The 72,089-nt window shown below is 31.4% G+C and overlaps 3 protein-coding genes, 1 long non-coding RNA gene and 1 pseudogene across 7 annotated transcripts; 4 read left to right on the top strand and 1 right to left on the bottom strand.

The window, feature by feature from the left end:
- Positions 1-18,594: 18,594 nt before the first annotated feature.
- Positions 18,595-47,697, bottom strand: LOC143042572 (sodium/bile acid cotransporter 7-like). 2 transcript variants are annotated; one of them, XM_076214973.1, is made up of 11 exons: positions 47,508-47,697; positions 45,912-45,994; positions 44,702-44,838; positions 42,477-42,552; positions 40,786-40,824; positions 40,397-40,432; positions 39,571-39,719; positions 38,202-38,302; positions 33,586-33,711; positions 31,727-31,877; positions 18,595-18,755 (listed from the first exon to the last, which is right to left on the bottom strand). In XM_076214973.1, exons 1-11 carry the CDS (start codon positions 47,611-47,613, stop codon positions 18,734-18,736), a joined length of 1,026 nt encoding a protein of 341 aa, XP_076071088.1. In that variant the 5' UTR covers positions 47,614-47,697; the 3' UTR covers positions 18,595-18,733. The 2 variants fall into 2 exon arrangements, 1 of the variants encoding a protein (XP_076071088.1); XR_012968049.1 differs by lacking the exons at positions 18,595-18,755; positions 38,202-38,302 and having other exon boundaries at positions 31,742-31,877.
- On the top strand, positions 18,940-22,438 carry LOC143042929 (uncharacterized; annotated as a pseudogene).
- LOC143042927 (uncharacterized) lies at positions 22,455-24,189 on the top strand. The gene is made up of 4 exons (XM_076215434.1): positions 22,455-22,496; positions 22,745-22,884; positions 23,452-23,651; positions 24,134-24,189. Exons 1-4 carry the CDS (start codon positions 22,455-22,457, stop codon positions 24,187-24,189), a joined length of 438 nt encoding a protein of 145 aa, XP_076071549.1.
- LOC143042568 (uncharacterized) lies at positions 25,364-27,062 on the top strand. Its single transcript, XR_012968048.1, has 2 exons — positions 25,364-26,107; positions 26,183-27,062. It is a non-coding gene; the product is annotated as an uncharacterized LOC143042568 (long non-coding RNA).
- A 195-nt stretch (positions 47,698-47,892) lies between the features above and the next one.
- LOC143042569 (ORC ubiquitin ligase 1-like) lies at positions 47,893-62,881 on the top strand. Of its 3 annotated transcripts, none has more exons than XM_076214971.1 (7): positions 47,893-48,010; positions 52,487-52,622; positions 52,967-53,058; positions 54,432-54,644; positions 55,930-56,018; positions 59,610-61,024; positions 61,421-62,881. In XM_076214971.1, exons 1-7 carry the CDS (start codon positions 47,924-47,926, stop codon positions 61,648-61,650), a joined length of 2,262 nt encoding a protein of 753 aa, XP_076071086.1. In that variant the 5' UTR covers positions 47,893-47,923; the 3' UTR covers positions 61,651-62,881. The 3 variants fall into 3 exon arrangements, with proteins under 3 accessions (XP_076071086.1, XP_076071085.1, XP_076071087.1); XM_076214972.1 differs by having other exon boundaries at positions 47,895-48,010; positions 59,610-59,851; XM_076214970.1 differs by having other exon boundaries at positions 59,610-62,881.
- The last annotated feature ends 9,208 nt before the right edge of the window (positions 62,882-72,089 follow it).

Genomic DNA, 72,089 nt, shown 5'->3' with positions numbered 1-72,089 from the left:
TCAGATTGAGTTATTTTATGAGAAAAACGAGAAAAAAGGCATCCGGATATTGTCCCATCATTGTATGAAATTTTAAGTCAGATTAGACTTCCGGTTTGCGTTTTTCTGTATACTTTGAACATACATATACTACGAATAAAGTGTATTTTCAGAATTTTATCTGCTATTATTTTCAAGTTTACTATCCACGGCGGTCACAGAGTTTATTAAATAGAGAGGGTCTGTATACTATATCAATGATCACCATGGATTGATTAGTAAACTTAGAATTGAAAGTAAATACGCTTTATTTATATAGTAATGAATGTTCATAATATAAAGATAAGCGCTAAAATTATTCATGTGAACTTTTGATACTTTTCTCCAATCATTCTGAAATTCTCCAGTCATTAAATCTTTTACAAAATTCATTGATTACATAAAAAAAAGAAGATGTGGTATGATTGCCTTGTTAAGACAACTCTCCACAAAATACCAAAATGACACAGATATTAACAACTATAGGTCACCGTACGGCCTTCAACAAAGAGCAAAGCCCATACCGCATACTCAGCTTCAAAAGGCCCGAAATGACAATGTAAAACAATGCAAACGAGAAAACTAGCGGCCTTATTTATGTACAAAAAATGAACGAAAAACAAATATGTAACACATAAACAAACGACAACCACTGAATTACAGGCTCCTTACTTAAATAAATGTTCATAACATACTAAATGTATGTTCATATTGAAATTGATAGAAAACCAAAAATTGGGAACTTTGGAAATAAAGGTGGAGGGTAAAAAAAACATTTTCCTGTCCCCAATAACCTATGACTTATGATACTTTTGCTGAATTCTCCAGTCATTCTGTATTTTACAAAATTCTTCCAACAACACTTTACATACTTTAAACTACGCTCTGAACGCCCGCGATTTCGCGGGTGTGTTCTAGTATACTATTAGAGGAAAATAATGAAACAACAGAAACATTGAAGTGCAACAAAAAAACAAACGACAATGTAACAAACACAGAAACGAACTATAAGATTACAACTCCAATTGTCCTGCCTTGGTATAAATGTAGTTATAAACAAGATGTCAAACAATGAAAGAAATGCATGGAATTATATTCTTCAAAAATTTAGTTCACGAAGAGCCAACATTGGACCTTGTTATTAATGCTTTTCAAATGAAGCTGAATACTCAAATAGAAATTAAAGTGATATAAGAATTGATATAAAATTAACTTCTTTGTGGCAACTCTACTTCTAATTTTTGAAGCTAGAACCCATAAATCATGCATCTTGCAGTGTCAATAATAAGACATGTCACGGTACTTTTCTATCTCAAATTCATGTATTTGGTTTTGATGTTATATTGCTTATTCTCATTGGATTTTGTCTAATGCTTAGTCCGTTGCTGTGTGTGTTACATTTTAATGTTGTGTCGTTGTTCTCCTCTAATATTTAATGCGTTTCCCTCAGTTTTGGTTTGTTACCCCGATTTTGTTTTTTGTCCATAGATTTATGAGTTTTGAACAGCGGTACACTACTGTTGCCTTTATTTGGATTTTTTTTCATAATTATATTAATTTCTAGCAAAAGTTACATAAAGGCTGTAAATCATGAGCCAGAAAATATATATGTGTCTGGGAATTTAATAGTAAATTTGCATCACATTCAAGTTTTTCAAAATTGTGGATCGTAGGTTACTCATGTTTTTTAAAACCTTTTCGGTCCAAAATTCTTCGCAAATATGCCGAATTTAGAGCCTATTGTGTACTATTAGGATACATTTTTCTAGGCACACATTTCAGAACAGATTTTGGTCATTTCACATATTTTACGAAAAAGTTTAAGCCATATTTAGAACCTTCAGTGTTCAATGAATAACACGATTTTGATATCGCAAAGCTCCGTTCCCCATTATCTACTCATGCAATTAAGGCAGATAAAAACCCTTAAAATTAAACCAGCATAAAATTTGTATTTTTATGTATTTTCGTCTTCCTTAATGATAATCAAATATATGAAATATGCATAGTTAACTCGAATATGATACCGTTTCGATGATAAAAGATATTTTTTTAATCAAATTGGCAAAAAACAGTTCTCATAATGCTTACAATACTATACGACGAAATCAGGCCTAAATTTATTAAATAAAAGGACACAAAGTAAATTTGAAAAGAGATTTCAAATGAACTTCAGTTAAAATCAATGCGATTTTAAAACAGGTCAATCCTTTGTATCGTTTCATACATGTTTTTCATGTAGATGTCATGCAAAATGTAAACTAACAATCGAATGGAAAACAAATGTGATTATCCTCACTTCAAGCATTTCCTTCGGCAGAATTTATTTTCAAGTAACCCTTGTTTTACAGTTCTTAACCTTTCAATCGTTTGACATGCTATATTTATGTAATAGTTAACTGGAGTTGGTATTTCAAGGAAACGGATTAATATAAGCTATATATAGCTTGTTTCCGAATCCTATTATTATTGTGTATTTTGTATGATGATATATTTGTATTGATGATGAATAAATATGTTTAAACTAATCGTTTGGCAGTGGCATAAAATTCAATTATATTGACAACAGTGTGTGAATAACACAAACAGACCCAATAGGTAAAAATGTCCAAAAAACGGGTAAAGCCGTCACCAATTTGTTCTCATCCAAACCCTCTTGCTGTCAGTTGTTTTTCATGTGCCAGAAATAACGACCGCCCGGTTTTTGTGACGTGACATGCCAAACAATGACTTCATTCGATGTGTAACGTCATGCCGCAATGACCGTTACATTTGAGAGCCATTTTAGAAAAATATAACACTTTTTAATTTTCGGGGTTTTTTTTTATTTTGAACGAGGTACAGCAATGATGAAATCTTGCATAAATTAAAACATGGACATATATGTCTCTCCGGCACAGTCGGTGTAGTCACATTATGTCCCGCCGAGCAAGAGAGTTAATGACTATAATAACTGGATGACGGGAATTATAAGTACCAAACCATGCCAAAGGGATGACTAAACAGTAAAGGTGATAATGAGACTTAGTTGATAAATGTATACCATATGCAGGTGAAATTAGTATATTACCACCCATGGAAATAGATAATTTAAAATTTACAATCACCTCGTTTGAAATAGATTCTAGAACTGAGATGTACGCTTAAGTCAAACTCAAGGTAAAAATATAAAAATATAAAAATGAGACGATGGAAGCTCTGCCTGGTAATTTTATGATTTGTGTAGTGTATCTATGACTAAGATATTAAAAAGGTATTTGTATGATTCTTTTTGAATAAATGTAATCAAACACAGAATCGTATTACACCATATGGGTTAAGCTTGATGATCCATATTACACTATATGTTGTTTTATATATTGTTTTTTTTATCAGGCACACACCAATGGTTAAGTTTTCTCACAACAAAAGTTTTCAAAAGATTGTGGCACTTGGAGGATGAAACTATTTTGCTTAGCTCTGACTATTCACGCAAATACAATTTTAAATTACGGGTGGGAGATTGGTATGTAAGTTAAAATATTGATATATGATATTTTAGTCATTTTCTCTGTTACAATGAAAACAAAGTATAATCATTCATTCATTCGTTCGTTCACCACACACTATTTCCCACGCATAAACTGACTATTGCATTGAACTGAGGCTACTCACTTAAGGATATCATTGAGAAACATATTTGCAATATACTGTAAACAATAGGCTATACGTATAAAACACTTCTCACAAAACACTAAATCTATGACAAATTAAAGATACTTACTTTTTAAATTATATTTATGACACTAAGGCAAGTGCAATATGTCTTCGTTTGAATTTACTATTTCACATCAATATTATTGGTAGTATTATGCTGGTTGTTATATTTTTAATAAAACAACCAGATTGAAATTACTCTCAACATATCAATCGTTCTAGTGTAATCCAAATGTTTTTCTTGTGATTTCTATTCTGCTTTTTCAAAGATTTTATGAAAGTTGTGTACATTTTGCATGACGTCACAATAGGAAATTTCCGGAATAAAAAAAAACGGAAAGGAGATGGTTCAGTAAGACCCCGTTTTGGCCCCAAAATATATAGCAGTTTAAAAAAATTGTGAACATGTAATCTTTTAGCTATTTACTGAAAAGTAGAATGCTTCTGCTACATAAGTATTGGCTGTTTTTGACAATACACTGCACATATAAAGGGTACTAGCATCATTAATTCATGCTAAATTACTGAAATATTCACAATTTTAGCATTTTAGTTAAATTTTACAATATCATAAATTTGCGTAAGATAACATCGAATTCAATCATAAATCAAAAAGAGAGAGGTCCTTAAAAACCTCACAAAATAATATCAGATTATTACATGGCATTTTTTATATCGCATGTTTTATCAGCCCTAGGTTCAATGTCAGCCGCATGGCTCGAGGGCTGATATTGACTGAGGGATGATAATACATGCGATAGGAAAAATTACATGTTATGATCTTTTTGAATTATACAATACATTATCTTTTCAAAAATATAATAAAAAGGATAGGTCACTGTGCTATTTTTCAAGCTATGAGTCGTTGAAAATTGCCTAAATTTGGTTAGATTGTTCATGGAAAAACACATTTTTGTGCATAAAAAAAATCTATGAGATAGAATTTTGAAATCAATTGCGAAAAGATAGGTTTTGTAATATACATGTATTTTAAGAAAATAAAAAGTAAAAATGTTGTCACCGAACTTGTTTTCTTCCTATCAGTCCAGTATAATTTTTTTACTAAAAGAGTTATCTTCCCTTAAATGGCTCATTTGAAAAATATAATTCTAAAAGCAAAAACAATTATATTTGTTTAAATATTTTGAATTATACAATACATTATCAAGTTTTCTTTATATCATTAAACAGTCTAACCTTTAAATTGCAAATCTGTCTTCAAATTTGCAGATTTAGTCAAATAACTAGACCGATTTTTTACTGTGATTGTACAATGCAAGATGTATCATGTATCTACCTTAAGTCTTGAATACTTTTATTTGAAAAGGTTATCACTCATATTAATTTTGGGTAGGACAATGAATGTTCAGCTTTAAAAGTGTTTGAAGATGTGTTTTATTTGACAATATCAGCGGATTTTGAAAAAAAATAAAACATAAATTATAGCTGATATTTTATAGATCTTGTAAACGCGCGTGGATGCAGAGTCTGTGCTACAATCAGACTGTTCTTTTAACATGTGTTAGAAAGCAGAATTCTTCAAACTCCCAAAACGAATGATATTGCACTTCAGTACTTTCTTACTCATATCTTTATAGTTAGCTAAATTGAACTATTGGTATTCATGGGCTTAAATTATACAACATCATAACGGGAGATTTGAGATCAATAAACCTGTAGTAACAATACACAAATCAGTTCAAACTACAGAGATAAGGACAGACGAGAATGGACATGCACAGAAACAGTGGATACTTAAAATTAGGACGCTACTAACAATAAAAATTCATCGAAATCGAAAACAAATCTACCTAAACGATATGCCTGTGTGTATGTGTGTGTACGTGTGTTGTTGTTGGTGGAGGATATCATCCAACAACACACGTACACACAGACAGACATGTCGTTTAAGTAGATACGTAAGGAAATGTCAAATGATTCAACTATACTTTTCAATTGCTGAAATTTCTCTCTTAGTCGTCTGTATTGACACAAAAATGACCCGGCAGAAAATGTATCGTTTAATGTACTAGTATTTTAACTTTTTAAAGAATCATTATATAATTTGAATATAATAATTAGTTTAAGACTGTTTAAATCAGGAGACCAAACAGATTTCCTCTTCAATTACTGAAAATGTAACCCATTAATGTTTTGCACGATCATAACGATGACGCAATTTGTTATAATTTTACAAGAAATGTATCTGGAAAATTGTTTTAATGAAAGCCAACAAAAGACTTGTAGATGTGTTTGAGATGTTTTGTATCAAACCCAATTTATTTCTCAACTGTCCATATACGTCAGCGGAACATGCCAATTCTCCGAAGATAAAAAAAAGTAGACAATATCAACAGATTAAACATTGTTTTCACAAAACTGATTTTTTTTTATCAGGAAAGATTAAAATGATTTAAGTAATAAGGCAAAACTCAGCGGATCTTGGACCGAAACAGGTAATGTATACGAACAAATTGAGAAGACCACGCATGTATGTACAAAATGAAGTATAACTTTTCTTACAGTTCCAAATAAACTGTTAAAATATAAGAGAATCTGTGATACTTCTTGTAAAAATAGTTTCCTTTAATGTGTCAACCCAATCAGACACGTCTTTTTAATCCAGTATTTCAATTTTTAAAGTCATGTGGCATTGTGGAAATCCGAATCCCAGCTGCAAAATATTTCTTGATTCGCAAATTATACCATGCAAAGGATTGTGTGGAAATTAGAGCATGTAAAAAGCTTTAGCGTTTGAGCGATGTTAACTTGCAAACAAATATTCTATGATTATGCAGCAAAGGTTTGATTTATAAATTTCAATATTACAAGCTCCTAATGCAATTATCTAAACTAAAAAATGGAAACAAGATAGTGTGCATTGCATGTATATTTCAAGGCACACGGTGCAATAATTTAAAAATGTACGACAAAATGTTTTTGATCAATCTATCAGGTTGGAAACAGACTATTGATAATGTTACCTTTTCATAAGAAGCCACATAGAACAAAAATGTAAGAAACAGGGAAAGGTAAAAATTACAATTAATTATCAAAGTTGTTATATTATTGTGTCTACTTACTCCTTATTCATCCATCTAGGAACACTAGTGAAAATTCATCATGCAAGAGTATTCATTGATAAATGATAAATGGTATGATACATAGAGCTCTAGCATAGACATGTTTAAACCTGAATAGCTGACGTGTCAAATAATAAAAAATAAACATCGTCGACTAAGTTCAAGTACTTTAAGTAAGATAAGAACACTAAAATACCATAAATCATACTATTTTTGTAATTTTGAAGGTCGTTGTTTAAATCGATTATTTTTCTTTTCACTTAAGCATGCTAAGCAAGTTCAAACTTGTTACCGTCAAATCCGGAATTGTTATCTACATTCAAAACACAACTCACCCAGATCAATCAGTAAACAAGATATCCCTATAAGATTTCTAGTCGGCTACAATGGGACAAAAACTGCTCAACTTTTTTTTCTCCAGCCATTTAAGGAATGACTGTAATATTTTTTCTGTCTATGAAGAAATAACATAAAAAAATTGGTGCACACTGAATAACGCGCGTAGCGGGTTATTTAACAGTGTGCACCACATTTTTTATGTTATTTCGAATAGACAGAAAAAATATTACAGTCATTTCTTATAATTTAATTCTAAATTCCATTTTAAACCGTAGAAAACCTTGAAAAAACGTTGATGACGTCACGGTCACATGACTAAATTATGTCTATGGTCTGATAACAAAATAACGTCAGCCAATCAGAAGACGCGTTACATCCAAAATTAAATTATTCAATAATGGAATAATAACTCATCAACAACACCAGGCGTTTAATACGTGACGCAAAAAACGCGATTCGTCTTCATAAGTCAAATCAATAGTTCTTGCATTAAAACAAATCGAGTACGAAGTTTCATCACAATAAAAAACACATAACTACACAGACATTACCAAAAATTAATTTAAGGATATATATGTTGTACTGACTTATTAAATGATCCTTCGGTCAAACCTGCAATTAATACAATACTGATTATTGATGGTATTGTCATGGATAAAATGACAAATCCTCAAAAAAGTAATCTTAGAAATGATGACAAATATATAAAGTTGTTTCTTAAAACACAATGAAATTTTCAAATAATTTTTTTTTTTCATTTTAAATTTTTTTTGATAAATTGTATCGCATGCATGTACATGACTGAAGATATAAGTATGCTTATATTCTATAGACCAAACAAAAACTACTTTACATTTTTTCAATTTGTTAAAATGCACAAATCGATGTGTGTTGGACATGTTAAAATTGGTACCTCAAACATATTCTAATCATAGGTCAATATACAGCGAGCAAAAAATGGAAACTGCAATTCGGTGGCTAAAATATTTTTTTCGTAAATAAAGGCTTCAATTTGCCAAACTCTCTGATCTATACCATCTTTTCAACAACTTATATATAGACAAAAGTGGAGGGACTACAGAATTAAAGCTCAAGCTGAATGTGTGCAAGCCTATGATGTTTAAGACGACCCAAAACAGATGAATTGTTTTATGAACAAAACGGGCGTAACAAAAGATGAAAAATTCAAAGTAATAGAATTGAAACCTTGGTTTATTGATGAAATTTATAAAGAAAACAGTTTTCGAAAGGTCTAAAAGAGCTACTGACTCCTGATCTAAGGAAACCACCAGGAACTGTACTGGGGTGGTATGATTGTCAATTAGAAAAATCTATACATGAGACCAAACGACATAAAATAGTTTACTTGAATGGTATATATCGACCAAGAGCTGACAAAATGAAAACAACATTATAAACTGATATCTAAATTCGATGAGTCCGAAGTTCTGATTGAACAGGAACGCTCAAAGTCGAATGTATGAAAGCCAAGAATGTATAAGCAACACAACCAGTTAGAGAGCAATATGACTAAATAGCCAAATATATCTCAAGGTCATATTTACCTAAGAGTTTAAACCTTAGTTTTTTTATAATTTCTTAATTCTTCAACGGACAATTTAAGAAATATTTGGTATAAATCATGTCAGTATGCACTTGGGGACTGATAGTCAATAAGCAGAAACATTGACCAAATGCGTCCGAAGTGTCTCCTTGATTTTAAATTAACGTACTCAATAATTATTATTCATACTAGTTGAGACTTAATATGCAAGTGGATTACTAGGACATATTTTACAAAGTAAAAACATATCCTGTTTTCAAAGGAGAAGAAAGTATTTTTATAAGGAATATCAAGCAGACAGTAGATGCAACAAAACCGACTTGCAAAGAAATAATCCTTCGGAAGCCGTATGAGATATTGACAGCTTGAACCCTAGAAAAGTTCTTCAAAATAAAGATATGTGATGGTGAGTGCAATATTGATACCTTCGTAAAAATTCTGGTGTCTTATGCCATGGAAAATTTCTGTTTCATTGCAGATAAATATTTATAATCTACCTCCTATATATTTTAAGGAATATGATTGGTTAAAAGCGTCCGCGTGGAGACCGTGTATATTCAATATAAGTTTGTAGGGAGGCGGGGCTTAATTCGATACACGGTTAGTAGTGGATTTGCGACTCTGGCACTGTTTGGTTATTCTAAAGTATTGAAAGTTCTGTTTAATATTGTTATATAAAGGTTGTTGATAATAAATATTTATTGTTTGCATTAATTTTTTAGTGCAGACCAATTGAAGAAGGTTCTTAAAATTGAACACTTGAACACTTTAATCTAGAAATAAGAAGCTGTGTTATGATAGCAAATAAGACAACTCTAAGTCGGTAAGATAAATACGGTACATAGTGCACTAGTGACCTAATGTGATATATACGGGGTCCGTAAATTCCTTATGGGGTTCGATGTTTGTATTTTGACTAATAATATTTTCTTGGTAACCTCACTGTAGTACATCAAAATGAGATTCAACTCACGCACTGCTCTTTTTAATTATAAATTTAAAATAATTTGCATGTTTTGATGCATACTCATCAGTCAGATTGGATGATTTTAGTTCAAGAGGACAAGATGACTTTGACGCTGATTATCAATCAATCCCAGACGATGGTTATAAGTGGGTGTTCATAAACAAGACCATTTTACCAAGTACAGTATTTTGTGTCCAGTGAGATTTAAATAAATGGATATATGAGTTGAACCCAGGTCCAACTTATTGGAAATAAAAATTAGATATTTCTGAAGTTTCAATGATCAATATTAGTGCGATAGAGATATTGTGCATAATATATCATCGAGCGAAAAGCAAGGTTTTGTGCATTGTCAGTGTAAAAAAGGCAGTTGTGAGTCTTGTATGTGTAAATATGGAAGAGTGAATGCTTTTAACTCTTTAAGCAACAAGAAAACAAAATTGATTTCGTTAGTGTATGAAAGTATGGTATTTTATGCATGCTGTAAAAAATGCACCTTCTTTAGTTTATGATTATTCATCTTTATTTTCTAAATAGATTTCAAATGTGTATTTTGTTTTATTTACAGATTGTTGTACAGGTTTAATCCACTTTTAAGTTACATAATATTGAACCTGTTATAATACGAGGTACTGTTGTACATGTTATAATTTGTATTTTCGTGTTGCATAATATAAAATCTACAATATTTTTTATTTTGATTTTTTTTTCTATCTCAGCAATACAGTTTAAATTGAAAGGAAATGGCAATTCACAACTTGTGTTTAAAGACTTGTTTCAATAATCCAAACTTTTTTAAAGAGGTAAGTGAAATGTAAATTTTAATTTGCTATTCAATAATATTGCTTAATAAATATCATCAAAGAAAAGTCTGATATTTTGTATAACCCAGTATTCCCAATGTTCCCACTGGGAAGGCAATACTCATAAAAACCCTGGTTTCTTAAACCCTGATGGAGTTGAATGTTTAACACGTTGGACATCGTAAAGACTTGATTTTCATGTTATGTATAACTAACAGCGATAGGAGTCATTTGAATAAATTTATGTTTAGACGTTTTGTACTGATGCACTAGATCATTTGACAAATCGATGTAAGTGCATGCAGACACATTTGAAACAGTTTTGTTTTTAATGGTACGGTTTCATCGTTCAACGACATTCGACTTTTCTTCATTTTCGGTAGAGTATAATTTAATGTTTTGCTTTCGGAGTACCTCCTCAACCTCTGTGTTGTAAAATTCAGTACCTTTATCTGTCCCCAGCTTTTAAGGAAGTCGTGATGATGATGTATAGACCGCATGGAATGTATCTTTGACCGTTCTGTCTTTCTTATTTTTAAAAGATATAGACTATAAGTATTTGAAAAACACATTGATGATACTTAGAATGAATTTAAATCCTTTGTTATCGCTCCAAAAAGGAATAATATTGACGAGATCGGCAGTCTTAATCTCATTTACCCCTCCTGCGATCAGATATCTTTTCTTTAATTCACGTCGAACGGGTTTGTGTAATTTCTTTATTCATTACCACCATCGGTGGTTAACGTCCCTCGCTGGTTAACTTTAAGGGCCGACCAATTGTTCTGCTATTCGATCACTCGAAAGAATTATATTTTTTATGTCTAAAACCAAATCGTTATTTAGAACCGATGAGAGGTTTAACTATACCACGATTGATTTGTTTCTCTCGAGATTTGATTGTTGATGGAATTTAATTGTAAGCGTATATTTTGATCACGCACACATTGACGTGTTGATGTATTTTTAAGTCGAGCATAACAGAGGTCATGACGATAGGCAGCTTTATCGACTCGATTGATAGGTTTAGGCCAATATTTGTATGTTTTATCTGCAGCTTTCCCGTAAAATGATGTCCCGGAGGATGCATTTTTACGGGTAAATGGTTAATTAGTTGGTTCATAAACCCTTACCGGTAGCTTATAAACTAGGATTTCCTTTATTTTCACTTTGTCGTCATCCGTTGATAGTCGTGTCTTAAAAGAGATTTTTCGATTCTGTTTTCATTTTTCTTTTCAAACAATAGAGTGTCACTTATTTAATTAAAAAAAATGGACGTTGAATACATCTCAAATGAAACGACTGTGAACAGAAAGAATAGCTTTCTTCTTCTACATCGTTCAATTCGAGGGGTGATTAATGGTAATATATAAGTCTGATTGTAGTAAGACGACTTTACTCAACAACTTATTTTTTAAAGATGACTTGATAGATTCTGATGGCTTGAAAAATCACTTCATCAACCTATTTATCAACTGTTGTAATAAGCAATAGATAACCATTTCCAATATTCTTTTTTGAATACCACTGCAGGCTTCTTACGGATCCCTCAATGCGAGTTGTTGAAAAGGGTTCCTTAACGTGCACATGACGTGGTACTTCCTGAGAACGGGATCTCTGATTTAACGTCCCCATCCGACTGACGGACATATACATATATAACAACAGAAATCTGATAAAGTTTTATAATAGTTTATATACATATGACGCTTCCTGCATCAATAAACAGACATAACATTCTTATACTATCCAAACTCTCTCGTGCTCCTCAATCGTTTCTATCTGGTGACCAAACTCAACATACTTTGTTATGATCTCAACCATTTTCCTTTCTTTTGCTACGTTGGTTTGTGTTGCCTGTTCTTTTGAAATAAACTTAGGATGTGCCATTTCTCCACTTTCACTTCTTTCTCAATGTCGTCACCTCGTCAGAATATACCTTATTATGAAAAACCGATTCCTTCTCCTCATTTTTATCTTTAACTGACCCGTCTGTGCCTTCTTCATTATAGCATCAGTTCAGAATCCTGCCAAATAGCTATCTGAATCATCCAGATTATCTGACTGTAATACTACTGCCATCCGATATATCTTCTATAAGGCTCCCAGGCTCCTACAAATCAAGATCTTTTTTGTCTGAAACACCAACCTTTTCAACTATTTTGTAACAAAAAATCTAATTTCGTGATCCTTAATAGTTAACATCTCCTTAGAATTGTTTATGTTAGCTTATTGTGTTCTCAAGAAGTCTAACCCTAGTATATTCTACATTAATGTCAGCAACTATGACAGTGTTTATACATTTCAAAGTGTCAGTTTCAATTTCAAGCTCAGTTTTGTCTGACACATGCAACACATCTCCATTACCTGTAAGTATATTCCTTTCAGTTGGAATTAATTTTGGCATATTTGATATTTTCTGAAACATTTCAGTGAAGATAACTGTAACGTAGCTCCAGTATCTATTAAAACATCTGTGATAATTTCGTTTACTTTTGCTTTCAAGAACATACCTGCATCAGGAACCCCCACTTTTCATGGTGTAGAATCTGACTTTTCATAGTTTTGGTCAGTATACCTTGTGTTTGGGTTTGTTCTGATACCTAGGGCACTGATAAATATATTGATAGTTTAGATAAGTAGGACAGTCAAATGCTCTGTAGCCTACCTCGTCGCAAGCATAACACCTAAATGGAAACGGCTGCGGTGTTCTATCTTGCTTCCAACCTTTATAGTTTTGTTTCTAGTCTTCTTTTTGCAAAATCTGACTTGTCATGCTGTCAGTACTGTGTGTATTTCAAACGCAGTTCGTTTAACTACCTGGCCTGCAATCCTTTTGCTTTCGTCTTTGTTAAAAGCCTCAAGCTCAAATGCATGTTTGATAATGTCATTTAAATTAGTAGGTCTTGCCTTTTTATTCAGAGCCTCATATCTGAGTCTATTAACGAGTCTATGTACTATTATTTTGACAAAGTTTCCAGCACTTCGTTTGCTGCAGTTGCATACGCAAGGTTGGTTAACCATCTTATGTCTTGACCTATCTCTGGCAAGGTTTCTCCAGCTCTCTGTTGTCACTCTCTTAACTGTGAACAGCTTCGTTTTTGGTTAGACAGAGATAAACGTTCTTCCAATGCCTTAACCAGTTCTTTGAAATATTGTCTAGACTCATGTGTTTCTCGAAACCGCTTGAGTTTGTCCCCTGAGAGAAACGGCAAAATACAGACCTATCTCTTTGTCAATTTATCAATTGGGAATTGCATCAAAATGCAAAAAAGCAAAGCCAATGCCAATGACCTTTCTCATCATAAATAACAAACCATCTTAACTATGTATTTAGTTTTGTATCCATCCAAAGGATAGGATTGTTTCTCTTTACATGTCCCAGTACCACGAGTTAGCCCAGTTTTACTTGCTCCTTTTGTGACAAATTTTTCACTAATTGGTGATAGCAATTGGACATAAAAAAGTTTCAAAATCTGTTTTTCCGCAGCAGATGTTGATCTTCCAAACCTGACTGAAGATTTAGGCCGTTCTACCAAACCTCCGTTTACCCTACTACTGAAATTTTGTTTCCATAAATAGGAGAGTTTGTTTTGACTTGTGTTCGGAACGTCTGTCTGAACCTATCCCCGAATCACTATGTCTTAAAATTGTGCGGGATGTATCAACATTGGGAAACAATCTGTCGACATTAACACATGATTAACATGCCGATATTTTTCTAATTCAGCAGTTAAAATGTCAATTTCCTGACTTAAACCTTCCTCAGCCTTTAAACTTATGTCGGGATCATATAACACTATTTTTCTTATATGAAGTCATGATAAAATACAATTACTATAGTACGTACAAAATACTTAATAGAAATGCTCGACAAATCCCACCGCTAAGCCACCATTTGTAACGTACACGTGTAACCGGAGGGGACGTTTAGTGTGTTTTTATCCTCAGTCTGATATTATGTTTTAAACCAAAAGTTTAGAACTATGCTGAAACCTAAATGTATGAAACTGGGCTGAAACTTAAATGAATGGAACCTATTAAAACGAATGTATTGAAACTATTTGAACTGGTGTAAACTTCCGTGTGAAACTTTACTTAAATGTGTATATATTACTGTTGGAACAACAACGTAGCACGAAGGTATGGTTTAACAGCAAACACTCACTGTAATAGTGAGAGATGTGGAACGCAAAACCGTACCACTAGCTCTGCTTAGACAACTTGTACGGAAACAAAATTCTCCCATCTTTATCCTGTCAGCAGGATTCCAACACTCCACTTTGTTTGACTAATCCTACTGCTCATTTTAAACAATTGACTGTCCTACTTTTCTGCTCTACTTCTTACAACGTCTCCGGTAAAATGATTAAATTATAGCTACCCAGTATTTATACTACGAGCTTGAACCTCGAAGAGAGCACCTTAGCAACAGGTAAAGCGTCTTATAGCAACCATGAAAAAGGGGATGATTTTTTTATTCATCGATAAAAAGATCAAATGGAAATATTCATAAAGATATCAGAAAGTACATAATTATAGAAATATAATAGCATTCTTAAAGGGAAACTAGCTGTCAAATTCATTGTCACCGATTTGACTCAAATTCTCATATTAAATTTATAACAATGTAAAACATTTATCCATATTATTAAAAGTCTACAATAAACAAAATTTACAGGGCATGGTTTCGATAATATGTAGCTTCGTTTCGTGTGGATTTTAGTCAAGACGCCATCTAATTACTATCGAGACGCCCAAGAAAATAACCGACGGTCACAAGACATGATTTTAACATAAACATAAATATAAATAGATACATGGAACTCGTGCAAATGGATTTTTCTAAGTCTGTTTGATATCAATTTTAAGGTTAAAAAAATAAGTTAATTTTCGATTTTACCTGTAAAAGAATGTATTTTTTGTGGATAGATATCAGTCAATCAAATGGTTTACCTTTGTTTCACTTTCAATGTTGTCCTTTTTTCTTTTAATAGCCTAATACGCACCAATCATGTGGTATCGATCTCTACCTAAGGGGTTGAATCGAAGTTTACATGAATACTGATTAAATGAGTTCGATTTATTCACTTGCAATTAAATAATTCATCATCGATTTTTTTTTTTAATCGTATTTTGACACAATTGAACCATACTGGGTGCTAATAGCTAATTATTATTTGACTATTTCATTTTAATAATAATTGAACAAAACAAAATCATAATCTAACTTTCAAATGTATCTCGTAGCTAGTGCCTTTTTATACTGTTCATTCGCAACAATAACATCAGTAATGGACGGACATGAAATGATATGAAAAGACACCATTAAAAAACTTCACATATATAACTATTAAGAAGATGTGGTACGAATGCCAACTCTTCATGACATGTTTCTAACAAAACAGTGTACGAAAATATAAATATTACAAGAATGAAAATATATTTTTCAACTGGAGTATGGCAGACATTGAAAGTTGTTATAACTTCAAAAGGTGATGTTGCAAAGTGGAACAGTTTAATCTGCTAAGTACCGCTACAACACTTGCTTGTGATGGTTGACTATCCGGGCTGCCAATAGTGATTTCACACAAAAAAATGTGTCGGACTAAAACATGCTCCCAAAAACACATACTGGATATGTGAGAAGCTGCCATCATCGTTAATAAATCCAAAACATGCAAGCAACATGGGAGCTTTGCAGTGTTTATGAAATAAAGTTTACAATTTGTATTTTAAAACATATTACAAGTCCTAGCATACATTTTGCATTCACGAAACAATAACACAACGTAACTGGTGACACAAAAATTATTGTATTGTTTGTAAGTAATGGGATCTTAACCCAACCTAGCATTCCGGCAATTAGTATCACCTTTTTAATTATTGTTACATTTCAATGTAACAGTTGCCTGTGACTATTCAAGAACACTTTGCATATTGTATGCAAGTGTATACTCCAAAAGTGACAAAGATCAACTATCTCCTAAAAGATAAAATACCAATAACAAGAGTGCACATGCTGTAATGCATTGCCTACTTTACTAACCATTGTAATTATGCTAATAGCCATAAATATAAAGCTTTACTACAACTGTCTCATCAATCGAAATGATCCAAGAAAATAAGGTAAAGGTCACATGAACCAAACTGGAAATACATGTACACCTTACTATCATTCCATCCACCAAATATGCTTTAAATATAGTTGAACTATTGCACATCGAATAAAAACTTTACCAGCAAAACTTAACATTGATCAATGAACCATGAAGATGAGGCCAAGGTCAGATGAACGCTGCCGAACAGACATGTACACCATACAATCATTTGATGTTTTAAATATAGTTGACCTAATGCATAAGGTATCAAAGAAACAAACTAAATCAGGAAAACCTAAGATTGTCCAATGAACCATGAAAATGAGTTCATGGTCAGATGATAATTGCAACATAATCACCTTACAATCATTCCATACACCAAATATATTTGACCTATTGCTAAAGGTATTAGAACAAGAGTGCACTTCCTGAAAATTTTTCCCTTCTTTACTAACCAATGCTATTTTGTTGATAGTCCTAACTATAAAACTTTACTACAACTATCACATTATCTTTACATGATCAAAGAAAATGAGGTCAAGGTCACATTAACCAATCGAGAAATACATGTATACCTTACAATCATTCAATACTAGAAGTTTCTAAAAAACAGACTTAACCAATTTGTTAAGGCCGTTAGTTTTCTCGTTTGAATTGTTTTACATTGTCATTTCGGGGCCTGTTGTAGCTGACTATGTGGTATGGGCTATCCTCATTGTTGAAGGCAGTATGGTGACCTATAGTTGTTAATTTCTGTAATTTTGGTCTCTTGTGGACAGTTGTCTCATTGGCAATCATACCACATCTTCTTTTTTATATTAACCAAGAAAACTAAACATTGACCAATGAATCATGAAAATGAGGTCAAGGTAAGATGAACCATTTCAGGCAGACATGTACAGCTTACAATCCTTCCATACAGCAAATATAGTTGACCTATTTCTTATAATTTTAGAAAAACAGACCAAAACAATAAACACTTAACAATGAGCATTGAACAGTGAAAATGAGTTCAAGGTCAAATTAAACCAGTAAGACTGACATGCACATCTAAAATTACCCAATACACCAAATATAGTTGACCTATTGCATATAGTATTAGAAAATGAGACTAAAACTCAAAAACTTAACTTTTGACCACTGAACCATGAAAAGGAGGTCATGGAAAGATGACACCTGCCTGTTGGACGTGCACACCTTACAATCATTCCATACACCAAATATAGTAGACCTATTGCATACAGTATAAGAAAAATAGACCAAAACAGAAACTTAACTTTAACCACTGAACCATGAAATATAGGTCAAAGTCAGATGAAACCTGCCAGAAAGACATGTTCACCTTACAATCATTCCATACACCAAATATACTAAAACTTTTGCGTATAGTATCTGAGATATGGCCTTGACCACCAAAACTTAACCTTCTTCACAGATCAATGAAATTAGGTCGAGGTCAAGTAAAAACTGTCTGACGGGCATGGGGACTTTGCAAGGTATTCACATACCTTATATAGTTATCTGATTTCTCATAATAAGAGAGAAATTAAGAATACTAAAACTCTTAACTTTTTTTTCAAGTAGTCACTGAACCATGAAAATGAGGTCAAGGAAAATGGACATATGACAGACGAAAACGTCATAACATAAGGTACTTATATACAAAGTATGAAGGCTCCAGGTCTTCTAACATCTGAAATATTAAATTTTTAAGAGGTTAGCTAATGCTGTCACCACCGCAACCAGATCACTTTCCCTATGTCAAGCTGTCTGCAACAAAAGTTGCAGGCTCATCAAAAATCAAAACTCTAACCCCATGCACAACTTCAATATATATACAAGCAGACAGCCAAGTGAAATCTACCTTGCATTCAAACTGTAGGAGTTATCGGGAATAACAAATATATTCATAAATGGACAGACAGATGGAAGGATGACATTCAGACAGAGAGACAGAAGGACAGGGGTAAAACAATGTACCCAAAATTTTTAGTTGCTAGGGTATTAAAAATGGTTGACATCGAAAAAGAAATAATATTTATTGAACACATTGTCTATGTCTATATATTCTGTTCTCCAATAAATAATTCTATACAAATCATTTGAGATACTGATGATGAACTGCTGATTATCTGTTTATATGGATTATATGATTACCATCATCACACCTTCGATAACTGAGTTCTACAAAAGATAATGAAAGTCTATATAACATTCTTCAAACAACAAACAATATACTGTTCTTACAAATTACCAAGTTTGTTGGTATTTTGGTTATAATGCCAAACCTATAGGTATTATAGGTATAATGATTTAAAGCTAAAATGTTCAGTACAAACTAAATTCAGATGGTCACCTTTAAAAATTTTCATAACTATTCCAAATCAACTTTGATTTTCATAAAACTTATCTGTAATCTATAGTATATATACAATTCTTTCAAATAACAAAATCAATTAAAAAAAATTTAAATAAATATTTAAAAAATATAATTAAGATTTATATGTTTTCTAAATATATTTTAGCTGCTATTGATCTTGGACTTGGAGAACACCAGATAAATGGCCTTCTTTCCATTCTAAATATCCCTACAGTCAGCCACTGCATGATTGACAACAGAATAAGAGAAGTTGGAGATGTCATTGAATCTGTTGCAAACAAGTCAATGGAAGAGTGGACAGAAAAAGAAAAAGAAATGACTAGAGCGTATGATCATAATTATTAGTTTATCACTCCCATTTTAACATGTATACAATGATATGAATAATATCCATATTCATGATTTAAAATTTTATTCTTTGAAAATAAATATACAATACATATTCCTTTTCCGAAAATATAAAACTTATTTGGCAATCTTTAAAAAAACAAGGAAAGGCCAGCTTTCAGCATGTTTTGTAGCAAGCACAAATACATCTACATTCCATTTCATTCCTTTACATTATAATGTACCAGAATGACCTAGCTGATACAACTCCATGTAATAACACTGTAAGTTTTATAAGGTGATGATGATGGGGGTGATTAACCACCTTGACTGGCTGTGAAGCACTCGCACGGTCAGCTTCATTAGGTCGCAAAAAGGCGTCATTGCAGGATAATTTATATTACACTACCCCCCCCCCCTGTTTTTCAAATTATCTGATTTTTGTCTGTCCATATTTCTCATAAGGCCAACTCCTCCATTACAGATGGACCAATATTAATGAAACTTTACACAGTTATAGTACACAACCTGATGCTGTGCATGAAGGAAAATATTTTTGGTCAGAATTATTTCAAGGGAGATAATTTAATTTATTTACTTTAATAGCAATAAATGGCAACAAATCTTGTAAGCGCAAATACTCCTAAACGGTTCATTCAATAATGACGAAACTTCACACAGTTGTTGTACACCACCTGAGGATGTGCATGAAAGAGGATATTTCTTTTCAGAATTTTTATCAAGGGAGATAATTGCAATTACTTAGTTTAAATATCACAATATACATTGTAGGTCTTGTACATGTAAGCACAACTAGTACTCCTCCTAAATGACTGTAGCAATATTAATGAAACATTACACAGTTGATTTACATTACCAGAGAATAGGCATAAAGGAAGATAGTCTTGGTCTGAAGTATTTAAAGGGAGATAATTGAACTTACTTTATATAGATGTAGTAATTTTTGTTTTGTTTCCATACACTTACTTAAAATATGCAAAGGCAGATAACTCTTGATCATTATTAATTTTAAATGTTCTGTCATTTTAATATAGCTATGTAAATGTATGTGTACTCCTTTTATTTAAAGGCATTAATAGTAGTGGTAGACACAATCATTCTGTGGCAGAAATCTTATATGCTGTGCTAAATATATTTAATCACAATCTTGTTAAGCTATATATTTTGTGTTAAAATATTTTATTTTATAGTTTGTATAATTATTTCCCTTCAGATCTGATGGCAATGACAATGTAACAGTCTCGGTTGATGCTGCATGGCAAAGAAGAGGCAGTGGCAGATCTTATGACAGCCTGACAGGTAAACCCTTTTATCCTGATTTAGAGTAATGATTGATCTGACATTTAAAAAAAAATAGATGCAAATGTATACATGTGCACAATGTATAATACAAAACATGCAGTTATTATGATATACTTAATGAGGACCCAAAATTTGTATGCGATACCCTATAGTAATCAGTTTGTATGTCCATCGTGTCTGTCAGCATTTCTTATGTTGTACGATAACTCAATTGATCGATTAGAGTAAAATTTAAGACATTATGCTAAGCATCATTAGAGTAAGCTTCCTTTTGATTTGCAAGTATTTCCAATTTTTTTGTTTCTGAGTAATGAACTTAGGATGCGTCTTTTCGTGACAGAAGTATTTGATCTCTTTTTTGTTGGAGGATACATCATTCACGACATTCACGGACCAATCACATTCAAGTATTTGTGGATATGCAAATCATATAAGCATTATTATAGGATTAAACTCATTTTTTCTAGAGGTTATTGATGTGTAAACTTGGTCGCTTACTCACAAACTTAATAAAAAGTCCTTCAGACTTTTATTCAGTTTGTGTGTTATGCAAATCATATAAAAATTATTAATTCATAATGAACACACTTTACAACAGTTACAACACTTGCAAAAATGACTTTAAATGGATACACTGTCAGTTGATTGAGTTTGTTAGTTTTCTTAAATAATCATATTTATTTAATATTTATTTCAAACAGGACACTGCTCCATGATTGGTTCGAAAACAGGATAAGTAATCAACTACAAGTGGAGATCTAAAGCCTGTCGAATTTGCCAGAGAGCAGAGATATCAGGTAATATTCCTAGAGTTCATAAATGTAATAAGAATTTTACAGGAAGTGCTAAAGCCATGGAACCCGATATGGTTGTCGATATGGTCAAGGAGTCACGACCAAAGGGTGCTAATATAACTGCAATTATTGGAGATGAAGACACGACAACCATTGCCAGACTACGTGCAAAAGTAGATCCAACAATTGTAAAACTATCAGATAGCAACCATATGAAAAAACCCATTAGAAATCGTCTGTATGAGCTCAAAAACAAACATTCAACTCTATCACCTAAAGTCATCAGTTATATAATGAAATGCTTCAATTACCTAATTGCTCAAGGCAATTTAAGGACAGCCAAAAAAGATTGAAGAAAACTTAAATGCTTTATCCAAACACCCCTTTGGAGATCACAGTTCCTGTTCCACAGATTGGTGTAGATTTATTGCAGATCCAAGCATCAAGTACAAATCTTTACCTTATGGTAAACCTTTACAGGATAAGGCATTACAAGAATCATTGACAACATTATTTCAAAAATATATATTAAATTCAGAAAAGTTAGCCAATTTAGGAAGTACTCAGAGTAATGAGAGTTTTAACAAAAGTGTTGCAGCCAAAGCACCGAAGAACAGGTTTTATGGTGGGTCTAGAAGTCTTGCATACCGTGTTGCTGCAGCTGTTGCACAAAAAAATACAGGGCACAAATACACAGTAGATGTAAGAAAAGCATGTTGATTGTTGAAATTCGTTTACTTTGTTTTTACTAGTTATTTCCAATTTATATGTACTAAAAACAGTTCATGAAAGGACGAAAATATATATAAAAAGGGAGATAATCCAGCTCATTGGTTTTTCCACCAGAGTTGAGTGGGATATTCTTTTGTGCGCTCGATAACAGTACATGTATTTCTTGTATCTATTTTATGATGTTTTTCTTCTGATTTTATGCATGCATCTGTATAACATATAAGAGACATTTATAAGTATTTTCTGCAAATAAGTTTCATTAAGTTTTCAAATAGTGAAATTAAACCTCATTAAGTCTCTTATTGTGTCCTGTTTTTTTTATAAGAAATGGAACTACCTTGGATTTCAAAGATTTTTAATTTAATAAAAGTGAATATGATATCCTGAGTTTAAGGCATTGAAACTTGTTACAAAGTAAGCCATTAAAATCAAAGAGGTCTTTGTTTTGGATTGTTTTTTTAATCAAAGACCATCATGGCCTCAAAAAGAATTTAAGTATATTTAATTATAGTTTCAAAAATAAGCTATTGTTTATGTTTTCATGTTGTCTTATAGTTTTCACATGTTATATATATATGTAAATAGCCATGAACACCATACATGTCTTATGATTTCAGGTTAATGTGTCAAGTGGATTGTCACCAGGACTTTACACAAGAAAACTTGCAACCCTAAGAGACATACAGGCCAGAAAGCGAAAAGCCGCAGCCATTACAACTGAGGCAAAACTTCGTAGAATTGCATTGAAAGCCAGTCGGTAAGTGTTATATAGTTTGCACCACATTCTTTGTGGACATATATTACCCTGTTTGTGATTTTGAATATAATTTTAATTTTTCAATTGCAAACTTGATGGTAACATGAGGAGATATATAAAAAATGTATTTCCAGCTATCAAAAATCAATGAATGTGGTTTAATTTTAACTTACAAACTGTTTTCTTCATTCTAGATAATGTGATCCCTGGATAAAATAATATGTTTAGATTATGAAAAGCTTTGCGCGATAGTGCAATGGATACCCTAAAAATTATTGTATTACTATGAAATTAATAAGAAGATGTGATATGAGTGCCAATGAGACAACAATAAACTCCATCCAAGTCACAATGTATAAAAGTTAACAATTATAGGTCAAAGTACGGCCTTCAACACGGAGCATTATAACATTTATATTTTAATTTATCCATCATTTCAGACTTTAGATCAGTTAGGAATACTAATTTTAAGGTCAGTTACCAAAATGTTAAGGTCATTTTTTAAAAGTGGATTGACCATAAAGCCCTTCTATTGTGCTTAAATTTTATCCTTTTTTTTATTTTTAGCAATCAGTCTAGTTCCACTTTTGAGGTACGAGAGGGGGTATGTTACCAGTCCAATACCATGATTGACACTGCGACTGAAGATAGTGATGAGAAAATTTTGGAGATTCCTGCACCTAAAAACAAACCAGTAGAGAATGACAGTAAACCTGACATATCAACAATGACACATATTTACTTTGACATTGAAGCTACAGGACTAGGTAAAAAAGGAGCTTATAGAAACAAAACCCTCACTAAAGAAAAGACAATATTTAATGTTGCATTTAGGTCCATTTTGCATCGAGAACTTCACAATATTTTATGGCAAGAATACTCCACCTTTAGTAGTACAGCATGGTAGGACACTTTGGCCTTTTTATGCATGAATGATTCTTGTTAAAATTTGTGTCACTGAGATACTATGCATTTTGCAGCATTGATGATTTCCACATTCCGACAGACAACAAAAAATAGTCATTGAAAAACTAAAGGCTCCTGGCTTCGAACAAGTACATTTGAATATGGCTAGGTAATGTTTTGAATGACATGAAGATTAGTACTAAATCTTTCCCATTACATCACACCACTCAAAATCAGCATGCAGGTCACCAACAATTCATACAAAGAAAACAGCATGTAGGAATAATTTATTATTTCCATTCTGTAAAATATATTTCATTATTTTCTTTATTTCTTTCTTCAGGTAGAACTTCACATATAACAGATATCAGCAAGGAGAGGTCTGGAAACATTTTCTAAGTACATTCTACCAGCCCGTGAAATAACACCTAAAGCAGCTGAGGTTACAGGATTGACATTCCAAAATGGTTCTTTGTATTTACTTGACAAAATAGTCCCAGATGTTGGAGTGAAGGAAGGACTGACTGGTTTTATTTCATTTTTAGAAAAATCAACCAATAATGTAATCTTTGGTCATAACATATATAATTATGATTGTCCTGTTTTGTACAATGCCTTAGATAATTGTTCTTTGCTTGATGATTTTCAAAGCAAAATTGTTGGCTTTGTTGATACTTTAAAATTGTTTAAACTTTCTTTTCCCAATCTTGGCTCATATTCACAATGTAAGTTGTGTGACACATTAATTAACCTTTCTTATGATGCCCACAATGCTGAAGATGATGTTAATGCACTTTTTAGATTGGTCAATGAAAAAATTGACAATTTTACAGATGTTCAGAAAGTTTTTCAATCAGAGCTTAGTGTATTTTATAATTATGTGTCATTAAAACAAATGAATGAAAATGTGCCTTCACTAAAACAGATGTTGGATGATAAGTTGTAACTAAAAGAACGGCAAATTGTATTGCCAGAAGTGGACTTAATTTAAGTCATTTACGACTTGCTTATTCCAGAAATGGTAGAACAGGTATTAAAGATATTTTTAGTGAACCCTGTGGGTCCAAAGCCAGAGTAACCAAATCAGCAAAAATTATTGACAGTGTTTCAGACTTTTTGAACGAATTGTAATGTCAGAATTGTTTACTGTAAATTCAGAAATCATTGTGTGCATTTATTATTATGATTTTGTCCTGACTGGCCAAAATGCTTTAATAATTTTTATCTGCATACAAATGCATGTACATGTATCAGATTTCAAAATGTGAGATCTTTTTATTGGGATATACCTCTGATCGAATCATTCCATTGTTCAAATTGAGTTTTGATGTATGCCAATATTGTTATGACTTGATAAGTGGATCAGGATGTAGAACATTTGTAATTTGACATTGAGGATAATGTGATGATTTATTTTTCTGTTCTTTTAAATAGTACACTGCATATATATTTACTTCAAAATACAATAAAGTCAATCCTGTTACCTCAGCTGCTTTATGTGTTAGGGACGGACCATTTAACTTGCATGGGGGGCATGGTTTTTTTTTCTGGTCAGAATTTTTTTGCACGCTACGCATGCAAATTTAGTTATTTTTGAGAAGTAGCACAACAAATAATTTTGTTTTGCAAATGTAACATTATTTTTTATGGTAAATATCCTCTGTCAGAATATTTTTTTGTCCCCTTGCTGGCCAAATTATTTATTTTCTCAAAATTCAAAATCAAAATATTTATTAACGAAAACACCATGCACCCCCCCCCCCCCCCCCCCCCCCCTGCAAGTTAAATGGTCCGTCCCTAATATATTCATTTCTGAAAATTTTATCATTTGTAATTGTATCCCTCATATCAACCAATGTTACTTGATAATTTTTGTCTCACCTGTAAAGAAAGTCACAGATAGCAAGACACATGGATTGCTTTTCTAATGGCTGCAGTGTAAACTTTTATCAAAGTTTTGTGATCAGGTCAGTTTTTCATGCTCAAAATCTAGGGGCCATGAGCAACTAGGCTACTTTCAAGTTTTGTCCCTGCTGTTACTTAGTAACTATACTTAGTAGGTCAATAATATTTTGTCTGTGGGATAAAGAGAAGGTTCTCAAGTCAGTCTAACACCTAGCTGTCACCCAACCCTGACCTCATTTTCATGGTCCACTGACCACATTTAGATTTTGGGATAAGGTCTTGTTTCTTTGTAACTATACTTGTAAGTTAATGATATTTTGATTATGGATTCGTCCCATGGTAAGATGTACTGGTAAGTCAGTCTGACACCTGTCATCCAACCCTGACCTCATTTTTATGGTTCAATGACCAGGTTAATATTTGATTAGGTTGTTTCGGGCAATTGTATTTGGTCTATGTATTCATGCAAAGGTCAGTCTGATATAAGGTCAATATTTAGTGACTTATCATCCTTGACCAGGGGACAGGGGATTTCATCTCTTTGGGGTAGGCAAAGTGTGAATCATGTAAAATCATTATAAAAATAGACAGAAGAAAATTTTCCACTTTGGTTTTTTTCCATCTAGGTCAAGGAGATGTTTTGTGGGCTTGTTGATTGAAAATTTCATTTTGATGATTGCCCCCCCCCCCTTTTTTTTGCTGGTAAAAATCATAAGAACTTAGTTATAACACCCTAGGTGATAAAGAATTAAGTTAATCTGGCCTACCTTAGCTGCTTAGACATTGATATGAAAATATGATAGGGATATCATGTTTCTCATAGTCACATTTTTTAGCTTTTTGAAATTTTTTTATCAAATTGATCAGATATGTATATAGTTGGAAAAGATGCCATCAAAAGTGAAAAAAAACCTGTAAACAGTACAAGACCATTTATATATGAATCAATATGGATTTTTTAATTGTAAGTTTAAAAATTTTAGTAGAGGTTTAGTAAAAATAACTCGTTTATCGGTACAAGATACAAAAAAATCATACATTTTCCCATACTTTTTTGTGAAATTAAATTATTTTGGATTTAACTCAAAATTTGCACACGAACATAATTTTTTTTTTTTCTTTTGAAAAAGACTCTATGGAGCATCAATTTTGTAAAGGAATAAGATTTTCTTGTTATTTCTTATTAGTAAAAAAATCAAAAATATGTTTTCAGTAATGTTTTCCCGTACTTTTTATTTACATTATTTATTGCCAAAAATAGAATAGATCACTATCAGTATTGTAAAAAAAATTCCAACATTGTTAAACTTGAACATATATTGTTGCTTGTCATTGGAATAAAAATTGATTTATGTAGTAACATTAAATGTTTTTTGTATTTCAAACAAGGCCACCCTTCCTGAAAAAAACTGCTGATTTTCCAATGCATGTTATTGTGGACGTAAAGATGTTACGGCCGCAAAAAAACTGGACACGAAAATTTTTTTTTCTATTATTTTTTTTTAACTAACATATCAGCCCTATCAATTAATGCATAGTTTGAATGATTCTTGTTATTTTGATTTTGAGCAGCAGACATCCTTAATACCTCAATTATTCTTGAATCTGGACCATTGATTTTTGTAAATAGTTGCAATAAATTTGTACTTGTCAACTTTAACATTTTTTTTTGGATTGTCTATTGGAAAGGTTGGCCCCTCTACCAGGAAGGGGGAAAATAAGCTAACAAATCTATATATGCTGACATATAGTACCTTATTGTTCCATGCTTGTGTACATATGCACAAAGAGCTCATAGCAAATTTGTAACATCTCAATTGCTTATGTCAAATAGAGGCTCTAATTGTAGATATAGATTTTGTCTTGCGAATTATTTTTGCTAATTAAGTTTATATCTATCTATTATAATTTTAAAGATATTAGGCAAAAAAAAATTATCAAAATCTTCATCAAAGGGCAATAACTTTAATAAGAAGTCTATTGACAAATTCAACCTTGTAGTCTTATTGGTATAACTTGTCTTGCTGATAATTTTGGCAAAATTTTCTTTTATAAGTTTGTCTCTATCCTTCATATTTTTCAAGATAATAGGCAAAAACGAAAAAGGATTAACTTTGTAATTGAAGGGCAATAACTCCTACAAAAAGTTGTCTAAAAGTTTTGACTTATAAGAAAATTGCCAAACTCAATATTCTGAACATTTTTAAATTAGATTTTGACTATTCATAACAGTTTTCAAAATAAAAGACAAAACTTTTTAGGTTTTGAAATATAACAAGAGTGCACACCCAGACATGTATCACCTTCCTTACTGACCATTGATTTTATGTTGATAGTCCTAAATATAAAGTTTTACCTTAAGTATAACATAAACTTAACAAAATCCAAAAAAATGTGGTCAAGTTCAGATAAAACAAACCAGAAATACATGCAGTGTTCTCCCCAGAAATTTGAATAGCATCACATTTGGTGTAAAATAATTAACTGTATTTTGTTCAATGTCATTTGTCGCATCGCAGCTATGCTCTTTTTCCTTTATGTTATATATGTTTATATTGTTCAATTCATTACTGAGATTACAATTAAACTATAACCATGAAAACAGTTGTTTTATTTTTATGGTTTCTTTATTCATTTATAGTTACAGAATTATTTTTTCCTCTTGTGCCAAATAAAAATATACGTGGTTTCAGTTACCCTACCTATACCCATGAATGAATGGTTTATTATAGTGCAACCTGTATATATACCAGACTTGGAGTCAATTACATTGGAATGTAATTAATTAAATTACACAATACATGTTACAATATTGAAAATATTTTTAGTACAAACAATGTAAATAATGTCTAAATATTAGCAATATTTTGCTAATTAGATAAAATACATGTAATAGTGGCATTGTCCCTGAGCATTTTAATCTGATTAATTGCTGTTTGTTTTTACAGCGGTTTATTTTTATTTTCATAATCCTTTTTGTGTCAATTAATTTGACAAAATGATTGTGTACAGTAATTTAAAATTCTAAATGAACTGTCTAAGAAAGATTTTTCACACATTTTGTTTTGTTTTTGTTTAAATTAACAAGGTGTTTAGTTACTTATCAATCTATTTAGTTAAAGATCTTTCTTAAAAACTGAACAACACTATTATAAGATTCTCACATTTTTTTTTAGATAATAAGGCTATATATTCAGAAAAAAAAATCTGTAGGTTAAATAAAAACTTCAGAATAAATTACAGACTTCATATATTTAAATAGTATGTGATATCAAGATTTGAAAAATAAATATAATTTTTACAATTTATATTATTGAAAATAAATCTGTATCATTAACACCATAAAAGCACATGTAATTCAAATGTAATTCAAAAGTAATTGAGCATTACATGCTTTTTTCATTGTAATTAATTAAATTACCATTACATGTAACTGAAAAAATGCTCAATTACACATTACATTCAATTACATGGAAAATTGTAATGCATTACACTTTATTACCATTACATTTTCAATTACCCCATCCCTGATATATACATATCTAGTACAAAAAAAGAACTGTTTTTTTATATTAAATGTGAAGAGAAAGTATCATAAATGGCAATAAAATTTCAATTTAAAAACTTCTTTCTTTATCATATTTATGAAATTTATTGTTTCATGGTACTCAATGAATTAGTCCCAGTTGTTTAATTCTAATCTTTACATTAAAATGATATATATTTTTAACAAAGTTATCTAACAAACAAGAATGTGTCCTCAGTACACGAATGCCCCACTCGCACTATCATTTTCTATGTTCAGTGGACCGTGAAATTGGGGTAAAATCTCTAATTTGGCATTAAAATTAGAAAGATCATATCATAGGGAACAAGTGTACCAAGTTTGAAGTCGATTGGACTTCAACTTCATCAAAAACTACCTTGACCAAAAACTTTAACCTGAAGCGGGACAGACGGACGAACAAACAGACAGACGAACGGACGGACGGACGAACGGACGCACAGACCAGAAAACATAATGCCCCTCTACTATCGTAGGTGGGGCATAATAAAATAGTCTGTTAATGCGTAGTCTCTAATAGTATATTTTTTTCTGTATACTGTGCCATTTGTGCATCTGTAGTACAATGGGTGAAAATGCTGATTTTTGTCATATCTGGTCTGGTCCTGATCAGTAGTTTACACAAAAAAAATGTGCAAGGCAGGTGAAGAAAAATTTAAGAAAATGAGTCCAAAAATAAACAATGTTTTACAAGAGATTGGGAATGAATATGATGCTTTAAATGCATTAAATAGATTAAACATAAACCAAAGCCAATTTTGATCACTTTCTAAAGAGAAATAAAATTTATTTAGCTCAAAATAAAAAAATTTGCTCTCGATAGACAAGTAGAACTGGAAGAGATAGAAAGTATTTTTTGGAAAGTTGCAAAAATAAACAACCAGACCTTTTTTTAAAGAGAAAAATTGATTCAATCTTTGAAATTCCGTAAAACAAAACGTAGATTTCGAATGGTGATATGATTTTGTGATTGAATTTTTTCCATGTCGAAATTGGCGATTGCAGACCACATGGGATAATACACCTTATCGCTATTTGTCCGCCATTACTGGATATCACACAGGTTCCCGTAAAATTTTGTTTTGATGTCATAAAACAAAATATCTGACGCCACAATGGAAAAGTGACTGTTGTATGCATCAAAAGTTCAAGCGGCTGGTCAGCCGGGATTAGCGCTAAGGTGTATTTAGTCATGTCACAAGTGTCAGCTTGGGGTATTCGAATCCAAACAGTTATCACCCAAAGGGCAATTAACACCTATTTAATCACTCTTAATTGCCTCTATTGTCCGACTTGAAGGGATTACAATTAAAGGTGATATAATTTTTATGATCATAAGCGGTAGTTAGATGAAAGAACAAAATGTAGGACATGGACTTGCTATATTGAAACAAGAAAAATAGCATCTTTAAAATAATTAGCGTGACGCTAAATCAGCCTGGGGAGAACGCTGACATGTACACCTTATATCCATACAATACACCAAATATAGTTGACCTACTATGTTAATTGCTTATGGTTTATAAGAACCAACTTAATCAGGAAAACTACACATTGACCAATGAACCATGAAAATGAGGTCAAGGTCAGATGAAAAATGCCAGAAAGATATATGCACCTTAAAATCAATCTCTGAATTAAATATAGTTGAGCTATTGCTTATAGAAACTTAGAAACTAACTTAACCATTAACTTAACATTGACCAATGAATTATGATTTGATTTTTGGTGTTTTAACACCACTTTTAAGCACTGCATTTAGGCTATTTCGTGGTGGCCAGCTTTTATTGGTGGGGGAAGCCGCAGTGCCCAGAGAAAAGCACCGACCTTTGATAAGAAAACTGACAATCCTAGTCAATTAAGATTGAAGTCAAGTGAAGCACAAGCAGGGTTTGAACTCACAACCTCAGTGTTGACTGGCTACTGATTACAGTAGTAGCTACTTAGACCACTCGGCCACCAAGCCCTTCAAATGAATTATGAAAATGAGGTCAATGCCAGATGATAACACTTATCTTGATGATATTATTTTGTTAAATAATGAAGAATGTTACAAATATTCTACCGAAAATCACCCAATAAACTTGGTATGTGTATTGAGTAGCGTCACACAATTTTAAAAATTATTTTAACTTTTAAATTTTCAATCATAATTTAAAGTTGGTTATCTCCCTTTTTTGGGAGGTAAAATTGCTTCACAGCAATGAAGCTCAATGAATAGCAGTTATGGATCCCTGTTGATTTAAAGATAATATTTGAATAATTATCAACAATATTTTATCTTCAAACATGCTCCACACTGCAGGAAACCAGTATTTATACCAGTATACTACCTAACAAGGTAAACTAATTGTATCTAATTGGGTTTTTCGTATTCAGGCCTTAGGATATAGGGAGTTTAGAGAAATTCCTATTTAGGCAAAGAGTTTTTATTAAAAAAATGTTTTTTGTTTTCATACGACTGACCTGTATTTTTGACTGTATATCAACCATCCTTTAATGGTTGGGACTAGTAGTCCACCGAGTAATATCTGTGTTGGATGATAGATTAACAGTGGAACTGATATCACAGACAGACCTGGATGATTGCTGAATAAAATCTTCACAATTGGAATTCCTAGTGAAAAAAAGAGAAGTGAACACAAATAAGACTGTACTCATAGAATTATTTTCTTAAATACTTAAAATTGTACATGGAAAAGAGAAATGTTTTTTTCAGAGGTACATTTAAGTAGTTATCATAGGTACCAGAATTATGATATAGTACGCCAGATGTGCGTTTTGTCTACAGAAGACTCATCAGTGACGCTCATATCAAAATATTTATAAAGCCAAACAAGTACAAAGTTGAAGAGCATTGAGGAACGAAAATTTCAAAAAGTTGTGACAAATACGGCTAAGGTAATCTTAGGTAAGGTAACAATACACACATGGTAATTAGTTAACTTTTCACCGTAAATTTTGTTGATAGTGAGTGATTTGTCATGATATATCTTTCTAAATATCTGATTGGTAAAACTTTAAATCTGGATATTTCATATGTCATTATTTTGATAATTATAAGCCTTATTTTTTTACGAGATAATCATATTTTAACAATAGTGTTGCTTTCTTAAACCATTTGTGTGCATGTATTTTTTCAGACATTTATAAAATAGCAATTAAGCATTTCAATTGATAGTCTCATAAATTTTCAAATAATTAATTTTCAGTGGTTTTCACCTCAAAAAACTTTGAAATACCCAATCCTAGTATCAACTTATAAAGGTGATAAGATGGTTCATTCTTCTTTTATTCTGTCACATAAATTGATTATACAGTGTATGTCTGCAACTTCTAGTATTTTGAGTAGCAATTTTCTTGGATTGATGAAAAATTGTGTTTTCATTAATTTGGTGGTTTTGCTTAAAGTATGCAATTGAGAATGGAAACAGGGAACATGTCATAGAGACAACAACCCAACAAAAGACCAGAAAACAGCTGAAAGCTACCAATTAGGTCTTCAACACTTGAGAAAATCCTGCACTTGGTGGCGGGCTTCAGTTCATACTTTGTTCAACATTAAATGTGTGGTTCATTATTACTCAAAGTTCAAGAAAATTGTAGCCCAACAAACAGTAATGATTGATTGATGGATTGTTGGTTGCTTAACGTCCAGTGGCAAATATTTCATGCATATTCAGGACGAGAACAAATTCACAATAAATACAATAGGTAGGTCTTGCCATAATAGAGGCCATTTGGGATGATGGTCGGGGAAATTTGGACTGCCACTGGGAAATGAGGGTATATTGGATGGGGACAGAAATTTTGCCTTGCAACAGGCCACCTACGGACCCCTCAGAGAGATGTTGCAAGGGTTCTTAACGTGCAAAGAGCGTGGCACCCTCTTTACACGAGGCATCTGATTTAACGTCTCCATTCTGACCGAACGTGACTGCGAACTTAATACATCCGCACAGCCAAACGGATGCCCCACTTCGGCAAGCGTGTTACTGCCGGTTGGAAAAAGACTAGGTGACCATATTTCTATTCTCCAGTCACCCTTGGGGGCCAAATAGTAATGCAAATATAAGTTATATATATTTCTGAAACATACTTTGGATTCATTATTTTTCATTGAAAATCAATTTTTGTTGGATTTGGGGGTACACTTGAACCATTATTCAAATGTTAAATAAATTATAAAGTTTCTAAAGGTTTGGCATGCAGAGATTGGCAAAACAACCAAATCAAATATCCAAGTTTTCCTCAATCCCCGAAAATAGATACCCACGAAAATAAATGAATCCACAGTAATACATTCTTTTATTTACACTACTTACCTAATGTTAGGGACTTGTGAGTACAGCAGAAGAGAACAGCCACTGCATCAGGTGGTATAAACAATTTAAACACCTGAGTTATTGTCATAAATATACTAAACAAAAGTATACACTGGATTATTACAACTGAAAGTATAAAAGATAACAAATCAAAAGTCAAATGCAAGTTTGAAAATTCAATATCCTATAATTTATTATTCATTGTAATTTTGCATTATATACATGTACTCATGAAGCATTTAAGACCATTGTATCAGTCATTCTGATATGACGTGCATCTTTGCTTTGTAAATAAACCCATGCTTAAAATAAAAAATAAAAAATTGTTTGCACATGCGTATATTGACTACTGCAGAAAAATTGATTTTATCAAATTGGCATGCATTTTAATAATGTGTTACAATTGGCAAATGACATATTTGACCTAGATACGACAAAGTTCGTGCTGGCTGTTCCAAACCCCTCCCTCTGAAAAAAACACATTGCCAGTCGTCTGATTATTTACAAACTAAATAAGGTAGGTTTATGGAAGAGCCTACAGAAAGGCTCTTCACTTATACACATCAGACATAGAAATTACCTTAATTGTCCTAATAAGAATCGAAATAATTGATGCAAGTTATACTTTATTGTAGTTTTAACATGGGAAGGCATTATATTTTTGATTATTTTTGCCTATCGCAAAAATAATCACGACTATAATGCCTACCCATGTTAAAACTACAATAAAGTATAGCTTGCATCAATTATTTCCTTAAATCATTATTTACTTATATATTTATTAAAATAAATAAACTATAAATCTACTTAATGGTAATTTCTGCCAATCAAATTATCCCCTTTACTAATTTTTTTAAAGGGGGATAACTTAAATATTCTTGCCTCAAATTGAAGGTAGGGATTGGCCCTTCACAGGATTTTCCAGAACTTGTTCAGTTTAGTGTTTTCTATTTATAGTTACAGTAGTAGCCATGTTAAATCAAAGGTGGTTTCTTTAACCAAAAGGAGAAGGTCCGGTTTTTGGTCTCAAATTTCAGGTTAGTCTGACAAAAGATTTTAAACACCTTTTTAGCACTTGAGTGTCTTTTTCTGTTGATTTAATTTGTTGAAGTGAAAGATTTTAACTGATTTAGTCATAAAACACTCTCCGATGCAAGCATAAATATCAAAAATCTATCAAATATGCCAAAAAATGTCACTTTTCAGATGTTTTTTGTCAAAAATGAAAGTGGCCGCATCCGTGTTCATCCTCAACCTTCATAAATGTTATGTATTATCATCAAATACAACTTACATTTCAATATTATCAATGAACACGGATGCAGCCACTTTCATTTAAGACCGAAATTTAACTAAAATGCTAAAATTTTGAAGATTTAAGTAAACTAGCATGACTTAATGATGCTAGTACCCGATATATATGCATTGTATTGTCAAAAACAGCCCATATTGATGTAGCAGAAGCATTCTACTTTACAATAAATAATTAAAAGTTAACATTTAAACAATTTTGTAAAACTGCCACATTTTGGAGCCAAAAAGGGGTCTTACTGGACCTACTCCTTTCTTTTAAAATTTGTCCAAAAATGTTTCATTTCCCCAAGGTGTTTACCCTACATACTTCTAAAATCATTTCATCTGAAGTGTTATGCTAATAGTATTCATAATATACTTAATAAGGCTAGGATTTTTTAATTTGTTGGTTTACGGGAACCGAAATTTTGCCGATTTACAGAATAAAAATAAAATTGACTTTTCATGCTTTTTTATTCCCGTCGACCCTAACAAATACATTATCCCTGAAAAATAATTAAAATATTCTTTTTTTATGAAATGAAATGCATTAATCACTAACAGAATTGATAACACTTTCTGTCGTGAAAAAATAAAACTTCCGGTTTCTAAAAAAAGACAAATCAATTATAACTGACCTTGAAATGTCGTTTGCGCAAATAATTTTGCGGAACGAAAACTGTGTTTAAAACCAATTACACAATAAGTTCGTTTCCCTTATTTGTCATCAGTCCGTAAGATGCATCATCTCATAGAAATAGACTTGTCCAAATGTGGACAGGTGGAAGTTCAAGACATCAAGTAAAAGTATTGAATATTAACAAATCATTTGAAATTTTCTTGTTTTATATAGATAATAAAAAAATATAGACCATTTGGATAAAACACAAAATGCATAACAACAGATAAACCAGACATTCTCTTTTTTCCAGTGGACGAGTCTATAAGTTTTTGACACATGTTTTGAAACTTATTTTCGTATGACTTTTCTTTGTCACTTTTCATGCTTGAAGATCATTATTCACCAAGTTTTCTGGAATTGAATCTGTTTTTCTTGTTTGTGAAATGACGATTTAATTTCATCTTTGTCCGTGCACCCCCCTTTCTTTACGGGAAATATTTAGACAATGTCATGCGATGTTTATGACAGCTGACCAATAATATTTCATCGAACTAAAATTTAAGAAATGATAAGAAAATAGCATAACAAACATATTATTAGAAAGGTTAAATATATATTTTATTTTGAACATTTTTCTGTCTTGAAAGATTTTTTTTTTTTTTCCCTGACCAACCGACCTACCGAGAAAATCCATAAACCAAAAAATTAAATCAAAGCACCAAAGGGTGCTATAGGCAGTTAATCAAAAACCCAAAGTCAAACTTGGCAAAGTTCAGATGAATAGTGTAAAGAATTAGTCAATTATTTATCTCAGGCATTGTTCTCAGCTATTTCTAAAGTATCAAATAATGCTTGTACAGTAATGTTTATTTTATGCAATCCTACCACTTTTAAAAGTAATTTCCAATTTATATTTATAAAGATTCAATGTTTGAGATTATACACATACACTGTCCTATGTTAGGGGAGAGTTTTGTGCCAGTTAAGATGTTTAAGCCGCCACATTCTGTTTGCATCTGTCCATAGTGAGGACCCACTAATGCAGGGCTTTCCCATGAAATTGTAGTAGAAGGCTCAATTAAAATTATTTTCGGCTGTAACATGCGTTCAGCGAAGCGAGACACCCACCAAGCTGTAAGGTTGGTGCCTTATGGCAGGGGGTCTGGGGCCCCTCAAGGCCCCCAGAAGCTCTGGCATAAATAGAGCATGAAATCCTGCATTCTCGCAATCTCCTGGCACCTAATTTTATATTTCAACTGACCATTTTTAATGTATGAAATTTAAGAAAGAAATAAAAATCTCAAAGAAATTTCCTTTTTTTTTGTTAAAGTTTTTTTATTTTTATTACCTTATGCTTAAAATTCATTTACTTTTAAAGGAGTTTTATTTATATAATAATCTGGTTTGTTATAAATCTTGATCGATTTATTTTGCATAACTACGTGCATTTGTAAACAAATGACCCCCCTCTTCTCTCTAAAGACTGTTACACGTATTTAAATCATACAATTATTTCTCAAGCATTGACAGAAAATTGATATATCCTCTGATTTTCTTTTTTTTTTGTAAACTGTTCAATAAGTCTGATACATAAATCATTTGGAAATGTTATTTATTTGAGGTCGAGTCGACAATATTCTACTTTCGTTTTTGACCTTGATTCTCTGAACACCACGTGGGCTTTGAAAAAGAACTTCAAAAGATATACTGTTTTCCAGATTCTGAACAATATGATCTACTACACTTTCTTTAATTTGACTGATATTATTCCATAACATAAGATTGTCATCCTATCTGATTGTCTTCACGTTTTAAAAGCCAAAAAAAAAAGCCAACGCGTTAATGCCCATAGGAACGTCTCTATTGTTATCGTTTAATGACCACCGGAACTTCTCTCTTGTTATCTTTGAAAAGAAAGGATGCATTTTGACTTTAAATAGACAACCAATCAGTGACCTGAATTCATGTGAACTATATTTAGCCCACAGTAAACACTGACTTTTCACCCTTGTTTATCGTGACCGCGACTTTGCGACAATACATCTCTCGGCTGCCTGTAAACATTTGAAAAAGATATTTTTTATCTTTTTGAATTTATATTTTTGTCAGTGAAGTAGCCGGCACTTGAAGCCACCGAAAGCCCTGATCATCAGAATCCTCTCAATTTTAAAGGTACGTAAATTTCGTCTTCTATGTAATTTGAAATTGCCGCCAACTTATTAATAGACAACTGACGTATGTAATACGTATCGATGACAAACAATATTCCTACGACTTTTGCCATTTGGGAAATGTAAACGACTCATCTTTATAGATTTTCGGCGACCAAATTTTTCATACAATTGTTCTTTGGCATCTTAGCCAACAGCACAGGGGATAATAAACTTATATAATAGAAGGATTTCTATCGAGCACTACTTCCTATGTGCAATTTCAAAACTTTTGGGAAAATCGACGACCATTTAACGTTTTTATGATAATATTTTTTATATTCCAGAATAAAAAGTATGACAAAAGTGTCCAATTAGTTATAAATAACATGATAGCCAGCCAGATAATAAAAGTGGCACATATTTCAGCATTTATTGGGTAGAACATAAATCTAGGGTGCTCGCATAAAGCAGCTTAACTGCTTAAAAACCGTGGCCTAAATTAAGAATTTTCTATTTTATTTCAACTAAAATACAGAAAATTAACTTACTTAAAAATATAACAGACATCAAACTGATAAAATCTATTCCAATATTTGCATTTGAAAACGTATCACAGAACGTAGTGTAAATAATCAGCAACAAAATACAGCTGAAAATATATAATGGAATATAGTTAAACACTGTGGATTCAGTAATGTCAGTTATATTCATGAGTTACCATTTATTATGGATTTCATAGGAAGAGAAAACCATGAATTTAAATGCTTGAGGAAATACAAATTGTTAGCTACTTCATAGGAGCAAAAGTTGAAACATCAAAATTTAAGGGAATGTCAAAATAGCAAATATAAAATTGATACCAAAGAAATTAAAAAAAAACATATGGTTCAGCATCAAATTCACAGTAAAAGGAGGTTAATTTTTTAATTATTATATATTTTTCATTTCGGGGACTTTTATAACTGACTATGCTGAATGGGTTTTGCTCATTGTTGAAGGCTGTAGGATGACCTATGGTTGATACTTTCTATGTCATTTGGTCTCATTGGCACTTATTCTACAGCTTCTCATTTTTATAATCAGTCTTGCTATAAATACCAGGAGATTATGAAGCTTCATCAAGCTTTCAGTAACTGTAAGCATTCTTTTATATGGCAAACTGTTTTTTTTTTTGGACAGTCAAATTGTATTGACCATATAATATGTTATTTATACAGCATAATTAAGGCCAATTAATCTCTATGAAAATGAAATGTGCTAATGCCTTTACAACTGCAAATCAGATATCATAGACTAACCATAAGTGGTTTCATTTTAAACTCAGCTAATCACAAACTCTTACATTTAAACAATGAAATTGTTTAACTTCAATAGACCATGACAGAGGGGGCTAAGCCAAATATTCTGCATTGAAATTGAGATGTGCCAATGTTAAAACAACTGCACACCAAATATCATTGTCTTACCACAAGTTGTTCACCTTAAACTGACCTAATAACTAATTTTCACATGAAAACAAAAAAAAATAAACTATGAGTGAGGAGGGAAGACCAAATTAATTTCATGGAAATGAGATGTGCCAATATTAATACAACAATATACGAAATATTATTGATTTAACATAAATTGTAGTTCCAAACTGACTTAAGCACAAACTTTAACAAACTGTTGACTCCAGCACCAGAAACAACATACCCAGGTATTTTGACTCCATCAAGGCACAACAAAAATTTAAGCCTCAGACTGAACCAAAATGTTGATGAAGCCTACAGCGTGTCTAGGATTGCAATGTCTGGCTTTTTCATGACATTTTTAACAGATTTGAAATAAAAAGACAAAAGAGCTATTTTTTTGTATCTTGAAACTGCTATTTTAAATTCTTTGAAAGCTCTGCTTATTCATGAAATGTTAGTTTACCTGCCAATACAACTGAATGGTATATGTTTTCTGTCTAACCAAAGCTTGGCATGTTTTCTTAAGATCTGGCCGAGTACTAGAGGAAAAAGGACTGTTAGAGAAAGTTGTGTGGCTATATTGTACACAGGTACATCAACAAGATTGCCAATCTAAAAGAGAGAAAGTTGTGTAGTTATATTGTAAACAGTCCTATTCACAAGGTTACCAATCTAAAATAATGTGTGAATTTATGAATGTTATTATTTGTTACGATTTATAGGATTTTTTATACAAGTTAAACGAAGAACTGACAAGAATTGTTCCTTGTAGTCATATAGCACTGCTGAGTCTATGTAGAAAATTCAATATTTATTATTTAATAAACATGATAAAGGTAAATAACAGCCAATTTCAACAACATTTTACAATTGACCTTTTATGACTCTTTTCTGCTATTATTTCAGCTAGTAACTCACTATTGTCTTACAAAAAACACTTAATTAAAGCATCATTGGGCTCTGATTAAGTAAAAGATTTTCTCATTGTTATCCTACCCAATCTAGTTATCTTGATATCTTACATAAATTTAAATGTCTTGTTCTTTTAAACTTTCATGAGGAACATGACTCCTTGAATAAATCTACCTGCATATAGAGTTTTAGATATATCAAGGATTTGGTTTAAAGAAAACTTGATTCTTATTATTTTAAATAATTGCATATTACCTCAAATTCTAATATAGTAGTCACATTATTATTACTTTCATGTATTTTCATAATTCTATTGTTTGCATATGTTTCATGATATCCTTTATAACTTACCTATAACTGTGTATGTAAATACTTACAACATTTAAAATCAAGGCTGGTGTAGCAAATATACCCTGAAATGTAAGACAGATTGTTAGTCAGACAGATAAATGTCCTAAAATATTAGATATGTGTACAGAAGACAACAACAGTCCCAAGGAATGGAGGCTTTAATCCGGTAATATTTTGTTTATTCGTTTCTTGTTTCATGGAATTGATTTAAACAAGGCTGCTGTGGGTTGTTTTTTTTTGTAGATTTTAACTCAAATTTTTGACCTCTTTCTTTTTATCCCTAAGATCAACAGTTGTCCCATTGACAATCAAACCAAATTATTATATTTTTTTAAAACATATTTGCTTCCGATAATTGTGTTTTGAGGGGACTTTAAATTCTTAAATGTGGGGGTCTCGAAGAAATTAAACTTACCAAAAAGCTCCCAAGTGCAGAGTTAAATATCGCTGCTGGCTAAAAAGGGAGAAAATCAATAATTAATTTAAACTGCAGTGAAATCATTACAAAATTATACACAATTACCTTTGTTCCTTGAATTCACTGAATTTTAAAGATTCTCTGTGACCAAAAACCATTATATTGACAATTTGACATGTTAATCACAGGTTAGTTATGACACGTGTTATGACAAAAGACACAGCATTTGCATATAGCCTTAAAACCCTGCCACATTCTGTACATGTATGTGCCTGTCCAAAGTCAAAAAGCCTGTAATTCAGCATGTGGTTGTTGTCTGTTGCTGTGAAACATATTTGTTTTTGTTCATCATTTTTTACATAAATTAGGTCGTTAGTTTTTTCGTTTGAATTGTTTTACATTTGTCATTTCTGGGCCGTTTATAGCTGACTATGCATATGGGCTTTGCTCATTGTTGAAGGCCATACAGAGAACTATAGTTGTTAATTTCTGTGACATCTGATCTCTTGTAGAGGGTTATCTCATTGGTAATCATACCACATCTTCTTATTTTTAAAGTCAACGTTCATTATCAGTGTACATACATGTATAAGCACTTGGTTATAGTATTTCCTAAACTTAAAGTTTTATTGTTTGTAATTGTTTGCTCAGCTGAAGATGATTTCATGTGCAGCATTTATTAATCGGAAGAATATTGATGAATTGATTGTTGTTGTGAAACGCCACTCTAAGCACTCTTTGCTGTATTATTGCGGCAAGTTTTAATAGATTGACGAAACAGGAGTACACATTTAAGAAGAAAAAACAAATTTAATCTGACAAGGAGATCTAATAGACAACTTTCGAGTTTGATGCATTTCCGTCAAAAACTTTGGTTTTAGTGAACATCATTTGTTTTTTTAGGAGCATAGTCACTCATTTCAATGTTGAGCCAGTGGTTGGAAAACTATAATGCTATATTGCACAAATTGTTGGGCAAATTAAATTCTCATAATTGACAATCAGCACTGCTGTCATTAGGGAATAGTAATTAAGTACTTACAAAACAAACATTATTTCTAGTTTATCATGCACAATGACGATCACTAAAACGCTTGATGAACGTTAAAAGTGCAGGGATACAGGTGATCCCCTCTATCTGGTAAATGACGTCATTAAGGCGTGCATAATTGACGATTTTTTTCCGGTGACAGATGAACTCGAAAGTGGTCTATTATATTATATTTAATTGAAATATAAGTAAATCAATTCTAATGTTTTTTTAAATGAAAGTCCTATAGAAATTTGACTTGCATTATTTTTCGACACTTTTTTCAACAACAAAAAAAACACACAAAAAACCTGTATGTTTTTATGGAGACGTTTTATCAGCTTGTAGCAATGAATATTCTTGGTATATTAGCATGTTTAAATAGAGCATAAATCTAATTATCCTCCATTCCTTGACATCACAGCCATTTACATTAAGTTGTGAAGTTAGTAAAGACAATGTCTTACGCCAGAAAAGAAAAGTGATTGTTGTCTGACGTCAATAATTCAAGTGTAACTGTTCCCGAAATAATGATAAAGTCTATACATTTCTGATGTCAAAGAGTCATGTTAAAAGTTATCTTTCCTGAAGGAAATCTGTTTAGATGTTTCAAGATGTTTCATAGTATATAAAATAAAATAACTGATCCTTTTCTTACCTCATTGCCACCTATGGCTTTCGTAAGGATAACAGCTGATGAAACTGGAGGTGGCATACATCCTAAAACTTTCAAGCTGAAAGCATACATATGTATGTGTTAAAAGGATGTTAAAAGGATGTGTATTAACTTAAATTAGACTAAATTAGACTAAAGCTATGGTTTATAAATTTACATTTAGACCAAGGCTTCAATTGTTTTTTTAAAATGACTCGGAATTGAAAACCATTTTTTTTTATCCATTGTAACTTAGAACATGGGAAATTTAGTGCTATGTTCATCAAATCTGTCAAAAATATCTGACATCCTAGGCAATATTGGTAGTAACACATGGAGCATTTATCATTGGGCTGAGTTATCTCCCTTCAAATTGGATCAACTTCACATAAACAATTCATCAGGTACAAAATGTATATATGGGTTGCACATGTTGAAAAGGTTTATTTATCTTTTTATTTGGTCAAAGATAATTATACTAATTGTTCCATTCGAAATGTATTTATGCTCCATTAAATATGCATATGGGGTTTTTCAATAAAAACGTATTTTCTTGTCCCAGCCACTTTAAAAAAAATGTGTTTGATCTTTGCAAGTAATTTTTTGTGCAGTCAGTACATTGAATTAGATTTAACATTTTTAAGCAAAGAAACAGTTTATTTTTAGAGGGATTGATAAGATATTGACTCCTGAATGGTCCAAAACAACCAAAATGGCATGTCCCTAGACCGCCTGTTCAACATTCATTCTCTAATATATTGTAAAAAAATGAAGAAATCAATGTTATTTTTACTTTACATAAGTTCTTTAATAATTCAAAAGTATGTTCAGAGCCAACATATTTTAATAAACAGCTTTCAATATAGGATTTTTAATTTCAGAAGGTGTGTCCCTCACAAAATGTCCACTACGAAACGAAGTCATTAAAATTTGCCAATAAACAGTTTTATAAAATCAATGTAATTTTTGTTTGCAAGAGATATAAACATAAGGGTCTTACAAAAGAATTGATGCTTTTATAACGGCAATTAAATTGTTGGTAAGAAAAATTGAGCACATCAAATGGACCAGAGTGATACCGTATTTTTGTTAATGTCCACTACGAAACGGGTCAAATCTCCTTCAGTATCATGAGTATCTGGTTTTAAAATTATGAAAAAAATATCAGTGTACAGCTTAATAAATGCATTGATGAAATACAATCAGTCTTGTTACTATTGCAATATAGGGATTGTGGGGGAAAAAATAAAACAATCGAATATGTCCCCTATGAAACGGTCCCCTACGAAACAAATATGGGAGAAAAACATTTCCTAGTTGACACTACCACTACCATGCAGTCTTTTTTTAATCTTTTTTCAATTTTACTCCATGTGGTGAACCAACGCCTGTGTGAATCATTTCGTTAGAGTCCCTGAAGTGGATACCTAGGTATGCAGGGTTGTCAAATTATGCAAATAAATGCAACATTAAAATAATACCCAAAATTGACAACAACACTTCGAATGGTCTGCAATTTTATTTACTATGGTCTACATGTTTCGCCTGCAAGGCAGGCTTCATCAGGACAATTTCAATTATATTCGTGCAAAACAAATAACAAGGGTTAGTGTCATGTAATTTTTATTATGTTTTTATTAACACATAATAGGGTTGATGTCAACTACGAAACTTCTTGTCCACTACGAAATGGTTTTGTCCACTACGAAAGTAATCAAAATGTCCACTATGTAACATGAGTTGTACCTTCATATGTGAAGTACTGTCTTATCTTTATCGATAAAAATGGTTTTCCAATTCAGAAAAAAATAAGTTTTTTCTAGTATTTAAAGTAAACAAACTGGAATGTCTATAGGAAACATTTAAAATTGCAAAAAATATGTGTGTTTAGAAGAAGTTTCGTACACAAATTATGAAAATAATATCATTTTAAAGAATATTTAAGATTGCACTTTTTGTTTACAAACAGGTCTATAATAGAGGTATTCAAAATAACTCTTGAAATTAAATTTTAGACAAGTTGATTTTCGATTTTTTTTTGGTCTGAAAGTTACGCTTTTATTGAAAAACGCCCATATACTGTTTTTCATTAAGCCATTCTACATTAAGAACTTGCACAATGCAGGATATAATTATAAGTAGTAGGTGGATTCCATGAAAACCTCTGAATTACAGACTCCTGATAATATGTTTTTCCTTACAATACATCTAAATTTTACACAACTTACCCTTGTAAGAGGAGCCCATCAAATGATGACAAAGACAACATGTTCACTAACACTACCATGATGCAGGGGAAGACAATAAATGTAAAACATTGGATAAACAGGTGAATTCTTATCTGTAATACAGCTTTAGTAAGATCCTGGAATAAAATACATAATATATCAAATAAATGTGATGGTACTACATGTATTACATAAACAACCAGCCTGCAGTATAATTATCAAATAGTACATTTCTGGGAATTCACAATTTCACATGTAAAGTTATGTATACCAAGGATATTCTTTTATGATTTTCTTGTCATTTGAAGAAGTGGTGTTGAATTTAGATCTATGTTTTGTTAATATATGTACAACAGGATGATTTAGAGCACAAACAATTGTAACAAAACCTGTTGAGTTGATTGTGGCAGTATGTATGTTGCCATCTAAATGTCTTTTGGTTATTTTTGTCACCTCTAATGTTTTTCATATCTGAATTATGAAGATCATCACAAATTCTGTTGAAGATTCTTGGTTTGTTTTTTTTTCTTTAAAAGCTTTCTGTGGATTCAGCATGTTCAGTCATTATCTTTCATGGTTCCAATTTTCATTGATTGAGGAAAGATATATCTTTGTGGATATTTAATTTTGTTGTTTTGCTCCAGTTTGCTTTCAAGCTTATACTTTGAGGAACAAATGCATACAATACCTATCCCAATGAAATCTATGTAAAAGGGTACCCTACAAATAATGAATTCACAGTTTTTATGCCCCACCTACGATAGTAGAGGGGCATTATGTTTTCTGGTCTGTGCCTCCGTTCGTTTGTCCGTTCGTTCGTCCGACTTCAGGTTAAAGTTTTTGGTCAAGGTAGTTTTTGATGAAGTTGAAGTCCAATTCACTTGAAACTTAGTACACATGTTCCCCATGATATGATCTTTCTAATTTTAATGCCAAATTATAGTTTTGACCCCAATTTCATGGTCAACTGAACATAGAAAATGAAAGTGTGAAGTTCAGGTTAAAGTTTTTGGTCAAGGTAGTTTTTGATGAAGTTAAAGTCACAACTACTTGAAACTTAGTACACATGTTCCCTATGATATGATCTTTCTAATTTTAATTCCAAATTAAAGTTTTGACCCCAATTTCACGGTCCACTGAACATGGAAAATTATAGTGTGAGTGGGGCATCCGTGTACTATGGACACATTCTTGTTTTCTTATACTTTACCTCTGTTTTGATAGAAATCCCACTATTAAAAAATATTATGAAAACAGCCACATATTTTACTGTTATTTCTGGCTTAAGTAACCCTACAAGTAAAAAGTGACATATATATAATACATTTATATCTTTCAGATGGCAAAACAGTCTACTGTAACTGGTCAACATCTATAGCTATATCTATATAAGTAGTGATTGTACATTTGTTAATACAATACAATACAGAATGACAAATCTACTAAATTTTAAGGTGAGGGTCCATATAGAAAATTCTTTGACATAAATGTTTTATGTTCAGTGAACCACAAACCCTAACTTGGCATTTAATAGTTTGCTTAATCATGTGAAAACAACTTTATCATATTATGGTTGATGGTAAATTACCTTCAACCAAAACTTCAATCTTGTGTTTCATCTGAAAAAAATTACTCAGAGACATCCCTAAGTCACTGTGCAGTTGGAAATATTTCAAGGTCTGTCATCTACTAGATGTATAAAAATCAAAAGCATTTTTTGTTTCAGAAAAATGAAATCTTTTATTGAATTTCGGTTAGATGTAAATCTTCTAAATCAGAGTGTTGATAATTAAGGAAAAGTTTATAATATGATATACAAATGTATAACTTATAAGTATAATGGTGTATACATGCTTAATGGTGACCCTCTGCTGTTGTTGTTTTTTATTTGGTCGGGTTGTTGTCTCTTTGACACATTCCCCATTTCCATTCTCAATTTTATGTAACTTTTCATTTGTTCACGTCTTTTAATAACATTATATATATATATATATATATATATATATTTATGCAATAGTTTTTAACCTTTATGAGGGTTTGGATGGGGTTAAATGATTAAAGAATAATGCCCTAAAAAAATAAAGATTAGAGAATAACGGGCAAAAAAAATGAAGATTAGAGAAAAAAGGGGTTAATTTTTTGAAGATTTGAGATAAAAGGGGTTAATTTTTAAATGATTAGAGAAAAAAGGGGTGAAAATTAAATGTTTACAGAATAACAGACCCTCCCATCCAGACCCTCCTTTATGAGGTATTTCTACTTTTTTTTTGAAAGACCTATAATATTGCTTTTGTTAGAAGATGATAAAATTTGTTCGTGGCCACTTTTTTCTTGCGATGGTTTGATTTTTCATCAGATGTTACTCAGATCTATGGTACATGTATATGACACCCAGTATATATAAATGCATTTGAAACTGACCAGTGGCGGATCCAGAACTTTTCATAAGGGGGCATTGCTGACTGACCTAAGGGGGCCCCGCTCCAGTCATACTTCAGTGATTCCCTATATAATCAAACAAATTTTTCCCACCAAAGGCCCACCCTCCCTTGGATCTGTCTATGCTGACACTACTTAACCAAATTAATTTTCCTTGTAGGAGTTATCTCCTCAAACACTGTTTTTCTAGTAATCTTGTTTCATATATATATATACAGCAAAACCGAAGAAGGAACTGACAAATTTATTTTCTAAATTGCTCGTTACATCCTGAGGATGTTTTTTTTAAGTTTGACCAAAGAGGCATATATTCTACAGAGATGATTTCCATTATATTTTAAATTATATATAATATGAGAGTTATTACCTCCTTTAGCTCCAATATGAGGGAACAGGTGAGCAAAAAATATAACAAATACTATTCCTGTTAAAAAATAATGTCTCCTTAAAAGAGACACAAGTAATGCTATCATTTGGATTCATATGCAGTTGTTAAAAACTAAAAGAAACAGTTTTCAGTGTCTTTAAACTTTTTGTCAAATTCCCCCAACCTAAGATACATGTGGCGGAAGTGCCCTACAACACCCAATCTTCTCCACTTACGCAGATAAAAAAAGTTTCAAATTTACAAGCAAACTTTCTTAATAGAAACATAGACTTTTAAGTTCTTATCTAGAATCGAGATTTAGATAATTTTGATTGTTTAATTATGTTCAATTAAATGTTTTCCAAAAATGGTCGAACAACGATATCATTCCGCAAGAATATCCGGAATTCGGAAAGATGGCGGCTGATGTGCGAGCAAGAACTGACAAGCATGGAACAATAGCATTTACTCTACCTATATCATGTCAAATCTGTTTGGGAAAAGTATGAATTTCAGTTCTTATTGATTAGATAAGGTTTTCGTATTTTATTTCTCTTGCACTATCACACATAATTGTATTGGCGGTTAGCTATCGCCGGTTTCTAGGGAAGCCAACTACTTTTTCCAGTTCTGGAGATGCACGAATTCGTGAAAGACAGTATGTTATTGAATAAGACACCCAGAATTGTAAAAAAATAAGAATTCCAGCCTTTGGAAACTTTGTTTATACAATGAAGTCTATTTAGATTTTGGGAGTCACTCTTCAGTCTTTGTCAACAAGTTGATGAACAAGTTACTGCAAAGCCAAAAGTGCCAAAACTGATGATTCCAAGTTGTTGCTGGAAAAAGAAAAAAAATACTGGACCAAATGAATCATAAAATATATATAGAGTATGAAGGAATTATATTTTTAAGTGGTGTCTTACTCTTACTTGTTTGACACCCGAGTTTCTTTTATCCCGTTAAAAAAAGAATAAAAAATAAAATCAATTTTTTGCATGTGAATTGCAGTTGCTTCAAATATATGTTGTAAAAATAATGTAAATATAAATATAAGTTAGTGAAACATCTCCATTAATCGTGATAGGGAGTGTACATGGATGCCACTGTACCCTCTTAGCTTACGAGGGGTTCTTCGGATATCGGAGGCATTTACCAGTACATACATACAAACATACATATGTGCACTGCAAACCATAGATGAGAAAGCCAAATAAAGGTTGTGTAGGTAGTCTAAAAGAGCAACATTTGTTATCAATCAAACATTTGAAAAAATATTTGTAATTCCTTATAAATACATACATGACATAAGATTAGGCCTAAAAAAAAATAATGTGTGTTTCCGATCACCCCCTTAAAATTTTGAAGGGACAGAAGGTAGGGATTTTTTTAAATTTTTTTTTTATAATATTATGCTTCATTGTTTAAAGGCATGGACACAAGTTTGGGATTTAATAGAAAGAGATTGATTACCCACTTTAAAAATCTCCCTGAGACAATTTTTAGTTTACCCCTTTTAAAATCTCCCTGAGACAATTTTTAGTTTACCCCTTTTAAAATCCCCCTGATATAACTTTTAGTTTACCCCCTTTTAAAATACCCCTGAAAAAAAACTAAGTCCAAACCTGAAAAAAATTTGGGCAGCACTTCCCCATGGAAATTGGCTTTTTAAACCCAATTCCCCTATTTCAGGACCAAAAGTTTGGGATTGTCAGAGAAAGAAATTGAGAAGATGTGGGGCAGATTCATTTATAGGAACATGAACCAAACATCATCCCAAACCTACAGATAGACAAATATATTATCAGAGATGCAAACAGTTTTTTTTTCCTGTCAGACATTGGGGCCTTCAGGGTACCAAGTTTTGCCAGACCCATCACATTTCTGCCAGACCTATATTTTCACTCAAAATTATCTATTTTTGTAATATTATGAAAAAAAACCCAGCCCCCCCCCCCCCTTTTTTCCATTTTACCATCCCTTTAGTAGATGTAGAGTATAAAAAGTATTATCAGTTTTACCTCAAGAATTTTTTTATTTTTCATGAATAAATGTTAGCAGTTAATAATAATTTATTTGCAAAAATACACCCATATGGGTCAAGCAAACACAAATACAACATTTAATACAGACAGTGAAGAATTACAAATATAAACATAAAAAAAAAACATAGTAATAAATGGTAATTAATGTATCCTTTGATGAACATGGACCTCATTTTCGCAATTCTAATGATTGCTTTATAAAGTCACCAATTTCTGTCAAAAGCTCAGATTTAGGATTTAAAAGTTGTTTTAGCTTTAAAAGTGGTTGATAATTTGTAAAATCAGGATTTAAATTATTAATCTTTAAAAATAAGCAATCTCTTAAAGTTGAGTTTAGTTTGCAGTATAGTAAAAAATGGTATTCATCATCAATTTTATTACAAAGTTTACATAACCTTTGATCTCTGGGTACATTTTTATATCTTCCCATTTCAACTTCTAGGTTATGGGTTAATAAAAATGAAATTCTTACTGTTTATAAATAACAATGAAATGTAACTGTTTTCTCTTAAGGGGTTTCCCGAATTTTCCCGCCAAAAAGCACATGGCTTTCAACAATTGTAAACAAAGCATTCAATTTGTGATCATGGATTACAGCTTTAATTAATTGAATTTGGATATAGATATTCAACTTAAGGTACAGTCAGGCAATGTTTTTAATTTTTTTTTGGAATAAAACTAATTTGAAAGAAAAGTTTAAAAAATAAAACAATTTTTGACATCAAAACAACAGACGATCTGAAATATAATATGAATATTCAGTGACCTATATATTTTTAGAACTCTGCTAGGGGTCAAAGTTACATCATTTTTCAAGCCAATGGTGTGTATTCTCTGTTACAACTAATCAACTGCGTTTGATATAAATATTTCAATAAATTGAGATGTCAAAACTTACCATTTCAAAACAGAAATTTATACTGCAAAAGGTTTATTTTTTTATTTTTTAAGGAGGGATATTTGGAAGTTGTGTCAGGCTATAATATTTATCATTAAAACAGTTTGAACTCCCGATTTCTATTATGTAATCGAAGCCTTGCATGTTGTTCTATCTAATAATGCAACGTGGTTGTAAAATCACAATTTTATAAACAAAATACTCTGCTGGGACCGACAGGGAAATCAGTTTTGGCTGACCCAAGCAGACTAAAATATTGCCGGCCATCAGGTCCTGCAAAGCAACTAGTTTTGCCGGACCTGCATAAATTCTGCCCCTTAGGTCCGACAGGTCCGACGATTAGTTGCATCTCTGTATTATATACACTGTACCTGGCAGGACACTTTCTTTTGGCAAAGCATCTGTGGCTTTTCATCAGAATGTCTAAAGCGTTGATTGGCTGACCAGTTTCAGATGGATTAATATCATGTTCTTTTTGAAGAAGGGTCTAGCATGAAAATTTGATAAATTTAATTCCAAAAGATTGCATTGTTCCAACAGCTGTGTTATTGTCATCAATCCCCAGTCAGTTTTGCCGGTGGCCGAGCACATAATTTGTGTTGTGTATTTTTTTTCATCGATGTTAGACATTGGATGAATTTCATTGCTTATGTCAAAAAGGGTGTTACTCTCTGTAAAATTTAGAAATATTTTTTTCTCCGCGAAATGGTCACACTTTCCGCATTGAACATGAATAGGACGCGTTGTGTTGCCATGTTCAAACACTGACAAACGAAAATAACTACTGTGCATGCTCCCGCATATATAATTAGCCAAGAAGATTCCACTTTCCAGTACATTCTAAAAATAAGCCTCGAGTTTAAAATTAGCGTTGTTTTCATTTGGGGCGATAAAAAGATCGAGGGACTTAGAATTTTTTATTTTCTTTCAGAAAAAACAGTCGGTAGGTATACAAATTAATTTTTTTCCCACATCAGCTTTAAAAACTTATGAGTCGGGGGTCTGAAGGACGGTCGGTCAGGTGACCGGAAATACAACATTATTTTTTTTAGGCCTTATTATGAACTTTGCATACAAGCTTAAGGAACACATCACAAAAGTGTTTCATATGAAACAAAAGTAAGAAAATAAAATCCTCCCTTCCCCCTTCTTTATGCTATTGTGAAGGGGGCATTAAGTTTAATCATTGTCCGTCCATAATGCTCATATATATGTCCCTTGATTGGTTTCCGTTCACTAACTTTAGTTTTGAAACTTGTACATGTTGTACACAATGAATATAAGCACAGAACATGGGTCAAGTTTGAATTTTTGTGGCGTCACTGTTATCGTTCTAAAGTTATGCCCACTTTATTTAAATGGAAAAATTGCTGAATTCTTGTTTCCGTTCTCTAACTTTAGTTTGCCTCTTGAAACCAAAATGACGAAATGTTATGAAACTTATGCACAATGCTTATTACTATTCTCAGATAAAGTTTTAGTTTTGGTGAAGTAACTTTTTACAATTCTAGAGTTATGCCTCTTTGAAAATGGAAAAATTGCTGAAATATTCGTTTCTGTTCTTACTTAAGTTTGCATCAACTAAATGATATGAAATGTATACACCATTCTTATTACCCCATAACTCAGATCAAATACAAATTTGGGTAGTGCCACTTTTTCAGTCGTGAATATGTCCCTTATATATGCAAGTGCCGAAGCAGAGGCATCATCTTTCTTATTTATCTGGAGGAAAATCTAATTAAATTTAGTTGGCCAATTGAACTTAGTAAAAACCATTGTTAAACTTGACTGTTGTTAAAAATGTTATATTCAAAAGTATTCTGTCTTTGCCTACCAATATACATTTGATGTTTAAATAACAAAAAAAGATGGCCATTGATTGTATTCACTTCTTCATTATGAGTTTGACTTTGGTATCTTCTGTCTCTCTTTTATATTTCTATTTTAGCTCTTTGTTTAAAGCAGTTGAAATACAATATAAGTAATGATGTAGGTTATATGTACATTCTTTGATATGTGAATCTTTATTTCAGGTGAAAAAGCCAGTTTTGTGTCCAAACAATCATGTTTTCTGTTCGCCATGTATGGATGTTTGGTTGGAAAGAAATAAACAATGTCCTGCATGTAGAACAGATATAAACACACTGAAACCTTTAAAGCAGATCATAGGTAAATTTTAATGATGTAATCACAAGAAAAACAAAAAAACTGAAGGGATGGAATATGTGTTAGTTTGAAACATGAGCATAGGCCAACAAATATTATTTAGCTGAAGAAATTTGTTTCAAGTACATAGCTATTCAGAAACTACAGTGCTAAAACAAAAGCAAAAAATAACTATAAATTTTTCCACAAGTTTTTAGAAACTTATAATTTCTATAAAATCAATTCCAGTGCTGATACAGAAAAATTGAAATACAATATAAAAAACATTTTTTTCACAATGCAAATTCACATTGTACCTAAACCTGCTGCATATATCATATTTTCATGTGTATTTTAAATTTATTCAGGTGGACTAAATCATATAGAAAACGACAAGGACAAAATGAGTAATCCAGATTTAAGAAAAGCAAGATTTGACCTACTATTCAAGGAATACGAGGTATAGTATGTTATTATTAACTTTCCACAATCCAAAAAAATCTCAGAATATCTTATAAACCATCAATCAAAGGGTTGTGAGCAGCTAAATAGCAGCATTCAAAGGGAATCAACCAATAATATTACACTTTATCCTGCAATTGGGTGTCCTACTATACAGATACAGCCCTACAGATATCGCTATGCTGTATCTGTATACTATACAGATATCGCTTTAAAGCTCCGCCCACTGCCGGACTGAGTATTGCTTGAACCCGTGTGACCTCAGAATGTGTATTCCAGTTGCATTCCAATGACGAGGACAATTGTCGATTTCAAAACTTGAATGTGTCCGATTGTCTTACAAAATCAACCATGTCAATTTCAGCATGCATGTATAGTGAATGACAAGTCTGAAGCGTAGGACAACTCGTACACTTCTGTTTCAAATTTGACAATGTTTTGTTAATTGTTTTTACTGTTGAAATTAGTTGTTATGTTAAAATATATAATTATTTACCTTGAGCGATGTATTATTGTTGACCATTCGAGATTCTTTTTTTGCGAACCCGTCTTCTGCGTAATGTGTGATTTTGATATTACTACGCGGGCCTCAAGGGATTACAAATCGAAAATAAATGCTAAATATGATAGTTTTTGTGTCTTACAAAACACAAACAATATACAGAATTAATTGCAGGATAAAGACAATAACTGTTTAGTGTCTTTAAATATCATCTGTATTTGTACTCGGCTCGAAACAGGTGTAGTAGCTCGCTAAAAGCTCGCATACACCTTGTTTCCTAGCCTCGTACAAATACAGATGATATTTAAAGACACTAAACAGTTATTGTCTATGTTTCATGGTTGTACGTGTATTATACAGTCTTCACGATGAACTGTTAAATCTACAGGCCCAAAGCTCAGTTTTTGAAAAATTTTAGTTAGATTCTGTTGGCCTGTAGATATGATTTTTACAGGCCTGAGAGCAATTTTACAAGCCTGGGCTGCAACTCAGTAGACTGTGTATATGAATTATGAAATTTACAATGAAAAATAAATGCCAGTCTATGGTCATTCATTTTAACAAATAATTCAATTAAAGAGAATAATAAAACCAACATGGTTATACATTTCTATAATTAGTAAGGTTTTTTCCTTATCTGTTCCTTCAGATTTTACCTACACAAATTAGATTTCAGACATGATAAAGCAAAACTTTATACAATGTATGTCTAAAGAATGTTAAAAGGCAAAACTTCATGTAAATGCCTTTAGTCACAATGTGGTTGGATTGAAATAACATTTCTGATAAAGAATGTTCTTTCTAAGTGTAGCCTTTTGTATTAATAGTACATGTAATAAAACCAACTCTTGAAGATTTTTAATTTTTAGGATGAGTTTGAGAGATTGTCATCTGAACTTAATCTATTCAAAGCAGAAAATGAAATGCTTAGAAATCAGTTGGCTAAAGATGGAAACAGAAAAGTTTTAGGCCCAAGGGATAAACCTTCTGACGCTACAACTATGTTAACTTTGACCAAAAAGTTACAGGATGCACAAAAACTGTATGAAAAGGTCAAGTCAGATTTGTCAAAGGTTAAAGAGGTAAAATTTAATCAACGTTTAAATTTGATGGCATTTATAGTACCAATTTTTTGCACCAGATATGGATTTTAACAATTAATGCTATTCAGTGATGCTCAAAGAAAATAAAAATAAAAATCATAAATCTCATTAAAATATTTCCTAGCTGATCAAACTAAAAAGGACCTAAGTAAAAATCAAATCTAAATAACAAGGTTTTTAATGATTTGCCAAAATGAACTTTATATCATGCTTTATGTGTAAACACCATTCAAGGGGTCACCACTTAAGGTATGGATCACATGTTTTTTTTTCTTGCTTCAGGTAGTCATTGTAGTGTGAAATTGTCATATTATGTGTAAATTATGAATGGGACAAAAAAACATGTTTATGTGATAGAAAGTAATATGAGAAAACTGAATGAGTTTTGCTATAAGATATGAAGACAGCTCTTACAAAATTATGTCAGAAAATAAAAAGAAAAAATATGTTCATGGAACTGTTTTTTGAAACAAAATAAATAGATGTACATGCATGTTTGAAAGGAGTAGGGGCAACAAGGCCCTTATTTGGCCCAAAAATAACTGCAAATTTAAAATTTATCATACATATTTTTAAATTACTGAAAAGTATCTCAGGTAGAAGGTATTCAGAAAAACTAAATAATTTTGGACATTGAACAAGTTACCATGGCAACAAATCATGCCTTAACTTGCATATTTTGTAAAATTTTGTGTTTTTCTTTGTTTTTCGTCAAATTTTTAAGTATATTTTCGATTGGAAAAGTATGTGCGCACCCAAGAAACAACTTTATAATTTGTGAGATTTTGTCAATAGTAATAATAAAGCTTCTGTTAAATTATTTTGTTGTTTCTTGGCTGCGCACGATGTTTCCACAACAGAAATAAAGATAGAAAACTGCATAAATTCTGAATTTTCATCGTTTTTGTGAAAACAGTACATATTATGACGTAATTGTGACGTCATCACATAAGAATCTTAATGTTTTTCATTTATATTTCTTGACCCTATGCATTTCTAAAGATTATGTGCCAATTTGTAAAAGTTATCAAACATTTTATTTTCTTGGGCCAAAACCAGGCCTTAATGCCCCTACTCCTTTGTGGTATCTAAATTATCTCCCCTATTATGGCCAAGTTGTAAAAAATTGAATCAAAGAAATATTGTCTATTTAAAAAAAATCCTAATTATAAGATAAAACACATAATTTCTTCATTTCTAGAGATTTCTAATACTTTCTGTTAGAACATGTGGAATAAAGAATTTTATTATTTGTTATTTTCAGGAAAATAGTTCCTTGAAGGATGAAAATATTAACCTCAACCATGAAAATCAGAAGCTAAGAACTGAAATGTCTAGCAGATCTCCACATAGGTAAGATTAAAGTACAGACAATTCCTTTATTTAAGTATCATTGCAAATAACAAAGGGTTTGAACTCTTAAGGATGTACACCTCTGAGGAGCCAAAAATTTCTAGAATTAAACTTTTTTCCTTAACCTGATTTTTGGGTTTATAAGACTGTAACAAAATAGTTGGTGAAGAAAAATCATATGGTGGTGAACTTCTTTTTTTGCTACGGCCCTTTGAAAATGCCCAATTTTGATGATTTTCCCATTTTTCATTGATTTTTACCTATTTTTGGGCAACTATCGTGAAAAAAATCACAGTTCCACAATTAAACTTTTTTTTCATACTTTCTATAGAGATGAAGTGGACCAATCTGAATAGATTTTACTTAAAAAAACTGTAGGTAGGTGTTAATATAAGAAAGTTTTATCATATGTTGACGCTTTTTTGTGTAAAATTTACCATGCTGTCAATTTTGTAGTTTTGTGATTTTTCTCAGTTTTAAGAACAAAATGCATATTGTTTCAACTTTTTTGTTATAAATGATTGAAAAAATACATATCTAAGAAATTTGAAAAGACCAAAATGTTATGGGATGTACATGATTCTTGTAAAATTATTTTTTGTATCCCTCATCCATTTCTCAAATTTTTGGCTAAAAATACTGACTTGATTGGTCGTAAAATTTGAAAACTGGATTACTCAAAAACCATTCATTGTAAATACACAATTTTTTCACAGAGTTATGTTTGATTATAATATTTTAAAAAAATCATCGATATTTTCCACTTGTATCACATGTTTTGGAAATAATTCAAGAATGAGATTTCAACGAGACTGAACGAGACTGTAAAGTCAGAAGAATACATCCTTAACCAAATCAAACTATTAAAATTGGATATAACTAGTTTTACTCATAGCACACAAAGACTACTTGGAGTCTAATAAGTGTGTCTTTGTCTATAGCGAGGATCAATATATTTGTCAAAAAATTTTCATTCATTTCTTCTTTTAGAAATTCAAAGATGTGCTGATCAGTTTTCGGACTGTCCAATTCACACCAAGAAACATGCATTATAAACTTGTATAATAGTTATATACAAAATAAACTACATGAAATTTGTCACACAAAACGAAATATTGTATTTATGGAATGAAACCGTTTGAAGTTTGAAATGATTTTATAATTCAAATTCCTCACAAGTCTACAATGCTATTTCAATTCTACAATCCAGAAGAGTCTACTTGACTATAGATTACAAATAAATCTGGATTTACATAATAGGTTTTATTCTGATTATCATCATATTCCTAATTTTAGAACTTGTCAAAGTGTCTATCCACCAGACATCAAGCCAGTATTCTTTCATCATTTACAAAATGAAATCATATATATAGGTCACAAGCTAAAATGTACACCATTATTGCAATGTTCTCATTTACTGTAAATTCAGAAATTATTACATGCATTTATTATTGCCATTTTGTAATTTAAGACTAAAATGTGACTAATTTTTGCGAAATTGAGAAAAATCCTGTTAAAATTTAAAAAATTTCAAAATGCTACAGTGACTTGACTGATAGTGTTGCTATCCAACAATTGCAATTCATTCAAAATTTTGACCAAATTGCAATTTGTTTTATTAAACCAAATTGTTCAACTGGTCAGAAATTTGAACAAATTGTTCAGTCAAAATGTGAAAGTGCAAGGTGATAAAATAAATCATACTTACAATCCTATAAGACTTTAACTCCACTGTGTTGATGTTATTTTTAAATTAGTTTATCAATCTGTATAGTTATATATAGCTATTACCATACTAAAGGTGAACTGTTTTATTTGTAATTGCTATAAAAATGTCCAAACTAAGCTTTTATATAGTTTTTCTTTCAAAATGTATTCTATATTCATAAGAATCACACAGTATATGAATAAAAACATCATATTGAGTAAAATAATTTGTAAAATTGCAATATATTTGTAGGAAGGGGAGATAATCTTTTTTGGTTTCAAAAAGTCTTTATTCAAAAGAATAGTATTTTAGGTTATTTCCCAAAGGAAACTTATCAATAGCATATTGTTATTTCACATATAGTTTACTGAATATATGATGTATTATTTTAAATGATATATGATTCTTATAAATATAAAATCCTTTTCGAAAGAAAAACTATATAAAAGCTTAGTTTGGACATTTTTATAGCAATTCAAAATAAAATAGTTGACCTTTAGTATGGTAATGGCTATAATATAACATATATGATATAATAATTATACCAATTGCAACTCATTCAAAATTTTGACCAAATTGCAATTTGTTTTATTAATCCAAATTGTTCAGCTGGTCAAAAATTTGAACAAATTGTTCAGTCAAAATGTGAAAGTGCAAGGTGATAAAATAAAATATACTTACAATCCTATAAGCCTTTAACTCCACTGTATTGATATATTATATCATATATGTTATATTATAGCCATTACCATACTAAAGGTCAACTATTTTATTTTGAATTGCTATAAAAATGTCCAAACTAAGCTTTTATATAGTTTTTCTTTCGAAAAGGATTTTATATTTATAAGAATCATATATCATTTAAAATAATACATCATATATTCAGTAAACTATATGTGAAATAACAATATGCTATTGATAAGTTTCCTTGGGAAAATAACCTAAAATACTATTCTTTTGAATAAAGACTTTTTGAAACCAAAAAAGATTATCTCCCCTTCCTACAAATATATTGCAATTTTACAAATTATTTTACTGAATATGATGTTTTTATTCATATACTGTGTGATTCTTATGAATATAGAATACATTTTGAAAGAAAAACTATATAAAAGCTTAGTTTGGACATTTTTATAGCAATTACAAATAAAACAGTTCACCTTTAGTATGGTAATAGCTATATATACCTATACAGATTGATAAACTAATTTAAAAATAACATCAACACAGTGGAGTTAAAGTCTTATAGGATTGTAAGTATGATTTATTTTATCACCTTGCACTTTCACATTTTGACTGAACAATTTGTTCAAATTTCTAACCAGTTGAACAATTTGGTTTAATAAAACAAATTGCAATTTGGTCAAAATTTTGAATGAATTGCAATTGTTGGATAGCAACACTATCAGTCAAGTCACTGTAATTTGAATTATTGCGAATATAACCATGGTACATTATTTTGCAATTATAAAACATCGCAATTATTTCTGAATTTACAGAAGATAAAAAAACATAATGTGTTTGTAGTTTTTAAGCAAGTTTATAGTTGAATGAATTACATAAATCTTTGTACAACAAAAAATGATGCAACATGCATAACAAAATACATTGAAAATTTGTGTAAACTTAAGCAGACACTCTGAAACAATTGTATATATTTCAATAATTACAACACAGTCATGTATGTTTCAGAAGAATCTTATTTTGATTGGGTAGCAACGCTTGCAGGTCATACTAAAATTATTGATCGTGTGCACATTTCTAGAATAAATGCTTCATACTAAATGTGCTTCGGTCAACACTTTTACTCCCCAATAAAATTACAAAAAAAGCATTCATTTTTTTATTTAAGGTTTATTGACTTTTTTGTTGTCATATTTTAGATACGGAAGAACTACAGTTTCAACCCTAGAAACAAAAGTGCAGAGTTTAGAGAAAGACAATGGGAGACTAAATAAAGCTTTGGAGAAAAGTGACAAATACATTGAAGAATTACAGAAGGATGCAGATAATTATAGAGGGAAGGACAGAAACCAAAGTTCAGCCCACAAAGATTACTTAGCCAGCCAAGAGCCGTATGAAAATCCTTCAAAACGAAAGCTCTTTACGGAACCTGTTGTCAACGGTGAGTCTTACAGGCATGCTTTGGATGATGAATATCTTAAGTCATATAAAACTACAAAATCAAACTTAAAAAGCAGCAACGGAAGCATAAACGACAGGGACTATCTAAGTTCTTATCAATCTAAAAGCTACAGTAAAGTTAACGGAAAGTCAGGAAAGAGGGTAACATTTGAATTACCACATGACAAAAATGTCACAACTTCCTTTGACCTAGAAATGCCTAGTCCAATGAAACAAAATTCATCTATCAGCGTATCATCTCCAGTTAAAGGAGTTCTGAAAAAGTCACCAAATGATTCTCTGAATCTGTCAAAACCCAGCAGTATTGAAGACAATAGAAGTTATAAATCTTTCTCTAAAGATGACAGTGATATTTACGTTCCAAAGACTAAGTCTTATGAACGATCCGATGACAATTTATGGAAAAGGTCATCAAACGGACATGATGAGAGTTTGAATGATAGTTTTGCACTTGAAAATCCACGTAAATCTTATAGAACAGATAAAGGATTTGACGACACACAACAGATCCAAAGGGAACTGGATGATTTAGATATTTCTCTTACACCTGACTTTACTGACTGTATGAAGTTACTTAACCGTGCTGAAAAGAAGGTTCACAATCTTAATGATGACTCCAGCATGGATTTGCCGTCCAAAACCTATCAAAATACTGATAACTTTGTTGATGATTATAAAACGAAAGATCTTCACGATTTTAAGTCTAGAGATTCATTACTAGATGATATAGGGACATACATACCAGAGAGTACATATTCTTCTAAATACTATAACAGTAATGGTCCGTCCAGCAGTAGTGATCTATACGGCCCATCTAGTCTTCCATCCTACAGTGGGTCTTATAGAACAGGAAGTGAGCGTACAGAAAGTCCCTTGCCAACAGACATGAAATACACAAAGGACTATCCACAACACAGATCATCTTTGGACTCACTTAACTTAAAAGATAATGATATTGGAAGCACATATTCATCATCTATAAACAAAAAATACCCAACTTCTCTACGTTTTGGTAGAAGTCCATCATTAGATAATTTATATATGTCTAAACCAGCAGAGAGTTTAGTAAGCCATACAGCTGATGACATTCCGAGAGACTACAAAGTAAGAAGCTCACTGCCGAGTTACAGCTCGTTACGTGATGATAGTCACGGTAAGGATTACATGTCCTCACTTCCTCCTAGGCCACAGTCTGTTAGATCACGGTCTTATTCTGATATGGGTACAACGGTTTCTTCATTATCACGTGGTAAACCGGGTATGTCTAATATCCCCAGCACTTACCCCGTTAGTTCTGATGGCATCACCACAACATCCTCAGCATTATATAATGGTGATAAACCTTCACTGTATACAACTAGCACTCACGGGCCGGTTAAAGCACATTCAACATTTGCCTATACAGATGTTGATTTAGGTGTCAATCCAAGAAACAGAGCTTCATCGGACGGTTTGAGAACACGGTCGTCAAGTTTAGACATCCCATTAACAGATTTAACCAAGTATAGCTCTACCACGTCTAATCCTGAGTATCCCGTCTCATTTTCAGGTACACAGTATACAGATTCCAATACAAGGTACAGTTCCTCATCATATATACCATCGTCTACAGCCTCCCTCAAACCTATACAAGAATCGGCCTATAGCTATATCTCCAATAGCTCAAGTCTAGGCAACGGTACAGACTCTTACCTTCCAGAACCAAAGAAAAGATTGTTTGACTCTAGTGATGACTTAGAAATGTCACTTAGTCCTATCAAGGCTACACGTAAAATGTAAAAGATCATGTGTAATTTTATTATATTTATTGAAGATATATCACATGTTAAATAAATTGTGCTGTACATTATTAGAAATTTATGCTGTTCTTGCAAAGGTTTTATAGCTACTTTTAAAATTTTAAAAATTGTTCAGCATGTCATAGAAATGTCAATTTTATATTTTGGCTAATATATTTTTAGGTTACAGTTATTTATTGAATTTTAAAAAAAAAAATGGCTAGAAAGATTTTAAAAAATGTTTTGAGCATCAAGTTTTCAGAAAACTTTGAGAAGACCAGATTTGTTGGTTTGCTCAAATGTTTTAAGCATAGATCAATTTTAAACTGTTATTCTAGAATTGTCCAAAATTTATGTAACTGTTGATTTCACAAAGTTGTATTTTTGTGACCTTGAACTACATTGTATGAATTTAGAATTTTTTTGTACAAATGTCTTTAATTTAATCTATTTTATATAAGATTTGTCCACCTTTGTAGATCATTGATTTTTTTAACAGTTGATATTGTTTACAATTTTATTATTATATTTCATGTGATTACCTGATGATACATGACCCAATCTTTGTAAACTTGTACTGTATTTATAAAGACAAAACATTTGCAGCAATTATCAGGTTGAAACATCAACTAGAAATTTTGGGTAAAGAACATATGTGATGGTATGACAAATGACACTTGATTCTAAAATATGATTTTGTGTCTTCATCCTACTAAACTCTGTTGAAAATGTCAAATTCAATGTTAAGCTGTCATCTACTGTTTTTATACATATTTTTTCTATCTGTATAAAGATTCTGTCATAGATCTGTCAATTATTATTTTGTGCCATTTTCTGGTTTTCATCATTCTAAGTAACCATTTGATATTTTGACACCTTCTTATGTAAAGTCCTTCCCTATTTGTAATTTAAAGTCAAATGACTAAATTGATATGAGTTCCATTTTTATGGCTAGGAATTAACTTTTTAAACCAGAAGCAAAACTTTGGTTTGTATCCTACAACAATTCAGCTATGAACCTGAATATTCAAAAGAGCAGAAAAAAATCCAGTTGATTTGATTATTAGAATATTGTATAGACATGCTATCATAGACATGAATCATAACATTCTGCACTTTTAGAATTATATATATCTTACCATACATGTATTAATGTAAGAGTGAAAACCTTAAGATTGTTTAACTATGTTGTTTTTTTGTTAGCAATGCATTTAATGGATTGACACATGCTGTCAGAAGAAACTAAATGGGTTTTGTTATGTTATCATGTTTCTGTGTCACTAATCTATACCTCACATATTTTTTATAATGGGATTTATAATTTGATGAATCTCTGTTAATCCTGTTAATCAGGATAATCATGATTGTATATTTTGACTCGAGAAAACCCGTTGTTCAATTCATTAAAAGTGTATTTATATTTTCTTCAGACATTTTTTCGTAATATTAGAAAATTGTAGTCTGCCAGCAGCATTATTTTTCAGCACTGTTTGTCAATGAATTATTTGCAAATTTTTGTGGTGAATTTTTTCAAAAAATATCAAAACCAATAGAAATAAAGAAGCAGTTTGTCTTCTTGCAAGTATTGATATTGAGTCCTGTTTACCTATGAATATTAGATTGTAAATTCTTCACTTTATATTTTTGCTTTTTTAACCGCTCTTACAGTTTGGTCAAGTTGATGTACAATGTATTGTAGAAAGTGTTATTTATTGATTTTTTTTCATTGTGGCCAGTTAGTCATACCATTGATAAAATATAGTATTGACATTTAATTAAATTATTATTCATTTTCATACATGTATAAACATAGTAGTAAGTACCCATATGATCAAGTTAAAAAAATGGATGAATTTTGTACATTTATATAATAATGTCAATAGCTCTAAAATATTTATAATGGGTATCCATTGTATTTCTTGGTCACAAAACTTTATCACCAGATTTTCTACAGTATAACTGAAATGAAACAAAACTAAACAGCATTTGCTTAGTAATAAGTGCAGTTGTGAATTTCAATATTTTATGTGAATTCGAAAATATTTTTAAGGTTAAAAGGTAGATAGCTATATAGGAGGAAATTGGATGTCATAAGGACATAGATGCATGACCCAATATTTTATAACTCTACTTATAGTAGTATGCATAATTCACTGCACATGTATATTCCTCTGCACTTGTTTTTATATACATCACACATGAGATGTTATCCATCTCTTTGCATTTAAGGTGTTGGCTATTGTACAAAGCATTTCAAAGCATTTACAGAATTTTATTTCTGACTATGGTGCTATTTAATTTTAACATATATTTTACAGTTGTTTTATTGCCTCACTGGGGACTTATCTCAAATAGAAAAGTGTCCTTGATAACTCCTGCATCTTTTTTTATACTAAAAAAATGAATAAAAATTTAATATTTATTCTCATTTTCATATCTATAAGGGTCAATACCTCTATAAGTATGGCTTTCCTTTCATATCTATAAGGGTCAATACCTCTATAAGTATGGCTTTCAAAATCTGATTTTGTATTCAGCATCAACTTTTATGTTAAAAAAAAATAGGGATAAGGGTCTACAATTTGTGGCAGCCATCTTGAATCTCAGTTAGGTTAGATTTTAGATAAAATTAGCAACCATCAATAAAAAATGCCATTAATTCATGTTTTTATATCATATTCATTGTTCAATTTATCCGTCCAAGAAAGTTTTAATTTTTTTTTAAACTTTAAATGACTTGATTTTTACGATGAGATAAGTATCCACCTAAAGTCTGATGAGGACAGTTCTTTAACTTGTGTTATTGGTCAATCATATAAAAACCTTTTATAGTATTTTTAATGTCACCTAAGTAGAATAATTTATTCAAAATGATGGTAAGAAAATTATTCTTCACAATAATGGTCCATTTATTATTTTTCTCAACATGGTCAACCTGAATTTTATTAATGCCCTGTTTTCATCATTAGTTGTGCATGTAAAGATGCAGACTACTTAACTGATCAAATGTAAATGAAAAATATACTGTGCCATATTCTTAATTAGAAATAAAAATTGTAATTTAATGTACCTTAATTAGAAATTTCTTCATTAATTCATTTTCAGAAAAAGATTGAACATTTGTTTTTTTATATTTTTTTCTCTCTCTAAAAACTACAAAACTCTGAATAAATTTGAATGGCCTTATAGGGACTAATTTTGCGACAGGATTTATTAATTATTTAAGGGAGAATGACCTCTATTAAGGAATGTTTAATAAAGATTGTATAACTTAGTTTATTTTAACCAACTTTACACATTTTAAATGTTTCATACCATATTAAATTATATTAATTGTACAGTAATTTATTCTGTACAGATTCAGTTTGAAATACAGATTTAGCATTGAATACTTTTATTTATTAAATCTATGTATATTGTGTTTAGACTGACTTAACTTTTAATCTTTGTCACAAAAACTGACCAGGTATACTGTAAATACATGATTTTACTTTATGTATGTATAATGAACAGTGAGTTATCAAAAACTACATATTATGCAAGATTTATTGTGATACTGATACATATTGTAGCAGAATAACTGACAAAAATTAAAATGCTAGTTTTAATCAGTGTTATGTTTATCTAGTCACAATATAACTCCCCTTCTAAGATAATATCCCCTTATCTATAAAAATAAAAATTTGGTATGTTTGTCAATCAGACAATTATCTACTAGTGTTAAAATGAAGTGGTTATAAGCTACCACAGGGCCACTGTAAGGTCTTCAACAATCAGAAAAAAATCATTACCTATAAAAGGCTATAAAAAGCCCAGACATAAGTAGTGTTAAACAGAAAAATATAGAGGCCCAATTTATAACAAAATAATTGCAGATCCATCCTTCTAAAATCCACTAGTTAATCATGTTTTCCTAGTAAGACCAGTAGATATTGTGCTGACTTTGATTAGTTGTAATGGAAGATACAGATTGTCTAGAATTATCAACAATATTTTATTTTTTGGGAGTTGTGCAGTAGGTTGTCAGCATGCATGTTATCTCAACACATCTAGTTAAAAGAATTTGTCCATACTGACCATAGTACACGGATGCACCACTTGCACTATCATTTTTTTATGTTCAGTGGACCATGAAATTGGGATAAGGTCTTAATTTGGCATTAAGATAAGAAAGATCATATCATAGGTAACATATGTACTAAGTTTCAAGATGATTGGACTTCAACTCCATCAAAAACATTAACCTGAAGCAGAACAAGATGGATGGATGAATGAATGGATGCACAGAACAGAAAACATAATGCCCATAAATGGGGCATAAAAAGTAACAGGAATTACAAAACATATTACACAGTAAAACAGGCCACTGCAAAACCATACTCCAGAAAAACTACAAAGAAATTCATGGGCCATAAAGAGAGACTTGTTACATGCACAAACAACAAATTTCCTTGTTTTCAAATTGAATGTTCAGTCTGTTTTCCTTTTTTGTAGGCAGTAGGTCATTTGGTGGTGTTGTTTGTTTTTTTTAGTTTATCTCTCGCTTGAAGGAGTCAAAGCGAGACATAGGTATGCTGTGTACGGCATCAATAAGGACAGCGACGTCAGCCTCATCAACAATGTATTAGTTTGTGATTAGGTCAAGTTTATGACGAACCACTAGTGGTGAGTCAAAGATGTTAGGAATGCAGTTGCATTTGCTCATTTCATTACCTTGCCCTGTCCCTCAGTCATGGTCGATTGACTAGGAAATTTTTGCTTAGTTTCATGTATTTGTTTGTGATTAGGTGTTTATGGGGAACCACTAGTGGTAGGTCAATGATATTTGGTATGCAGTTGTATAAGCATTGGATAATTTCTTACCTTTGAGATAATTTGGCCCGCCTCCTCAGTCATGGTCTATTGACTTTGAAACTTTTTCTTAGTTTCATGTAGTAGTTTGTGATTTGGTAGGTTTATGGTGAACCAGTAGTGGTAGGTCAATATTTGGTATACAGTTATATAAGCATTGGCACATCTCATTTCCATGGTGATTGTTTAGCCATCTACCTTCAGTCATGGTTATTGACTTTGAATATTTGTAAAACTTACATGTTAAAGTTTTGCTATTTTAATTTCAATATTTGCATTAACAAAATAACAAAAAAGCAAGACATATCTCTGTGATAACAGTTTATGAATACTAGTATCCCTTTGGTATTTTCTGCTATCAACTGCTGTAAAAGTAAACCATTATAGGTCAAAGTGTGGTCTTCAACACAGAGCCTTGGCTCAAAACAAACAGCAAGCTATAAAGGGCCCCAAAAGTCTGCTTCATATCTTTATTTACATCTAGAAATTAACAAAGAGGATTATTTGAGAACTAAACTTGACAAGTGACTGATGATTTGAAATTAACCATTGTAAATTTCCATTTTTTGTATAGCAAACATGACTGCAGTGCCTGCACTGCATAGCATGTTATTTTCGAGGGGTGTAAATTTTCGCTTATTTTCGCGGATAGATCAAAATTGTCAAAATAAATTCCGCCAATTTAAAAGTGCACATGCAAAGGTATTGATAAAAGTTTTGAATCCACCAAAATAATAACCGCCAAAATATTTCGTATACCTTATTCATTTGTTATTCAATGTAAATCGCGAAAATTTACACCCGCGAAAATAATCCCCTATAAGGTATATACATTGTATAACCCGGTTGTATCTATCATGATTACCTTGATAGAAGATAGCGGCTTACTACAAATATTTTGAGACAGGATTGCAAATTGATAAATTTGAATTGAAATAAAATTGAAGTCTTTCCTTAGAATGTTTTACAGACTTACACATTAGGGTTGTCAGTTATGTATCCATTTCGATATTCACTCTGGTCCTAGTAGCTCAATTTTTACTTTTTTGTGTACCGTTTTTAGAATTATTCCGTCTTTTATCCTTATTCTTGTTAGCCATGAAGTTGTTTTGTTTCACTTATGGTTTTAGATTGCCCCTTTGTTTCTTCTTCTTCATTTTACTGTTGATTCATTGTTAGATAACAAATTTCATGGATTTCATGGTAACCCAGGAACCACAAATTCCAATGTACAAAATGAATTACAAATTTACTATAAGAATGTATGCAGACTTTGGCTAAACCATCAAATCAAATACCCATGAAAATCCAGGACATTTGGTATCCACCATAAATAATGATTATCCACAGTAATACTAGTTCCAGACTAGATATACAAACTCAATAAACAACAAAAACAACAATCAGACAACAGCAACAATAATCAACAAGATTCCTGACTTTGTACAAGAACATAAAGATGATTGCCAAATGGAACTAGATGTACCAAAACTCTGGAGGTATGTGAATTTTTTAATTGTAATATGTACCAAAACTCTGGAGGTATGTGAATTTTTTAATTGTAATATGTACCAAAACTCTGGAGGTATGTGAATTTTTTAATTGTAATATGTACCAAAACTCTGGAGGTATGTGAATTTTTTAATTGTAATATATCATTTCTAAATTTACTTATAGCAGAATAACAAATGCAAATTTACATTAAAAAATCTCTTTTCCTCATAACTTGGCCTTACAATAAATACACAACATTTTCAAATATAGAAGCTATAAAACAACAAAGATTTAAACAGCAGAAAACATTTATCAGTTAAATATATTGTTCTTGCAAGTGGTCAATCATATTGATTAAGGTACGTGACATGCCATTACAAAAATAATAATGAGTTATACAAAATTACTTGCCATAACCCCCTCCCCCTCCCCCCAAAAGAAACAAGATCCTTTAGCAATAAAATGCAATATTTTATAATTTAAGAGTATATTGAAAGTCTATTCACACACCTTATCAAAATTTTATAGAAAACAAGAAGCTGACACCTTAAAACTTGCACAATGTTATTTTATATTTTGTTTGAACTGCATAATCTGTTTTATTTGAAATATTCTAATCAAAACAAACATGCAAACAAAAGTTTTAACTGATCACTTCATGGTAAACTGCCTTAAAACAAAACTTTAACTTGTTACTGGACGGACTAACCACCTGATGAACAGAGAGAGACCAAAGTACATGATGCCCTATCATAGACGCAGAAACATATAATAAAATCTAAGAAATACTTTGATCTGTGCATTAAAACTAGGGTCATTTCAGAAATCGTAAAATTCCTAAATAAAAATTAATTAAACCATCCTTTGATTTGTTCAAAGAAACATTTTCTAATGTTCTGTCAAATACGTGCATATAATTTAATTTATTGTGAACAAACACAATGCCATCAGATGTATGGCTACCACTAAAACCTTTAAAGTATATATTGACCATATACATACCCGTAGCCAGAGGGGGGGGTTCGGGGGGTTCAGACGACCCCCCCCCCCTTAAAACTAAATAAGCACTGTAAAAGTCAATGTTCTGTTCAAATTGTGACTGTTAAAGTCGAGTTCATGAGTCCAAATACCCCCACCCCCTTGGAAATTCCTGGCTATGGGCCTGCCATATATATGAAAAGGTAGAACTGCTGAATTTGGAAATAACTTTAGTTCTGCCTTGGCAACAATGAAAATTTCATAGAGTTCAACAGTTATCTGTTACTGTGTTGTTACAATCTGAACAGGCTTATCCACTTGCAAGACAATAAGTTAACACATGAAAGGTTTCTTTTGTAAGACAGCTTTATCATCAGACACTAGAGTTTATAAATAAATATCTATTTCAAAATACAATACCTATAAATAGATTATTTTATGATAAATATTCAAAACATTTCTTCTCTCTACAAGTTTTACCTATTCTAATATTTAAATTACTAACAACAGTATATTAACATCCATACAATTGTATATATAAATTCAATTTATAAAAAGGCACATAAAACTGCAAAACAGCAATAAAACTTGTAAAGTAAATAAGATAGAAGAAAATTACAAGACATATTTTGAGCTATTTCTAACAAACATGACAATTATATATATATATACCTCATTTACACTGTTAACAGAAAACTATAATTTTTTAAATTATAAAGGTTTAAATCCTATTATAAATCAAAATATTACTTTAACAATGACATGATAAAGATGGTCACATCATTGATATTTGTATAACAGAATCAGATTCTAGATCCTTGCACCTTGCACAATTTATGCTATTTTTTTCATCAAATAAACATACATATTATTTTGTAAATTGAATATCTGAGTATATATTTTATTGATAAATATCTTGAAATGTTCATGAATAGAATGATTATTTTTTTTATCTCTGAAGTACTGATAAGTCTGGAAAATTGATTACTATATATCAAGCCAGCAAAATACCTCCAAAATTGATTGGACATACATGTACAACATAGAATCAAATTGGTTGTTTTTTAATCATGGTCTAAAAAAGGCAAAAAATCCAATATAAATAAAATATTTATTTCTAAAAATATCATCAGCAGGTCCTTAACAGCCAATTCTAAAAAAAGAAAATGAATTAAAAATATTGATATTTTGGAAAAACATTTGCTTCCCTTATCCCATTTCACTATACATCCTAATAACATTTGAGTACACCTTAGCACTGACAATTGATCGTAATGGCTCAAGGAAGGTTTTTATTGTGAATAATGACCACACATAGAAAATATCTAACTCTAATTATAAAGGATATACATATTCCACTACGTTAATGAAGAGCATTTGCTTCAAATCAAACACAAAAAAAAACATTGAAAGAGAAAACATAGAAAATACTCGAGAAAAACACAATGACTAACATGACTAATGGCTTCTATCAATAATCTTTAGTCATCATCAGTATTTCCTGTATTTGCATAATGTATAAGCAGCATTATCCAGCAATGCTAGTTACTGTCTGACTGATTAGAGCTTACAGATCCCTTGTCCAATTCATTAATAACTTAAAAGTAATGCAAATGATAAACTTTTTGGTTAAAAGAAAAAAATGTTGGCACAAATTGAATGCCCATTTGTAATTTGTAAGTCAACCAATTTAAACATATTAAAAAATAAATGAGTTCAGATAAGAAAAATAATACATGATCTGTATGCAGGGAGAGAATAAGCAAAACAATAAAGGTAATCAATCTCATTTTTTCTAAAGAATCTGTATGCTCCATGTGGAAAGACAACAAATTCAATTTCCTAAAAGATACACATAATTTACACCTTTAAATGTTATACACAATTGTAGGTCAAAGAATCATGAGTCGATCCTGAACTTGAGATGATGTGTGCAAGCTCACATGTACACTACAAGACCCCCTACCCTCACTCACAAGTTTGTCCTCAACTACTTTGTAACATCAAGCAAAAAGATAACAGAACTATGGCACAAGTGTTTTTGGTTTTGTTTTATATTTAAAATATATAAATAAAAACATCTTCATTAAAATGAACTTAAAAGCTTGAAAAATTGGTGAACCATTGCATCATTTTATAAATATGAGGCACACGTTACCCTGTAATCTAAACTGAGGCTAATATCATATGTTTATTTCTTTACTGTTTGTCCTTCTTACCTCAAACAAGTATTTCATGCACAGTAAAGTTGCTGGTTAGATAGTGACCCCCCAAAAAAATCAAATAGTTGTAAAAGAAAATTGTTTCTTATCAACACACTTACATTTTCTGCTAGAACAGCCCCAAGGAACAACCAAAAAGTATCAATATTATCTAAAATTCTTCAATTTAATTATGAGGAACAAAGTAAAACAAAAAAAAACACAATATAACAATATAAATAAAATCACAATTAAGTTTTTAAAGTTTCTACTAAACATTAATTTTAAAGTTAGAACAAAGCAGTATTAGCACATGTGGTTTTCCCAAACATTAAATCATAACTGCTGTTTGTGTAACAATACATTATTTCATAGTACTAATATCTCATCTACAATAATAATAATAATAATAAAAAAAAAAAAAAAAACCTAGAAAAAATTCAAGCAGATCTCACAAAATATTACCCCACCCCTTTTTTTCCTCATAAATTTGACTTTGTTTGTTGGTCTTTATCACCAATTTCAGCAATCTTGACTTAATCATAACAGCAAGGCTTCCAAAACGGTCATATATTCCGGACATTTGTGTAATGTCCGATAAAAGTCCGGCTGGGCAAAGCATGAAACGTTTCATATACTTATTTGTTTTCAAGGCTTTCTTAAGAGACGGTCATTTTAACATAATTGGGGATTTTTTTGACCAAACATTTTGCCTTCAACAGCCACACATTTCCGGTCATAAAAGTGACATCACTGGGATGGCCATCTGATTAACATTATTGCCTTTTGTAACTTAGTTTTAAGGGATTAAAATCGGGATCAGATATAAAATGTCCGGCTGGCTCAAATATTTTTTTGGAAGCCCTGCATAACAGCCAGTTTTTTTAGGAAAAAGACCAAGTACCTAAGCCTAAGG

Source organism: Mytilus galloprovincialis, chromosome 8, assembly GCF_965363235.1.
Source record: "Mytilus galloprovincialis chromosome 8, xbMytGall1.hap1.1, whole genome shotgun sequence".
Lineage (NCBI taxonomy): Eukaryota > Metazoa > Mollusca > Bivalvia > Mytilida > Mytilidae > Mytilus > Mytilus galloprovincialis.
This window is presented reverse-complemented; position numbering and strand designations above follow the sequence as displayed.

What these genes read in the sequence shown, in the direction of transcription:
- LOC143042569 (XM_076214970.1), top strand. Translation starts at nt 47,924, where the DNA reads ATGGCGGCTGATGTGCGAGCAAGAACTGACAAGCATGGAACAATAGCA. An exon ending in TACTATTCAAGGAATACGAG is followed by an intron (nt 53,059 to 54,431) that starts GTATAGTATGTT and finishes TTTAATTTTTAG; the next exon opens with GATGAGTTTGAGAGATTGTC. An exon ending in ATTTGTCAAAGGTTAAAGAG is followed by an intron (nt 54,645 to 55,929) that starts GTAAAATTTAAT and finishes TGTTATTTTCAG; the next exon opens with GAAAATAGTTCCTTGAAGGA.
- LOC143042572 (XM_076214973.1), bottom strand. Translation starts at nt 47,613, where the DNA reads ATGATAGCATTACTTGTGTCTCTTTTAAGGAGACATTATTTTTTAACA. An exon ending in CCATTCAGTTGTATTGGCAG is followed by an intron (nt 38,303 to 39,570) that starts GTAAACTAACAT and finishes ATATATTTTCAG; the next exon opens with CTGTATTTTGTTGCTGATTA. An exon ending in GATGTCTGTTATATTTTTAA is followed by an intron (nt 33,712 to 38,201) that starts GTAAGTTAATTT and finishes TTATACTTTCAG; the next exon opens with TTGTAATAATCCAGTGTATA.
- LOC143042927 (XM_076215434.1), top strand. Translation starts at nt 22,455, where the DNA reads ATGGAACTACCTTGGATTTCAAAGATTTTTAATTTAATAAAA. An exon ending in AGATTTTTAATTTAATAAAA is followed by an intron (nt 22,497 to 22,744) that starts GTGAATATGATA and finishes TTATGATTTCAG; the next exon opens with GTTAATGTGTCAAGTGGATT. An exon ending in ATTGCATTGAAAGCCAGTCG is followed by an intron (nt 22,885 to 23,451) that starts GTAAGTGTTATA and finishes TTTTATTTTTAG; the next exon opens with CAATCAGTCTAGTTCCACTT.